Here is a 72,089-nt window from a genome sequence, read left to right on the forward strand (position 1 = left end):
TTCCAGACGCTGTTCAGTAACAGTTTTCTTCGCTCAGGGAGCCATGGAGCATAATCTGTAATACTAGCGTGGATTGTCTAGTGCTTGCGATCTTACCCTAGTATGATCAGACGGCGATGTTCCTGAAATTAATATCTCTCTTAACTCTATAAGCATGGTGTTAGTGAGCATTTTGGGACTGAAGTGACTGTCGATGTAAATAGCCACATCTCTCGGTCCACTGGATTTACCGACTCCGCTAAAGCTTTAGTTCCAAGCCCTCTTCCTTACCGGTGAGAATGTCTAACGACCGCATGTTTATCTAGGGTAGAAAATGAGCTTCTTTCCTACTCAATATTGTGCAGGTGTTTTTTTGTCGGACGATGAGCGAAATCTGTGTTCCCCTGTACTAAACACGCTTCATTCACTTTTCAGTATCTAAAGAATATTTATACAACACGAGTCAGCTGATTTATCAATTTTACTATATATCAAGCTGGCTAAGTAAATTGATGATATTTATTGTTATTTGTCGTAGAAACAAACAAACAAACAAACGTTTCATTTTCTTCATATCGCCTTCCTCTGAACTGCTTATCGAAATTCTTAGTAGTTCCCAGCCCACATAAGTCTATTCGCCGTCACATCACTTGTCTACGCCCAATGTACAAATAAACTTACGCTCCTGATTTCACTGATCTGTGCAGTATCATAGAACGTATCATAATTAACCAGTCGACTGATGTGTAAATGAAAGCTGTTGGTTCAAGTGTGGTTCTGAGACGAACACGTTAATTTTTACTCACGAATCATAGGCCTCCAACCAACTGTGAAATCTTCCAGGATGTGTGCAGCCTATTTTCCAGACAACTCACACAAGAAAATAATAAGGACTGTTGGGCGTACGGTAAAACCAGTAAGAGGTTTTAAAAATTCAGTTAGCTTGATTTGACTCATAACAGATATACTGATTTTTCTATTCATTAATTATGTGACAGACATTGGTTCTAGAAACCCTACTGCTTTATGATGAAAGATTACGAGGTATCGATCAACAAAAAACTGCCAGACAGTCCAGAACTAATGCAATCAAATGATCAGACCGTATTTTATCGATTATCATCGGAGACTGAACGCTGTAGCAAAATAATGAAATGAGTGCAAATAAATCAATTACTTTTAAAAAGCTTGTAGATCACCAACGTTGATGATCTATGTCGAAATGATTGGAGGCCTACTCGAGTTAGACGTGAATGGTGTGACGAACCAACTAACGTCGAAGTCACAACTCGTGGTCAGCACCTTACGTGGACTACCCCCATTGACGTTACAAGGTACTACAGATGCTTTGAAGACTGTACAACACAAAGGACGTTATTACAGAAATATATTAGTTAAAGTAGATACAAGCGAAAGTAAGACCACTGCCGCATGGGCCAGTCCACGGAATACCATTAACTAATGCGTGTTGGTTGTACATGACCTTGGCAGGGAGCGACGATCTGTTCGACATTCAGTGATCCAACTGCCGGATGATTTGGCTAGGGCTCAGTGACATTTCACTGACCCTACAATACTCTCCCACCAGATTCAGCGGCCGTTTGAATCGGTACCAAACATGTTGGGAGCAGTCGCGCGCCGGTGAGTGCCAAACGAATACTATAAATTCTCCAGGTATTGCTTATCTGTAAAACAAATGGAAAGGAGGCAGCAGAAACTGGTCGGGAAACAGCGAGTCATAATATGTTAGTAGGACGTTGCTTAAACGCAAATTGATTAACCATAGAAATAATGAAAAGAACAAAACGTTTTATTATTCTATCAAGTCGCGCTGAAATATATAGCCTTGACAAGTAATTCAGTTCCTCCGATGACAAACGTTAAGTCTGCCGCAAGAGTAATGATGCTATAGCGATAGTAGGATAAGTGTGTTATCAATCGATGTCCATATTTGTACTGTCATTAGTTTAAAGTTGTAAGTCGGACAGTGTCGTTGACAGCTATTAATTAGTGTCGAATTCTAGTTATATGTATATCTAACAGACTAACCGTAAGTACAGAAGTATAACCGTGAAGAGTTGTCGTGATTTCGTTGTGCGAAGCTATTGACCAACTTATAGTCAGAGGTTGAAAAGTCGATGACTGCTGTTACAGTCAGTAAGGGTTGAAGGCTACAAATCGACAGCAAAGGTGGAACGACGAAGTCTCTAAAAGATGATAAACAGTGAGTGTTGCGTGTTTGTTCGGTTAGTGAACAGAAAAATATCGAAAAGAACATAAGAAACCAAGAGTATCACTCTGGACTCATGTCAATGATACCCGTGAAAAACTCTGCCAGTGTTGGGATAGAGGCGACAATATCGTTTTCAGTTTGCAGGAGATTCGCTCGACTGCATAAACTGATGATTCGCGCGAATGATATTGTCGTCAGACCATCAATTGAATTGGACAGGTTGTAAATCGTCGAGTAGTTGAACAGCCGATTGATGTACCGGAATCATCTGTTAACTAACAGCCACGAGGAAACAATACTTCATAAAATGAAGTACGACATCGAAGTAGAACAACTACCATAGTTCAGATGTGTTACAATGTCAAGTCTAAATATCATCGTTCTTACGTATACTGACAGTTGCACTGAACGTTCGTTTAGGTATGATTAGCGTAACAGTTGGATGTGTGAATAAAAACATATACGAAAACTATGGTTGAGTTCGTGGAGAATTTTCGAGGACGTTTAGATATTTTCCAAACCCGTATGGCATGTAAATAAACCGAAAATAGAATTGAAATGACTGTCGTGTAATAAGGAAATCGAGCCGTGATTTACCGTGTGAATTAACAGCAAATACAAGGGGTATAATAAACATTAATTAAAATGGTAACCACCAATGTAACTAAGGTTTAGAGGGTCCAGGTAACGTGGCCATTTCGTAAAAGGCTGATACAAAGAGCTTATTACCTAGCGTTAAGTGACATATTAAGAACGAAAACGTGTGTACTTGGGACATGGACTAAGCGTGCTCGTGTACATGCAATATGTTTTACCACAGTATATCGACTAACGAGTCATAAATGTACATGATTTCGACTAAAACTTGACGGCAGTGACAGAATATATGACTACTTTACGTGAAAGCAACTACGAAGTGTTATCACGTATCATAAATATAGTACGAAATAATCTAATGAAATTATGAAACTCGCCTGGGTTACTCTTGCCTTAAAGTAATGAAGTAGGCAGTAGTTTGAATCTGGGTTATGTACGAGGTACTGTTGATTAAATTTTTCGATTAACACAGCGTTGTAGACTGAATTTGTATAAGTCCAGAATTAATGTAAGCCGAATACATAGCATTACCTGACGAACAGTCTAAACGAGATCTAAGATTGCAGGAAATTTATAGTTCAAACTCACCGTAAATTTCTAGCATTCGTATCCTCTGTTTGGCCATAGAACTCAGCAATTGGAAATTAGGCAGGCAGTGGTAAAAAAAGCAAAACATTTTAGTGGATAGTGGTTAAGCAGAAAGATGAATTTATAGTCGATAGTTATTCTTGTCTTATTTACACCAGTGGATAAGTTACAAACAGATGTGCGTTCGTGTTGCCTTGTGGCTATACTCACGAGTGGTTGATAATTTAACAGACATATTACACAGGAGCATTTAAATGCTGCTAATGCTTGTTAAAGAACCACGATAGCCGATTATAATCGTAGTTGATTGGTTAGTTCTGTCGATTGAACTAAGTATTTAAGTTTAAATACTAATCAACATTGACATGGAGCAACGAAAGTTCACAGTGATAGATTAACATAGGCGATGATAAAAATGAAAAAGAATAAGTATAGAATGCAATAATAAAGATTATAGTGATGGAATGCGTTATTCGAAGTCTTGCTCACCAGTGTAGATCACCAACGTTGATGATCTATGTCGAAATGATTGGAGGCCTACTCGAGTTAGACGTGAATGGTGTGACGAACCAACTAACGTCGAAGTCACAACTCGTGGTCAGCACCTTACGTGGACTACCCCCATTGACGTTACAAGGTACTACAGATGCTTTGAAGACTGTACAACACAAAGGACGTTATTACAGAAATATATTAGTTAAAGTAGATACAAGCGAAAGTAAGACCACTGCCGCATGGGCCAGTCCACGGAATACCATTAACTAATGCGCGTTGGTTGTACATGACCTTGGCAGGGAGCGACGATCTGTTCGACATTCAGTGATCCAACTGCCGGATGATTTGGCTAGGGCTCAGTGACATTTCACTGGCCCTACAAGCTCATTACAAGCGCATTTTTGGCCAGTTTGACGGAAGAACTTTCTACACAATCTTCAACAGTTTTATTCGTCTCCATTTAGAGTATGGCAACCTAGTATTTCCTCCCTCACTCGAAAAGGATAAGGATACTCTGAGGCGTATCCAACGGCGAGCCACGAAATCAGTCCGGGGACTCAAATTCAAACCTTATGTCTCCAATCACTTAACCTTTACTCATTAGAGTATAGGCGTCTTAGAGGTGACCTTCTGATGGCTTATAGTATTCTTAACACTTCTGGATGTACCCTTAAACACCTACTTAAGCTTAGTCCCAATAAAAATCTGAGTGGTAACACCCAGAAATCGGAGATACAAAAGAGCAGAACGGACTGTAGACACAACTTCTACTCCTTAGTATTTGCTAAATGCTGGAATTCGGTGCCGATTGAACTAGTCCAAGCGACTTCCTTGAAGTCCTTTAAGAGGAAACTTGACCTATTCTTAAGGATCAAGGATAACATCTTATTATGAGTTACAAATTTCCTTTTTTTAATCTATTATAGTTGACACACACAGGTTCCTGCCTGGAGGTATTGGTGATCCCCTGCTACTAGACACGGAGGCCTGTTAAGCGAAAGCTTCTTCTACTCCGTCCACAACCATTTGAACCATTTGAACGATATTGGATAGTGGTTACAACCTTGACCAGCAATTCAAATGGGTGCGCTGTATCAATTTTTACCTTGTTCTTGTCTCATCAGTTTCTCCCAGACGTGAGACGAAATCCTCAATATTATAACGTTTACTTTTCATAAAATATGTGGAACATTGATGTATCTATAAAATGATAAATATCTAAGAATCTGGGTCCAGACGATATTCATATACGCTTGTATACGTATTACGGCAGATGTAAAGTTTATGTACGAATTTTCCAAGTCTACGCGAAAAGATAAATATTTAACCGCATCTGGTGTTAGGTTGTAATGAAAAGCCGAATTATCGATAAGTAGACGTCAGTCCATGCCGAAAGCCTTCGTAAATTTGGATGTATGTTACTTTATTATTCTAAATTGTTTCAAAGGTCAACACATTTCCAGTTAGCTTTGGGGTTTCTCAAGGCCACCTAAATGCTTTGCTTCCACTTAAATGGTGAAAACTGCTCCTGGTTGTCATTTAGTGATAAAACCGTTGTAAAAATTTATCAGTTTTCAAGTTGACAGACAGGATAATTATGAACTCTGTTGTAACAAGATACATCCAAGCTTATTTTCCTCAACAAAGCAGCTAATTTTCGCTTGCGTGTATTTGTGTACTCATTGGCTCACATAGTTGGCACATAAACGTCTGAAAATCATTGCTAAGGTGGGTTAATTCGGGATACTGTCTATAGATCCTAGAAACTCGTACGGTACTCTAGTTTGGTCACTAAAATCACTTTCATTACCTTAATAGTCATATTCCAATAACTGACACTAAAAGTAATCATATGTTTGCTACTTAGAGTTAGTCTGACGAATCAACTGGACGAATCTTAGTTCCCAACTCTAGATCCTAACCCTAGTTCCTCATATCAATATATTACCCTCTTTTAGCCCTAGCACCTAGGTGAGCTGTCATTTTAGCGTCGTACGTAAATTACAGTCTCATCGTGTAAATGAGGCAACATATTGTTTCTTTGACTGAATAATATAGCAATGAATTATGGTTACCCGTCAATCTTGACAAACTGCACGTCATTTCCGGTTATTGGTTCTGTAAAATGTTCTACTCATTGACATGTATTAAGTGTTTTGAGTTAAAAAGTATCTTGTCTAATGTTTGTTAAAAATATACAACGTCTTCCTATTACTCAAGTATTTCTCTTCAATGTTGTTTTGTGGCCAACGTATATCCATGATTAAAAAACGAAACTGTCTCTCGATGATTGTTTATTGTAGCTGTTGTGCTTTTCAAGAATAAAAAAACACGATTTTCTTCATTTGTGTGAATGTTTTTTCTTTTGTTTGTAGTGTTCGCTAGCAAGAAACTATGATGGATTTTACTGGCATTTCTTAAAACATTGGGAACTTTAGCTTTTTCAATGAATTTATCATTAATTTTAATAACCTTCTTAACATGCTTGCTTACTCTTGGATTTTCGATGCCGTCTTATGAATATGTTTCTTCTGTTGTGGAAACAGGTAACTGAACACTTTTTGAAAATAATTTTCTCATGTTTTCTTGGTCAGGTGAGCTTAGCAGTCAATAGGTCCATTTTTAGCAACGTGGCTTTCTATTGATTGTTGCCCATATCATCAAGTATACAATTCCAAATATCCACTTGATAGCTTCGCTTAAGTGATATCAAGATTCATACTTTAAGTTCTCGCTTTTCGTGAATTTGTATGAGTTAATTTAGGACTCCAAAACAACTGTTATTTGAATCCTGGTCATATCATTACTAAAATAGTTTATCTGAAGATTACCAGTGGCATAGGATGGTACTTTAATGCCTCACTCATCTTTCTCACAATTCACCGTCTATCGCACTAATGATGAGGTGGAGCTTTATGTTTTAGTAAACAAACGTCTTATCTACTTCTAGTTATGGACAAGGCTTTTAATGATTGATGCGACAAAGTTTTCGGGTATCAAATGTTAATAGATAGATAAACGCGGTGATATTACACATGGCTGTTCACGAGACAGTGTTGTTGGTTTGATACTCCAAATGATTTGAAATCATAGATAATACCACTAGCCATATTACTAGCTTTTCTGGTGCAACAAAGTTCAAAGCACTAATATAAAAATTAACATGATAAATCCCTTGGGTTGTTGGATGAAATAAGTTCGTAGGCCACTTCTTGTTCAGTCAATGGAGACGTAACTACCAAAAGTAATTTGCAAACATTGCATCACTTACATAAAGTCAACATGATAAAAAAGTGATTTTCAGAGGCCAGTAAAGGTCACTTGAAAATGTCAGTATCAAGTCTACTTTCTATTAATCTTATTTTGCGTTCCCTCGAGTAGCTGTAGGTTTTATTGGAATAATACTTTAAGGATTTCGACCTTTCTAGTGTTAGCTTACCGTATCCTGAACAAATCCATATAATTCCCGCATCTATTGGCTTCAGTCATAAAAGTAATTGGCTATTTAGTATTGTTTATGCTAAATTTTCTCTCTTATATTTGCAATAAATTTAAATCGTTGAAAAATTCAAAGGCCTATCATAATAATATTCGCGTTGGCCACCTTGCTTAGAACTATTTTTTCATAGCGATACTTGTTGGAAAAGGCAATCGTGATCACTGAAAATAAAATGATGTAGTTCTTCAGTATTGGACTGTCTCCTAGATTTTTTGTTTATTCAGCGGCTTGATACACAACATCATTTCGGTGTTTATTTTTTCATTATTCTAGCTGCTTTTCATTTGTTTCTCAGATTTACACTTCTGTAGCTTAAAAGCTATCATAACAAGTTCGGTGCTGTAGAGTTGATGTGTTCGACTTCCAGTCATTGAGTCTCGGATATTTACAAAATAGGTGACGTCATATGCTCTCAGTATCATTCATTAACGTATATTTATTGTAAACATCTTACAATAATCTAAATTGATAAGTTTATGATGATTTATCAAACATTTTTGAAGTTTATTATCATCGAATGTAATCGTCTATCGAAGATGACTCAGCTTCTATGCAGTTGATGGTAAAGCTGAACTATAAGGGTTGGTTAATGATAAGCATGCGAATCACATCAGTCACGTGGCATATATAAAAACAGCATATCGTCTGCCTATAATAAAGTAGAAGATCTCACGAAATAACTATTATTCATTTATTACACTATGAATAATTTGACACAGAAAAATATCTTAATTTGTTTGTAGAATCAGATACTCCAGCCTAGGCTTAGGGCTAATATTTGGGCTTCATAATTAAAATCTGGAGTTGAGAATTTATGACTGCATTTAGGATTCGAGTTTAAGATTTAAGGATTGGTATTATGTTTTACGGCTAATCTACCTGTACCCTGAATCGTAACCCTAACCTTGAAACGTAAACCCGGCATCTTAATTCTAACTTTAGATACTGGACTCCACATTCCAGTTACTAAACTGTATATCTTAGTCTTAATTCTAATCTCAATTCTTAAACTCTACGTCTTAATTTTTCTGTCCAGCACCTAAATCCTGGTCTTGAACCAACATACTAAATTTGAATCTCAATCCTAACACTAAATTATCCACTCATACTTGCTGCATTCCAATTGGCTGAATGCGTTAGGGGTTTTTCCTGGTTATTCTAAGTCACTGGAGCTTACCCTTATAGTTTAGATTTACCCATTTAATACTGACATAAGTGACTACATATATAACATATTTACGTATTAGTATTATGGTTGAAAAACTTTTGTCATTACTTGGATCATGAGCACAACACAGTACTTAGAATTTTCTATACGAATATATTTTGGAACAAATTCGAGTCTTATTCACTTTTCTTATAATAAATAAATAGTGTATTTAATATATTCATTATTTTTACTTGTTCTAGAATTCATCATCAGTTATTATAAACATTCCTGTGCACAATCTCGTCATCGTTTTCTGAAATCCATACTCAATTCGTTCCCATTAAATTATTCCATAATGGAGAGATGGTATCCACCATCTAATGCGATAGAGAAAAAAAGTGATTTTGATGTAATCAAGGTAAAATGCCTAATTAATTATGTGAATTGATTTGCGTTTTGTAATTATGTTTAAGTTCCTCCCTACCCATGGAACAAACAGTATTGTAGGTCTACTTCAAGTGCTTTCATTTTCAAATCACACAATCAATCGAAATCATACCCTAACCGGTAGATAACTGTAACAGTTGATATTCTTACTCCTCATGAAGATCCCTCATTTTTATTCTGTAAAACATTTGAAAAAATCAAAAAAAGTTATTAAATGCATGCATCCTTTTTAATATTACGTGTTGATGAGGATCAGGAATTGATCCTTAAAAACTGTGTGAACATTTTTATTTTCCGACTACATAAAGCGGTAACTCAGTAGTTAAGGTTGTGAAATTTTAGTCAGTAAGCCTTAAGTTCGAACTCTACCTTGTCTACACTAATTTTGGTAACTGCATAGTATAACTAGTCTTACTTGATTCAAAGTATATTAATCTACAGTTGGTAAGCGAGTTTTCTGACTTAGTAGCCTCAATTAGTGTATAACAGGTAATAAATCACTTTACGTCATGAAGAATTGGGTATAAAAGTTATCTATTTTAATTTAACATCAATTTCATACAGTCCAACTTGACCCCTTACATAGATTGAAGTTTTTAGCTCTTTCAGTCAGTCAGTCAGCTACAACGTAGGACCAGGCATATATGTGCATCGGTCCAGGTTGCCATACCGCATCAGCACAACAAGATGAACACCGGATTCATAGCAGTGGTTAGGTCAAAGGTAGTAATATGTAAGAGAAAGATTGCATATAGAGATATAGTACAAGAAGAAAGAATTAGTTCGTAGAAAGAAAGATATGAAGCGATTTTAATCTCATAGTTTAAGGGAAGACAGGGAGTGTATACACCGACGCCATTGTGATCGATTCTGAGCCATGTCACCGACAGTCTCCAACCATTGGTTACGATAGTCACGCGGACCCCAACCAAGTAGTCTGCATCTACCAACATGGCTCAGACTAGAAGTTAGTGACTTCAAGCACTGATGCCACGTTTTGGTTTGGCCGCCCCTAACTTTCTTCCAACCATTTCCAATACCGGATAGCATTGCACGTCGTGGTAATCGGTGTTCAGGCATAGGTAACACGTGGCCCAACCATCTCAGTCGATGAAGATTCATAACCTCATCAACTGATTTACCATCATTCCCTAATACCCTGCGTCTAACCTCACTATTACTTACCCAGTGATCCCAGCAGACGCCAGCAATATTTCTAAGGCATCTGTGGTCAAAAACGAACAGCTTACGAGTGTCTTCTACTCTTAGTTGCCATGTTTCGCTGCCGTAAATTAAAACAGAACGGACTGCCGCGCAGTATACCCGACCTTTTATTGATAGACGGATATCTCGCCTTCGCCACAGGTGACGTAAGTTGGCAAAAGCCAAACGAGCTTTTCAAATCCGTGCTGAGATTTCGTCCGATACCAACCCATTAGGGCTGATCAGACTTCCAAGATAAGTGAAATTGTCAACGCGTTCGACTACTTCACTCCCTATCATTAGTTCAGGTGTTGACGCAGACCAGTTCTGAAGCAACAACTTGCATTTAGAGGGAGAGAAGCGCATTTCAAACATTCTGGCATTGTTACTTAGTGCTACCAAAAGACTCTGCATTTCATCAGCGTCTTCACCAAACAGGACTGTCATCTGCGTATTCTAAGTCGATAAGCGGACCTCCTGGATGGAGATCAATACCCGAGAACTCAGTCGACGAGAAAGTTATTTCCATCAGTAGATCTATGATGAAGTTAAACAAAAATGGAGAAAGTGAACAGCCTTGACGGACACCACTTGAGGTTGCAAAAGTAGATGACAGTTCGCCATAAGCTCTGACTCGACTAGTAGTGTTCGAGTAAAGAGCCTTTACAAGGTTTATGTACTTCCGAGGTACGCCTTTCAGTGACAGACACTGCCACAGAATCTCGCGGTCTGCGAAGTCAAATGCTGCTTTTAAGTCAAGAAAGACCACCATTGTCGGACGCCGATAAGTATGCCTGTATTCTAGAATCTGACGAATGGTGAATATGTGGTCGATGCAGCCACGACCAGGTCTGAAGCTAGCGTGATTCTCTTGTGTTTGCAGTTCACGAGTCTTACTTAGGCGTCTGATAATTATCGTGACTAGTATTTTAGATATTATATTAGTTAAACTAATCCCTCTATGGTTGTCACAGGATGATTTTGACCCTTTCTTATATATTGGGACGATAAGTGATTGCGACCAGTCAGATGGGATAACGTCTAACTCCCAGATTTTAGCTAAAATATTAGTCAACCTAATCGCTAAAATTGGACCACCATCCTTAAAGACCTCTGGAGCCAGTCCATCTGGACCAGCTGCCCTTCCTGGTTTCAGATTAACTATAGCCTTTTGAACTTCAGCAAGAGTTGGGGGACCTACTTCAATGTTCCATTCACACTGTCTGGGAATGGAGGGTAGTTGTAGAGTAGCTGAAGGCCAGCTGAACTGTTCTCTGAAATGTTCCGCCCATCGTTCCAAACGTCTGGACTGAGAGCAGATGAGAGTGTCGTCTTTTTCCGATATAATCTCACTTACACTTGACTTATTAATTCCAGTTTCTTTTATTAGTCTGTAAAGCTGTCTTGTGTTCCCTATAGCCGCCGGCTTTTCCATCTCTTTTGCTTTCATTGCCCACCACTGCTCACGGTCGTTTCTTAGACTTTTTCTTAACCTAGATCTGGTTTGTTGTCGCTCTTCATCATGTTCGGAACCTGATGGGACGAGTTTGCGAGAATCCATCAGTGTGATAGACTTTGAAGAAATCCACTGGTTCTTTGAAACTCTGTGGTTTAAATCACTGATAGATGTCACTGCTGTTTCCACAGCAGTTTGTATAGATTTCCAAGCAACAACTGGGTCAACCTCGTTTTCAGAACTACCTAATCGTGACCTCACTTGTTCCTGGAACCTACTTTTGGTTTCCTCGCCACTCAGTTCGGTTCAAATGGGTCTTTTTACTGTGGCTTTTTCGCGTCCAGTGAGGCGCAAGCAGATGCGTGCCCGTATTAGGGCGTGGTCGGAGTCCAAGCAGGTACTCCAGAATGAGCGACAATCTTCTACAGATCCTCTCCAACGATGACTGATGGCAATATGGTCTATTTGAGTCCATCGTTGGTTTGGTGTAGGGAATCTCCATGTTAGACGATGTCTCTCCTTATGCTTAAAATTTATGTTTGCTAAAAATAAGCGATTGTCTGAGCACAGTTGGAGCAGACGGTCACCATTATCTGTTCGCTGTGCCGGAATGCTAAAATATCCACCTAAATGCCTTTCTGTTTGGTTTAAGCTACCTATCTGAGCATTAAAGTCACCCCCTACGAGTACTATGTCTGAGCGTTTAGCTTTCTGAAGAAGTTCAGACAGCTTTCTGTAAAATTCATCTTTCACATCATCTGAGCTGCAGTCAGTGGGAGCGTAGGCAGAAACGACGAAAAGGCAACGACGTGTGTCCCTATCCTTTCGAGTTCTTACGGAGCCGTTTAGCCGAACAGCACATAGACGACTGTTGACGGGGATCCACTCTAGCAGTGTTTGTTCCGCCCTCATGCTTAGTGCTATGCCTACACCTGCCAGTCCACGAGAACTGGCCATCGGGTCACCAGATATACGTAGGGTGTATCTCGTTGGCTCTCCGTTTTTCCAAGGTAAGGTCAAGTGAATGACCACACTAGGATCCTGTATGCGTGTTTCGGAGACACAGCATACATCAATGGTACGAGATTCTAGGGTTTCAGCCAAGGAGCCCTGCTGACCAATTTGACATAGTGTGTGTACGTTGAAGGCTCCAATGTGTAGTTTGGAGCGAGGTTTCAGTAGACCTAGGACAGAGTTTTGAGCACTAGAATCGTTGGCTACGGTGACACTTGAGGAGGAAGCCGAAAGAGGAAGTTTAGAGTTGAAAGTCGATGTAGGACGAATAATAGGAATTGAAGAGGAAGTTGATTATGAATACAGTGGTCTTGAGTGCTGTTAGAGGTATGAGGGCGGTTATCACTTCCCGGTTGCCCACACCGTGGAAGGGTTCTTCTGGAGGTACCTGAAAAGGAAATTGGATTAGAGGTGGTCTTAGTGACCTGAGAGTGTGACAGCAATGCCCAAGAAACATCTGCTTGAGGTCGGTCACACACGACCTTTTTATGAGTAATCTTTGGGTTAATTCCGTACTTGTTGAGATCTTACCGCCGGAGATGGATATCCGTGGGATAAGGCGAAGTGTGTATTTATAAGGTCGACTTTTTCTAACCCCACCCCTCCTTGTGGTAAGGTAGCGTCGCTGTCATGCTGGTTGTCTGAAGGAAACACCTTACTGCTGTCATACCTCTGTACAGTCAGCAGTACGACTTCGCCTTCGGACCTTGGGTTTGTTGCTTTTAGTCTTACCGCTCTTCAACCGACCTGTCTGACATGGTAGGACCTTGAGGAGCGGTTGTTCCAGCCAGTATAGCTCGGTTGCTTCATCACGATAGGCAAGCCCGACCACCACGTCAAGGTAGCAACAACGGTCGGGATTTTAGCTCTTTGATTAATACTATACACAACCTTACTTAATTTTTTGTCATCTTGAGTTAAAATCATATGGTATTTGCTTAACGTCAGCTTCAGTGTACATTTTACTTTCTTTACTCTCTTAAATATCTACTTATCTCATTCTCCAGGTACTTGGATATGGTTCACAATCTAAGTGTGAGTGTTAATGATACTAGTCGGTTAGCCAAACTTAAGTATGTGGAGCGGAGCTCAAACTCAAGACTTAGTAGCTATAAGTTGGACGCCTTAACCACTAAGCCACCGCTAAATAAACAATCGTCTACTCATACACACGGTTTTTACTTCACATTAACTGCGAACGCTAGTGATGCCAATCGGTTGTGTAGAATAAATTAATGCGATATATTATCTTGATCCATCGAATAGTTGGATTATTGATTAGCATTGAAACTCAAACCCAACAACTTTCACTTCAAGTGGCAAAGTATTATTCACTTAATTACCGAGTTCAAAAAGCTGCTGACTTGTTCAACAAGTATAATGTTTTTGTCATTATTAGTAATAATGATACAATTCATACTATTAATTCTGGGTTTTACATGGATAAAGATAACATAACAAATGAATTCGTATTATTTTTCTACCGTCATTGTTCCTGCTTTATTTGAATTATCTAATAAAATGTCTGTCCAAATGGTGTTCACACTTAGTATAGTATAGGTTACACAAATTACCTTTATACTGTAAAGATCAATAAGTCTAACTAGCTCGTTATCATGCCATTCAGCATTTCTGCTGACGTTTAAAGCTCAATTTTTATATTCTAAATAATCTGAGATTATTTTATTAATTCTAGACATTAAATCTCAGTCGTATGAATGTATCCAATTTTATCCAATACTTATCTAATATCAGTCAAATAAAATCGGTTTCACCACAGAAACAAATAAATCGTGTTCTTCTAAACTATGACATAAATGATGAGGAATTTTCGCACAATTGTAAGTTAATGATATATATTTTTATTTGTGATTTGTTTGTTAACAGAATTGGATCATGAAATGTATGTAGAAGTTTACGATAGGTCCGGATCCCCCCATAGAACTGAAGGTAGTAAGAGTCCGCTCTCTTACTGTGATGATCTCAAATGAACATACGTTTCTAGCCTTCGCCAGGGAAGTCTTAATACCCTTACGCGAGGGGGGGGCATGTTTTTTATGAAAGGGGTAGGACGAGAAGCGAACGTCTGGCCCTTATACCGGATTAATGAATAATAAAACTTAAGGAAGTTGGAAAACACTGATTCTAAATCAGTAGTGTACATGATCTTCTGGAGCTTAAGGGGATGAATAATATATTAACCTATTTCGCTCATCGACTACCATGGGATGATTTATTTTGACGTTACTCTCCTGCTTCATGGACTTTAGCTCTATATTAAAGGCTCCGTGAATAAATGGGCCCCTAAGAATATCTCTTTATTTAGTTTGGACTTTCTAGCACTATCTAACTCTACACACAAATTTTATAATAATTATTACTATTGAAGGTTGATTAAGTGTTCGCTGTGTGACTTGAAGTTCTTGGGTTAGATATTTCTAGTGGATATCATTGATGTGCATTGTTGGTGTGTCGCATGCTTGTAGGACAAAACACTTATCTTGTGCTTCTTAATTTACATGGAATCAATCGTATTACAAATACTACTTACTGATTCAGGTCTTTTTTCAACAAACAGTTTAAGTGCAAAACTGTGACCGATCTTTATTGTGTGTGAGACAGTTATTTACCACAGAGAACTGGTGAAGGGTTGTGCAAGATCATGGATTAATTGAAGTTAGACTTTAGCTCTATTGGGTACTGTCTCATTGTTCTACAGGTTAAGTGTTCACGCTCTAAACCAAGGGCTCCGCGTTCGATTCTAACGTGCGGGTTCGTAGACGTACATTTCGGAAGAGTCCCATAATAAAACGAAATGACCACCCAGTGTTTTCAGGTTTTCACTGGGGGGTCTAGTTAAGATCAGTTTATGATTTAAATGGTTTCAAAAACATCGTATATGATAAGTTAATCAAAGGCAATCACTAAGAAAGTGAACTTATGAAAATGGTAACCCATCTTTTTGAATCATTGGTTTCTAAAAATGTGTTTACTGTTACATATACTCTCGTGAATTTGCTTTCCATACCTACTAGAAATGGTAACGCAGCTAATATGTATATACTATAAACAATTGATTGTTTACGCGATATTCCTCTTCCATTTTCAATCTACCAACCAAAACACTAGAAAGGTTAAATAATGTACTTTGTATTATTTAGTCTTAAAAAAACATAATTATTATACATTTATTAGAATAGTACGACGTACAATAAATAACAAGTCTCAAAATCGATACTGAGCTAGGTCATTTGTTGTATATTAAAACTTGGCTAACAGTTATGTCATTAATTAACATCACCGTAATTCATAAACGGTAAAAAAATGTATCAACAGTTCATGAGTTGGATAAAAGCCTACAAGAATAACAGTATTAAAAATACTTCAGTCACTGACAAATGGACTGAGCCATGTTGGTAGGTGTAGACTACCTGGTTGGGGACCGCGAGATGATAGCAACCGATGGTTAGAGACCGTGAGTGACATGGCTCAAAATCGTTTGCAATGGCGCAGGTGCATCCACTCTTTGTGTTCTCCCAAATTCTATACTTTTGAATTCTTCATTTCCCTTATTTTCTTTCCAAATTTATTTCACTGTATTATACTCCTCGTATAACATCTTCAAGCCCTAATGATTCCGATTACTGCTTATACTCTTACTACCTCTACCACTACGTAGTTTGAATCGACAACTGCATCTCTGTGCTAATGTGGTATGGTGACTCGAACTGATGTACGTCCGTACGAAGTTCTACGTTGTTACTGACTGACTTAAATGTTTCTACTTCGAAAGTATGACGTCATCAGATGAAACTTTTCGTAACTGTAAGTTTTCTGGCACTTCTTTGAGGGTACTTTTCAAAAATTCTAAAAGGAAACCATTCGTTATATGCTAACCAATTAGATGCTTTTATCGATCGCGTTGTAAATGTTGTGATATCAACGGGAACTAATATCTTATATTATATCTGGGGTCCGTGTGATCAGCCTGTTTATTCTGACGAGCAGTGGTATAATCTAATCTCTCTCTAGTCCAAATGTCGATTATTACACTTAAATTGCCCATGTAAGATCAATGACCTACTGCTAACCTATAATACAATAATCTCCCCTTGAACACTAATTCAACTATAGTTAAGTCAATACTTAACATCTGTAGTAGGTCTAGAACTCAGTCTTCTCAAGCTTACTTTCCAGAACAGTTTTCAACACAATATATAGACAAATTCTGTTTGTAAAGTTCAATTTCGTATACATTTATATACTGTAAATCATACTTCCTTATTATTATTATTATTATTTGAACACATAAATATTGGTACAAGAGGGCACCAAATATATATGCGCCACACCATATTTGTGTGTGTGTGGGCTGTGATACTGCCCGGGTGCCCAGACCGAAGCAGGTGGTTTTCTTAGGGGGCCACACCCCGAGCCTTTGACCTAAAGGTCTGATCCACAAGGCAGTGGAGCATCGTGAGGAGATGCAGTCCCATGGTAGCCGGTGACCAACGATTGGTTCATACGCCATTTGTTCCCGCAGGATACTGGAGCCCATGTGTACCACTGGTTTGGGATCCGGTTAAAGCGCCGAACATTCGCTTTTCGTCCTCTCATTTTCGTAAACAACACCCCCGCCACGAGAAGGCAGTGAGTAGGACTTCCCTGGCAGAGGCTGTATACGCGTGGCTGTGTGAGAGCATTTAGAGAGGGAGGGCGGGCCCACCCCACTCTCGGCCATACCAGGGCATTTGGCGGCAAAGTGCCCATAGCACGAGGCCTCGCCGAGACACAAACTGGGGTCGCTGGATTCAGAGTCCAGAGTGCTAACCGCTACACCACATACACAAATAAAAAACATTATAATATAGACATGAATATCCTATGAATGAAAGAGAACTCAGTTATGGGTCCATATTTGAATAATAATAAATTGAGTAATTATTTAATGAATCATTCGAAAGCTTACTGCTAGAGGAACTCAAAGATACAACAATTCATGTGTTTAGTAATTATTACAATAAAAATATCAATGATAATTCTTTGTAAGGTAATCCTGAAAGTTACAACTTACGCAATATTTGCCTTTATTATAGAAGCAGTTGACATTATTCGTTATTTAAAACAAGACGTTTTTGATAAAAAGGCATTTATAAATAAGTTTGACTGATTGATAACGTAATCATTCGATGATCAATAAGATCTATCTTCACAAACATAACAACATTTTAGTGCAAGTTCTTTGATGATATCTGCATTATTTGAAGGAATATAGTTTATGTATTAAAGTGGTTGAACATTTCCCACTAAAGATATTTGAATATAAAATTTATAATCAATTGTGAAAGTAACAATTGTTTCATCGTTCTGTATACAAATGCAAAATACAGAAGGTATAGTTGATTCAAAAGGATAGATGGTAATTTGGTTATTGAAATTATAAATCTTTATTAATTGAAGTGTATCACTTATACCTAGTCATCGTCTGTTCAGATGAATGGTGTTTACTGGTGTAAAAGTAAGTTACAAGAAAATAAGAATCATACAGAAATGTGTAACATTAATCCATAATGTTATTGTTTGTTTATCTGAGATTTGTTCTCAAATATTGACTACCTGGTTTGGATCTCCTCAGGAATTGCTATTAACATTTGGAGATATTTAGTAACATAGTTCAGAATCGGCCATATCTTTCCGATACTCGAACCTTGTACTTTCCACTTTAAATGTCAACGGGTTGTCCACTCAGCTAGTGTGTCCGGATAACTACCAGATTGTGCAACGAGAATGAATTATAATTCATTTGTGAGGGATCGAGATGTCTATATTTGATTAGTATCTATTGGCATTGTGCATCCTAATCCTACTGCCTAATATTGCTCTCAGTCACAAGCATTTTAATAAAGTCTTAATACTATCCTTCTAGGAATTTTTTGTCATTCTTGGAATTTAGTTGATCCACATTTCCGATTTTTCTCCAGCCAAATTAATATCCTTTATTGTTCACGTGCATTGATGTCGTTGATAACTTGTCATGTCTCGTAGCTGTTAGGGATAGGTTGAATACAACGACAAATGAAGACAACAAAACCTGCAATGACAATTTATCACAAATCAGTTCATCAAAGTGAAATGATTTAACACTTGTGATATAACTGAAAGCTCAATTATACATGTGATAGGCTATGACGATGTTTTTGTACAAAATGACAATAAAAGTCCTACAAATCAACATCAGAAATATTCTTATTAGTTAATGAAACGACGATATAGTAGTCGTATTATTTGGCCTAATAACAAGTTCGTAGGCTTATTTCACCACATGATTCGGTGTGGTAGGGTATCGCAATTACCACTAACACACACCTACATCATGAACTCAGTAGCTAAATAGATGACGCGACTGTGTGTAAAAGGAAACGTTGAGGTTAGACATTAACACCATTGGATGCCGCCTCAGTGGTCGAGTAGGTTAAGCGTCCGCGCGCGAGGCGGAAGGCCCTGGGTTCGAATCCCGCGCGTGGGATCGTGGATGCGCACCGCTGAGGAGTCCCACGGTAGAACGAAACGGCCATCCAGTACTTCCAGTTTTTCTATGGTGGTCTAGCTTCATTTGAATCATGATTTCAACTATTGAAATGTTATATTTATAGATTGTATATGTAGGTAGGTAACTTTAAATGATTAAAATGAAGTCCTCTGTGAAAACTACACTCGTACATAGCGTATTAATTCATGGAATGAACGGAAAAAAAGTTCAAAAATGCTGGGTTTAGTAATTTTATTAAATATTATGAAAGATTGTTTATCTTTTCATCCAGAAACTGATTTTATTTTAGGAATTTTCTTTTTGTGAACATGCAATCCATTAAAAAACTACATGATATTTCATTATTTTGTTTACTTTTTTAGCTAATCGCTTTGATTCAAGACGAAATTTAAAACTGGTAGGTGTTTGTTTATCAACGTTGATAATCATTTTGTTTTGATCATTGTATTTAGATATATTATCTCTGTGTTCCTGTGAGATATTAGATACAATACATAATTGAATGATGATCATCGGTTTTAATGCACAGTCCTATTTTGACTGTTTGAAATCACATAAATCTCGCTGAGTTAGCGAAAATACAAATGCTCACTGTTTTGTAATAATAATAATAATAATAATAATAATAATAATAATAATAATAATGACGAGAAGGTTAGGAGTACCTTTTTTTAAAAAAGGATGGTTGCTCGACAAAAACATACGGTACTAAAATATCTCGAATATTATATCATTTTACAAAGAAAAATTAAAAGTGGTTACTCTTAGAATAGATTTATCATTCTTTAAATATCGGTAAGCGGTTGTGGAGTTTATTGAACTTCAATGAATTCATGAACCGATCCAAATTAAACCTCAAAGCATTGGATGACCGTTTCACCCCAGTAAGAGGCTCTGCAGCAATGCGCGCCCACAACCTCGCACGTGGTTATGGAACCCCTGATCTTCATGTTCATTATATTGTTGACAAATGGTTTGTTAGAGATTGATAGTTTGTCAAGTGGTTATAGGTAATCCACAGGAAACTTTCCTAGATCTATGGTTTGTGCTAGTTAACACTCATAATCATGACATGCTTGTGATCAGAAAGAATATTTTGTTCTCTGGAGGGATCAACTTCATGTTGCCTAGTTTCTCAGGGTGAGGCGTTACCACCGAGCTATTTGAAAGATGACTGGTCTATTTTAAAAGTGAGATATTTTCAATATGACCAAACTAGTCTAATTGACTCGACACTGCAACGCATTAGAATGTTACCGTTTATTTTGTATTCAACATAAGTGATCCATTTTGTTAATACTATAGCTTTTTTTTCCTGATATACATCAGTTTGGCGATTCACAGAGATATTCTTCTCCTGGAACTTTACCATTAGATCCGTTAAAACAGGTAATCTCTGTTATTATTATTCCTTTAAAAATCTATATCATATGACAATAATAAAAATAATATTAATAATAATAGTTCTTTCTTCATAAATTTACAGAATACTATGCGAAAGCGAATTTTATAGGGACTATGTTATGTAATATTGGTGTAATACTTTCCAAATAACAACCTGATCATACACATGTACATACATATTTATGCAAAATTAAGTGTCATACTAGACAAATTGAAATATATAAGAAACAAGATAAATCACTTCACTCTGGACATTCAGAATCAATATTATCAGTGTATGTTTTTGTGAATACACTGAAAAGCGGAATTTAAACTTACATATGGCAAAAACTTCAAAAAACCTAAGTATTCCCTTCTAGACAACTTTTGTATAAAACCTAAATGGTAGAATTAAGATCGATCTCATATTAAGCCAATATGATATCACATTGTTTTAATAAATCTCGTCTTTTATTATGTCGATCAGTCGTCCTGTTGGAATACTGATATACACACTTCGCATATGCGAGGCTGACTTCCAACTTAAATGAGAAGAATAAGAATTACTAGGAAGTAGTTGTATTGCCGAAACGAATTAAAATATACAGAAAGTGGTTGGTATCTACGCATATATATATATATATATATACCGTGGACAATTGAGTCAACTGTCGATCAACAGCGCGCACCTCTTAGCTTTGAACTAACACATACACGGGCGCATGATATATCCCAACTGCCCTAACCTGTCATCTTTTAATTAGATTGTTCAATTTAGTACTTTTATTTCAATAAAGTGATTGATACAAGATTCCCATAGAATTCTTCATGTTTATCCTTGTTTGATTAGCCATGGAAACTGTTACAAGCGGAATATGCGTGGTCTCGCGGTTTGTGCGGTAATGGTGTTCGTGTGGGTATATTCGATACAGGATTGGCATCACCTGATCATAAGCACTTTTCATTAAGTAATATTATTGAAAGAACTGATTGGACAGTAGATATAACTAATGTAAGTTGCGGATAGCATTATAAAATGTTCAAAAACAACGTTCAACTAGATAGTTAATGAGTTTATATGCATCAATGCCAAGATTCGACTTAATAGTTTCAAATAAATTTATTTGAATCCAACTAGGTACTTAAGTATAGACTCGCCTACTATACTTCGTATGACAGTTTGAAGTGTGGTACCACTTGATTGTTCAAATGAAATTAAGCTGAATAAAGTTTGAACTTGTCTGTAAATGTTATTGGTTTTTCGACATTACTAATTGAGAGAATATTTATTGAATAAGTACACACCTTTAATGGCAAGCATCCAAATTGCGATTTGATAATTTAATACAAATGCTATATACATTTACAAATTATTATGACTTATTTTCATGACTGGAGGTGCAGATTCAAATTGTACGCTATTCCACATGAATGGTCTAACGTCGATCTGCCTTCAGAATATTCTACAACCGGTTTAATGCATGTCGCTGCCTAATGTCACTTCTTTTCCATATGGTATGGTGGATCTCTGTAATGAACTGTTCGATTTTCAATTCATTTATAATCTGTCCTTCTGTTAGACCAACAATTAATTTCCATGTGCTCAGATGAATGACGCCAAGAAACGGGATAATAGCTTCTATCTCTGTTTGTTTTAGGAAAATCTTTCATCACGGAACTGCTGACATTCCACAGTACAACTCAAAAAATTGAATCTCAGTAGCTTCTGAGTTTTTTTGTTCGCATTACTACTACTTCTCATTAATACTTTGATTTTTCGTCAATCTGTACTCCAGATATCGACTACATTCAATTAATACCGGGTATAAGCTAGCGCTACTAACTGACAGATCTGCCATATAACGTTGTTGAATGTGTATTGATTGCTATAGTTTCTGTTGAATACATTGACTTAGATAGAACAATCAGTTTTGTTCAACTAGAAAACCAACAATTAGAATCCCGATTTATATGAATTAATATTTTTGAGCTAACTAAATGCATGCCCAACCAGCACTCGTAATCTTAGGTCATCTGCTAAGTCGTTATTGGTCCACTATTCTGTAAGGAAGTCCTACTCATGCTTTCTCGCAGCAAGGGTGTTGTTGTTTACGAGATTGAGAAGAAGAAAAGCGAATGTCTGACGCTTTAACTGGGTTGGCGGGTATGGATGATGGATAATCCTGATTTCAAACCAAAGGTGCACATGGGCTTCAGGATCCTGAGGAGTATTGGCCACTGGCTACCATGGGACCATATCTCCTAATACTGCTTCACTGCCACGTGGACTAAACCTCTAAGTCTAAGGCTCGGAGAGTGACCCTAAAATCTAGATTGCTCCTACACCAAATCAACTTTCTAATCCATATTCAATACCGAAATTGTAATTACAGTCAGTTGTGTATATAAGTTGACATTGTTCATTTTATTTTTCAAAATATTTTGTAAATATCCTTTTATTGTGTATTTTAGAGATCCTATTCTGATGATTATATTGAGGCTTTAGATCGACATGGTCATGGAACATATGTCACAGGTTTAATTGTTGCTCAAAATCCTAATTTATACTACTCAAAATTTATTAATTCTTTTAATAAACATGACGATTCTACTTGTCCACCTTGGGGATTTGCACCACGTGCAGATTTATTCATATTTCGTGTATTCACTGATACACAAATATCTTATACATCATGGTTTTTAGATGCATTCAATTATGCGATTAGTCGAAAATTGCATGTTATCAATCTTAGTATTGGTGGACCAGATTTTTTAGATAAACCTTTTGTTGACAAGGTTAGTTGTGGTTTTTCGTTTTGATACAATAGATTAAGAGTTCTTTTTATGAGTAAAGGGTTGTGGGAATTTTTTGAGTTCTATTGAAATCACGAATCGATCTTATTGGATCACTATCATGTGATCATCATGATCTATGCTCTAATGTGTTGTGTGACATGGTTCAAATTCGTCCACAATGACACAGATCCGTTCACGTATTTAGTGTCGTTAGATCTTGACTTTTAAATTTCGTTTAAAATTTCTTTCCTGGAAATTCATTTTTTTCTTGTCATATTTTCTACTACCACTGATATGGTTGTGACTGCTAATACTCCGGCATTTGTCTTGACAGTTTCTTGGTGTTGATATAGTGTGTCAACTTGAGCCGATGCACATGTGTCTGGTTCTACTTTGTTTATGACTGACTAACTACCTAACTGACTGATTGAATGAATATTCGTGTTTAAGCTCGATATATCAGGTATTTGTGTTATATATATATTCTCGGATTTCAAGACAATCACTTTTAACACATAGTCTCTACTGATGTTTGTAACCTAAAGTTAGTTATTTACAGGTATTTCGCCAAACAAGAACACTTAAGTCTTGGAAGATATAAAAGTATAACAATATTCAACTTCCGTAAAAGACATGATTTCAACGTAACATAATTAAGTACAGCCTATGCTTAAATTTCTTCTTCAGCATTGAAATGTCTTAGTAACCGATAAACTAAAAACAGTATTTCTTGATCATGATGAGTTCCAAATGGGACGAAACTCATATCCACTGCTAACCACTATCCAAAGCATAGCTTTGTTCTTTATTAAAACTCCACTGATTAGTATTTAAGGAGAGAAGATGCAAGCAATCGATTTCTATTGTTTAGTAGTTGAATCTTATACAGACCACATTGAATCTAGCTACTTAGTCCAAAGTCACTGGTTTGATTTCCACCGTAATATATAATTTTCTCACCAACTTAAGTTTAGCATTATTTATCATTTAGTAAGTGATAGTCTATCAACCTTGCCTAGGCCTAACACAAATAATAATAACGATAACGATAATAACGATTATATATATTGGATATTTTCGATTAGTAAAGCGTGACATTCTCATTTTTGGACCTTTAATTGACCCAACGTATCATTTTCTTCTAATATTCACTTTGAACATTATTCAATGCGTTTTCCTAGTTTGTCTACTTATTTGGTTCCATCCAATCAGTGTGGTGTCAAGAGAGATTGGACAACAACTCATCATATCGAAAATGTATATGTTTCGAAATAATAATTACTCATTGCGAGCTAGTGTCAGTTAGGGAATTATTTATTTATTCACTTGAACACATAAACCTTGGTAATAAGAGCTACAAAATTATGTAAGTATCACTGGGATACTAGCTAGTTGCATAAACTGTAATAGGTGGTTTTCTTAGAGAACAACTCCCTGACCCTTCGACCTACAGATCTAATCCACAAGGCAGTGGAGTAAAGTAAAGAGATGTGGTTTCATGACAGCCGGTCACGAACAATAAGTTCATACACCATTTGTCTTTTCAGGATTCTGAGGCCTATATGCACCATTTGTTTGGAATCAGGGTTTTCCAACTCTCCGACATGGATCCTTTGTATCCATCAACACTGTCAAAACGTCGAACATTCGCTTTATTTCTTCTCAATTTCGTTAATAACACCAGCACCCCCGTTGCGAGAAGGCAGTGAGTAGGACTTCACTGACTAAGGGCATAAACAAGGACGTGTTTACTGCGCAACAGTTCGTTCCGTCCTACTTTATGGCAGTGAAACATGGCCGGTAAGAGTAAAGGATATTCGTAGGTTACTAGTATTTGATCATAGGTGTCTTCGAAACATTGCTCGTATATCCTGGGACCATCGAGTAAGTAACGCAGATGTTAGGAAACGGGTACTAGGTAAGGGTGGCAAATCAATTGATGACGTAGTGAAACTCCATCAGTTGAGATGGCTGGGACACGTGTTACGTATGCCCAATCACCGAATGCGTCGACGTGCGATGTTTAATGGTATTGGAGTAGATTGGAAGAAAGCTAGGGGCAGCCAGACCAAAACATGGCACAAGTCCATGAAGTCACTGACAAGTGAACTGATCCATGTTGGTAGGTGTAGACTACCTGGTTGGGGACCGCAAGATGATAACAACCGATGGTTAGAGACCCTGAATGACATAGCTCAAAATCGTTTGCAATGGAGCAGGTGCATCCACTCTTTGAGTTCTCCCAAATTCTAATCTCCTGATTTCTTCATGTTCCTTTCTGTTTTCTCTTCCCAAATTTATTTCACTGGATTATAGTCCTTGAATAACATCTTCAAACCCTAATGTTTCCGATTACTGCTTATACTCTTACTACCTCTACCACTACGTAGTTTGAGTCGACAACTGCATCTGTGTGCTAATGTGGTGTGGCAACTCGAACTGATGTATGAATGTACGAAGTTCCACGTTGTTACTGACTGACTGACTGAAGGGCATAAACACGTGACCATAGGAGAGCATTTCGAGAGAGAGAGAGAGCTAACTCTTCTCACCTCCAATCATGCCAGGGTATTTGGATGCAGTTATTGATTAGCTTATCAAAGATGCCGCATTGCACCTGACTCTCTTAAATGGAAACTCAAATTCAAAGTGCTTGTGTATGTATCTTTCTATTTAAAGCTCATCAGACGAATGCATATCTAAATTCCAGTGTTAATTATCACATGACAACTTAAATCCTGTACTTATTCACTACTGCTAACCACTTTTGGTAATACAAATCAATCATTCACTAATCATAATCATAATAATAATATAAATTAAGACATCAGCTTAAATAAATGTTTCATTTCAACACAGATTAAATCATTTATATTCACTTCCGAATGGTAATAATAGAGAAAATTACACATACACTAATAACAGTAAATACCATGACTACTTTTTATTGTTTATCGAAAACACTTGTGGGAAGCACTATATATATATATATATATATATATATATATATATATATATGTATTGGATATCATTTTTAACAGATTGTGTAACAGTTGTTCACTTCATGTATGATCTGTGTTATATATATAGTAAGCTTTATCACTTGTTTTGTAGTACCAATGTTAATATAGTTTCTTTGATAGTGATCTATCCCTTACCTCTACTACTATTGCTAATTATCATCATTGCAGTATCTTGCTGTAGGTACATATATGTGTATGTACATGTTGATTAGTGTAATTATTTTAACTTATACAAAATGGAATAAACAAAGATGATAGAGGATGTAAACAGTGGCTTTATTAATAAAGAAACTAAATAAATTAATCTGTTGGAATAGTACTAATTATTGTAGGGTAATTGAATGAATTTTGCACTACATCGTAAATTAATTGTAGTTGAATGTGAATAATCGGAGATAGGTTCAGTGAACATAACGATTAGGTGTTTGGCGTTAGTGCTAACTATCTTAGGTTCGATCCTTAGTCGAGTTTGTAGGTGAGCATTTCTGAAGAGAATCATACTAGCACGAAACAGTTTTCCAATGTTTCCTAGATTTCAGTGGTTATCTAACTTAGATTAGTCGGTTACGTAAACCATTAAGTTCAAGAATCTTCACAAACCCTGTATACTAATGAGATTAACTCGTTTGAATAATGTATTGTGTAGTAGAATAGAAACATCTAGGGACAAATCAAACACATATTATACGCCAAATTATATCATAATTGTATGTTTGTAATCGAAAGATGCTTCTAATCAAAATATGTTGAGGTTTCTATATATTGATTCTCATTCTAACATATGAATCAGTGATATTCGTAGTGAAAGAGATATGAAATAAAATGAAATGTTTACTTTTCCTACTTATTGTAGTGATCAATCAAAGTCTCTTATTTTAAATGAAGTATTTTATTCATTTGGATTTGTTATTGAATTATTAAGGTTTTAGAATTATCTGCAAATGGAATACTATTAGTTTCTGCTATCGGGAATGATGGCCCTTTATTTGGAACCTTAAATAATCCAGCTGATCAAATGGATGTCTTAGGTGTTGGTGGTGTGGATGCTTTGGGTCGTGTTGCAAGATTTTCTTCACGTGGAATGACTGGTTGGGTAAGAAATACAATGTTTGAGTTTGATTTGCTTTGTTATAGATAGTTATCCTATTTTTGTTCAGAGTTCAGGTTGAGTTACTTGGTTTTCAATACATACTTTAGAAATAAATGCACATATTTAGTTAAAATTCTTCATTGCCTACATACATGTATATGGTCTATCGAATAAATACTCTAAGGGACCTACTAAGTTGTTTAGTAAAGTTTGGTGAAATAAACTTTCATGAAATTTGTTAAGTTTTCATGTTCGTTCCCGAGGATAACTCACGTCTCAGTGGAGACGTTGAAGAATACAAAAACGATACAAGGCTAAGATCGTCGTTTATTTCTATAAAGCACGATTAAAGAACGATAAATACCCTGTTGAAACTGACTTCTATAAATGTTTTACATTGTGGAATTGGAGACAAATTTGGTTCATTACCATAAGTGATAAGTATTTTGAAAGTTGTGAGATTGTGAAAATTTGAATCTCACAATGTAATTTCAATGATATCTGTTCGCGTATTCTTTGAGCATTTTGTGTATAATCAGTTTTATTACTCATTAGATTATTTTTATTATTCCTACGTTTATTTATCTCCATTGGATTTTACACTTTTAATCTTGATCAAATTTTAGGAACTTCCAGCTGGTTATGGACGTGTAAAACCGGATATTGTTACTTTTTCCACTGGTGTTATCAGTTCTAATCTAGACGGAAAATGTCGTGTATTATCAGGAACTAGCGTAGCATCTCCAATTGTAACAGGCGTTGTTAGTTTATTAATTAAGTGAGTGTAAACGTGTTTTATTACTGAGTATGAGTTTTTATTGTGCTGGTACCTATCGTGTTTTCCTTTCATACCGATTTCACTCTATCTTATAATGAAATATAACTATGTTATATTCATACATTGTTGTATCTTTCCAGATGATGGGATTCAGCGAGAGAAATGTACGAATTGACTGTTTAATTCATTTTTGTATTGGTTGTTTAAAGCGAACGGTACTAGGTTTGAATCTCGGAGTGAATATCAACTCTGGGATGCAGGTATATTCAGCTGACAAGTCCCAAATAGTGTGAAACACGTGCTGCACCCCATTGCTAGCTACCATCTGTGCTTAAAATTCATTGTTGTTTGCTTCAATTCTTATATTACTGTTATTTGTTCATATTCTGCATTTCGTGTACCTTTTGTATTATTGTTTAGAATGATATTTTGTGACTCGGTTGTTTGTTTCAAATTGTGTTCTGTCATTTTCTTGCGGAACAATTCATCACCATTATGTAGTATATTATTTATAATAAGCTATTTCACTTTCCATCACACTACATGTTATTCTATAAACGTTGAAAGCAATTATTGACTAAGTGGATAACTCACTCCGTGTTTGATGTAAAAAGCGCTAGATTCAAGTTATAGGATGAATATTAACAATGGGATCTAGCTTATGAATCCTATATAAGATAAGACGTTTGTTTCGGATTCCACTGCTAACCATTATCCAACCTTGCTTAAATATGTTTGTGACTTAATAAGAATAACACGACAATTCATTCAAGATATAGGTATGCTGAAATAAATTAATCACTTTCAGTTCTTAAGTTCAATAACAGAAAGATTCCATACACTTACAAATGAACTCATTGTTGGTTGTTAAGACATAATAGTCTACGCGGTATTAACTATTTGGAAGGATTAATTCAGTATGTTGATGATTTTCACAGATGGACATTCGTTTTTATCACATGTACTGTGATAACATCTTTTATTCATCCAACCGTCAAAAATTCTCCCAAGTATTAGTGTGGTGAGTGTGGAAGTCAGTGGAGATAATCCAATGTATTTCAACACAAAATTACAGAATCAATTGGTAAAATCTGAGAACCATACAGTAAGTACTTCATTTGCAAAGTATCCATCAATTGTCTCAAACTTGACTGCTTCTTTTGCCAATGTCAATCAATCGTCTTAGACTTCATTGTTCTTTCGTTTCCCCACCAATCATTTATTGTTCTCGTTCTCTTTCCTTTGAGGTTTTTAACCTTCTGCTATCAGGGATTTTCCTTTCGATTAATGATACATACTACTTAAATTTGTCGACATCAGTAGTACACACCACAATAGGAAGACTGTTTACTAACTGGAGAAATAAATTTGGTTATTTTCATGTCTTATCAAATTTAAAAAGGCAAATTAATTTACAAAAACATTTATTTACATTAATTTCAGTGCTGCTTTAAATCATAATGCCAACTTAATTAATCATGAAAATGGTAGTCTATATTATATGAATAATGTAGATAACTATCCATTTGTACCTATTAATCCAATAAGTATTAAACAAGCTTTAATAGCCAGTGCAAATCAACTAGATTCAGTACGTGTATTTGGTACCAATTCAATAAAATGGTTACAAGAGACTGATCAAAGTAGTATGTTTGAACAAGGCGCTGGTTTGGTAAATCTTCAGTCGGCCCTAGAGGTAGGTAATAATCAGCTTGTGCATACTGAATTAATTGAAGTTTCCCAATAAAACAACAGTAATAGTGATCATTCTTTGGTTATTTTTTTCATGTTTTCGATACCTTCTTACGCGTTGAAAAGGTTTGCGGTTAACTAAATTCAATAGCTCAATGGATAATTCTTTAGGTGTTTTAACCGAAAAGTCCTGGATTCTGGTTCCGATGTGAATACTAACACTAAAATATAGGTGCATCCAACTAATGAATCTGAAAAAGGATGGAAAGTGCAACATGAATTTCATTGTTGCATACATATCAAGTATATTCTGTTTACATCTTTGTAGATTTTTGGTCGAAAATGCTGCAATAAGTACAGTGATAATTTGTATCATTCTATTTTTCCGTACTCATTGATAATGCATTTCATATTAAACAGTCCTGTTATTCTGAAAATGAAAACATTCTTTAATCTGTTATTAAAAAAGTATTGATATGGTACGATTTATTATTAAGTAGTCGTTCGAATGAAATATCATGGATCGGTACGGTGGTCTTACCTTGCTTCCATGGTTCAACAGAAAAACTCCAGAGAATCTTAAAACTACACAGAATTAAGGCATGTTGCAAAACAACTATCAGATAAACTATCGCCACTGCTCCATAATACACTACCGGAATTCATTATTACTAGCATGTTGATTCCACTTGGTGTAAAACATCTTTTGGTGATAATAATGATCGAACAAGACCGATCTTTACAACCCATTGTATACCTGACTAACATAATGGAATATGACAGATTGGCATAAACGCATCTGGATTTTACCATATGTAGATTGATTTCAATCTGTTGCACAGTCATCAGTATTCACATGATTATCAAGATAGATGAGAAATTGACTTGCAAACTTCTTACATATTGTATTGTAGATTCATACTTTACATTCTCTATAGTGATGATTTCAATATAAAAATGTCTTTTTTAACTGAATTATTCAAGTATTACATCAATCAGCATTACCTGTTTTATCTTGATTATTTAGGTCGTCATACTAGAAAAATCTTATATGTTGCATGTTCAATTTATTGGTTGAGTAAATACTTTTTTGTTATATCACATTTTACAGATTGTACAGCGTATGAAACCTCAAGCAAGTCTAATGCCTAGTTATTTGGATTTAACTCAATGTCCATATATGTGGCCATATTGTTCTCAACCATTGTACTCTACCATGCAACCAATTATCATCAATGTAAGTTGTTTCTTTATCCGTCTTATACTTTAGTTTATATTAATTTCAATAGTTGAGATCATGAGCCAATTGAAGCTAGACCACCATGGAAAACCTTGAAGCACTGGACAGCCGTTCCGTCCTATTGTGGGACTCCTCAGCAGTGCGCATCCACGACCCTGCCTCCCTGGATTCGAACTCAGGACCCATCAGTATCGCGCCAGGCACCTAATTTGTTATATGTGCAAAAATAACGATATAATGGGAAATTAAAATGTTTTTTTTTGCTTGTCACATTATACTACTGTTGTAGTCGACATAAGTAGCATAGACCGCATTACGATAGTAAGACAGACGACAAAGATTATGCTATCTTTAGACTAGATACTCAATTGATATGATCTATTTATTTATTATAATTAATGACTTTATTCAATATTATACTTTTGGTACAGTATAGAATTCTCAGCACAGGGTATTTCAAGAAGTTTCTTTTACAAAAAAATAGAAAAAAAGCAGTGAACGAAACTGATTAACTGCGTACTTATCTGCATAACTTATATATATAAACTACCTGGAATCAAATGAGATGTCTTTTCAAAGAAGATTTAAATCTGTACAACCTTTTAATTAGAGAAATGTTTAATAATACAAGTTATTGACTAGGTCAACACTAACAACTTGTTCGTTACATAGTATATTTGGTAGATAAGGTATTGTAGAGCTTTTATATTTTTGCTAGCACAGATTCTAATGTGTTGACATCTCGTTCTACCAGGAGACATACAAGGAGAAAAATATGAATGAAGTGGATGGTTGGTATCTGATAACACCTGTCAGGAGTTTGCAAAACTTTCGGTGTCTGTCCACACCTATATTATTAGATCAGATTAGATCTGTAGGTCAAAGGATCAAGGAGTTGTTCTCCAGGAAAACCACCTATTTTCGTCTATGCAACTGGGTAGCATCACAGTGATGCTCACAATGAGCAATTATTATTTAGAAACATAAATAAATGAATTAAAATATGAGGGGAAACATAATTTGAAAAAAAATGAGTTCAGTAAAATTGTCTGGCAGATATCTGTCTCAGATTACAGCCAATATGATTTCATGTAATATTTGTTCTTTATGTTGTTTTGTTTTTGTTCTGTGGAGTTTTCCTTATCTTTGTATTATATATTCAATGCCTGTTATTATAAGGCGTGCTTTTAGAGATTGTTGAGGTATATTTTTTTATCCTCAAACCACTCATTTATCTAAGACAGTCATTGCAAACTGGGAAGTACTAGATAAGTGTTTTTCTCCTACATAAGATTTTTCAATAATATGTACTTATAATGCACCTTGGCGACCGAATACTGAATTTCAAGTTCTCACAGCAATACCCTAGTCATCAGACCACTGAGTTGATATCCACTGCTTTACATTTATAGCCTAGGTGTATTCACATTGATACTCAACCATCGCCCGACACTGTTAGTAAGTAACTTACTCGGTACTGACATAGTTGAACTCCACTGATCACGGTTTCTCATTAGAACTCCGAAAATCACCTCTGTAAACTAGTCAGCAGTGAGCATATAATGATTATTAATGTGAAGCGTTTGTGTAGGTTGTTCAATTTCATAGTTTTGATCATGGACTAGCGTTAGTTAGATAACCGCTGTGTTTGATTGTCTCTAGAGTCGTAAGTGCACAATTTTCCAATGTTTTCCAGCATCCAGTGATTGTTTAACTTGAATCGGTTCATTATATAAATTACACATTTTGTTTAAATGTTATATGCCTTTTTTTTCTTGCTGAATTTTTCAGTAATCATAGTCCGATCATAAAATCTTCCATACTTTCTTAAATGTAAAAATTTATGAGTTATTCACCCTAAATCACTAATGAATTTCCCACTTGGGCACCAGTTTTATGGCATAACAAGTAGCTATTCAAATTTCAGCTTAATTTGATTTTGTTTTCAGTACAAGAACTTCTATGTCATAATTTATTTCAGGATCAGGTACATCGAAGATAAAGAATTCACAGTTACTCACTGAAGACAATAATGAATGGTTGCGCAATATGGTGGATTGGTTGAAGTTCTATTAACACCGTTGGATGCTGGATAGGCGTTCGCGCGCGAGACGGAAGGTCCTAGGTTCGGGTCCCGCGTGGGGGATCGTGGACACGCACTGCTTAGGAGTCTCATACTAGGACGAAACGGCCGTCCAGTGCTACCAGGTTTTCCATGGTGGTCTAGCCTAAATTGTTGGTACAATATTCTACATTATACCAACTTTTATAAGATAATGACGACTGTAACACTTAATTACTTATTGGCATCAAAGTATACTATGGGATCTGATGAAATTATTACATTTCCAAAACCTCAGTAACAATATATAAACTGAAGAGATGGAAAACAAAAGATTACCCAAAATAGTCTATTGTCATTGAATAAAGAAAATTCAGCGAAGAAAATTCCCTTTTCCACACAAGCTTTCACTTATGCTGCACATTCGTATTTATAGTTATATGGTAATTATATATGTGTAGAGTGATAGAAAAGATTACATCATAAAGTGATTTGAGGCTCTAAATATCAAATGAGGTTGCGTAATAATCAGAGGATTAGAGAATAATAGAAGGACGAAAATAATTTACGGCTAATAATTATGAAAGGCTATTGTCAGCTTGATAGACATGAAGAAATAATGCCTAACAAAAATTATTCAGAGAATTATTATCATAATTATTTCGAGCAACTTAGCAAGGACGCATCTAATCGGTCTATGAGAATCGTCATCATCATGTATTCTTACCCATTCACAACTGCAATCGAGAACAGTTTTTCTAAACATTTTTGGGCAGAGATGGATTCTGCCTAGCAGTGGGATGTAGGACGCGCGTTTCGTCTTATTTTGGACTCGTCAGATGGGTGTAGTTGTTCACTCTAAGACTCGAACTCAGTACTGTTCGCTTCAGACGCCATTGTGTTGTCTGTCCACTTAGCTACTGAGTTCAGATAGCCATTGGCTTATGTAATGAGCCAAATTTTAATTCCTTGACATTGGTCGCTTGAATCTTCGTATTACTGTTTACGATTACAAATGAGTCCCAGAGTGACCCATTTGGAATATCAAGGTAATTCTCACAGGATTCACAAATCCCAAAAGTGACTAATTATTTTGCAGTTATAAAAAATAAACAGTGAGAAGATTCAAAGAACCAACACATTTAACTTACAATTAATCCGAATTTCTATTGTTTAGTAAATTATTAGCCCGATGGAATTTAGAAAGATGCTCAATTTTCGATTCACATTTAATCGTTGATTTACCTGGGCTGAATGTTCGTCACAGATATCTGTATATGGTGTCCTATAAATGTGTGAACTAATTACTAAACCTGTTTGTCTTGGATACTACGACCAATCACTTTGTACTTTAAACCTTACTAACATGCATCAGTCTAACGTCGATCGTCTATGTTTAACCACTGGTGGACTGTTGATGGATGTCGTGTCGTGATAATACGTGAACATATAAGCGATTAGCCGCTAAATGTCTTGATCATATTTTGGTCATTTTTCCAGACGATCACCTTTCTGTACTCACAAAATTTAGGCTCATACTATTTCACGTTCCAAAATTTAGTAACAAAAGTATAGAGCTATCGGGCAGCTAAAATGATGAGCAGTAAAATTGACGACGGAACAAATGTATTGCCATTTGTGAGTAGCACGTTACACGTAATAGAATCAACATTTTATACGAAACAAAGTTCGTATTTGTTAAACAGATTTGTTTTTTTCTTTGAATAAACTTTGTAAATCTTATATAGCTGATAATAGACACGGTTTATATATTCTTCCCCATCTTTTTTTTTTAAACACTAAGATAACAATTTTAAATTCTATGGATGTTGTTGGTCGTATAGAGAAACCGCCTATTTATCATCCATACATTAATTATAACGGACATCGTCTACATGTTGGCATTTCATATTCTCAATATCTTTGGCCATGGGTTGGATATTTAGCTGTTTATCTAAGTGTAACACCTGATTCTATTGACGATATTATACCATCTTCACGTTTCTCTGGTGTTGCCGAAGGTTATATCAGTCTTGTTGTGGAATCTTATGATAATGTAGGTAATCGTTTATATGTTTGAAGTTTATAGTATTCATTTTGATTGTATATGACGTTGTTATGCACATAATGGTGATAATAATAACATTCATAACAAACGAAACATATGATCTGTGTTTTAATTCATGTTATTTTGTCACACACACACACACTCTCTCTGTGACTAACTCCTTATATTTTTTGCTTTGAAAATAATATGGGCTAAAATAGGTGTTATGTGGTTTGATAGTCAATTGCTTATCATTGAACTCAATAAATCAGTTATGTAGAGAATTGTTTTGCACCATTTTTAATCGAACTATCGTTCACGTATGTTGTTTAAAGTTGGAAGTAAGTGCTGTATGACATACTGACCTGAAAAAAATGTACTCAATATAGGACCTGAAATTGTCATGTTAAATCCTTGATGAATTTGTGATTGAATAATGCTGTAGAATGTCAACATAGGATGAAACAGCCAACTAATACTTCCTGGTTACTAATAGTTTTCCACCTGTTGTAAATTTATGGTGAAAATCATCTTTGAAAGTGGTAATTTATTATTTCGTTATTATGATACTAAAATATACAATTTTGAACTTACTGTCTTTAACTTTTGCTTTTCTACACTTCCACAGATTCGAAATCTATCATTAAGCACAAATTTACGATTACCAATTAAAGCTAACATTGTACCTATTCCACATCGATCGTAAGTTTTTTTATCTGATTGTTCAAATAACTGTATTCACAGGTAGTTTGCTAACTGAAATCTCTTTTCATCTTTAATGCCCTGAGTGTCACATATCACATTTAAATCATCTATTGTCTCCGGTACGTATCTTTCTCACGTCTAATTTACGTTCACGTGCGAAATCTAAGGTTTTCAAATCTGATTCACGGTTGTGATGTAAATGCATACAGTTGAGTACCATACATACTACGTCAAAATGACCGTCCAGTACTTTCAGGTTATTGATAATTGTGTAATTTAGATCGGTTCATGATCTTAATGAAAATCTTTTTTTCGTTTTATTTAGAAAACGAATTCTCTTTGATCAATTTCATAGTATTCATTATCCATCTGGTTTTATTCCTCGAGATGATTTGACCCGATCAAAGGAACCATTAGATTGGTAAATATTTCAGGATTTTTTACTTTTTCTTGCGTCACTCATCTTACTTGCCTTATTGTTTTTTTTTATAAAAATTTTATTAGGTAGATTTTCATCTACACTGCGTTCATATCAGTTAGTCAGTCATAATCAATCAATCAATCAATCAGTAACAACGTAGAACTTCGTATGTACGTACATCAGTTCGAGTTGCCATACCATATTAGCACAGAGATACAGTTGTCGATTCAAATCCCATAGTGATAGAGGTAGTAAGAGTATAAGCAGTAATCGGAAAGATTAGGGTTTGGAGATGTTATTCAAAGAGTATAATCCAGTGAAATAAAGTTGTGAAAAGAAAAAAAGACAAGGAGGAATCAGGAGATTAGAATTTAGGAGAACACAGAGAGTGGATGCACCTGCGCCATTGCAAACGATTTTGAGCTATGTCATTCAGGGTCTCTAACCATCGGTTGCTATCATCTTGCGGTCCCCAACCAGGTAGTCTACACCTACCAACATAACTCAGTCCACTTGTCAGTGACTTCATGGACTTGTGCCATGTCATAATCATTATAGAGCCTGGGAGAAATATGTGTTAATCCATGTTACAATATTAAATTTTCATTACGTGTTTATTTGGAAAGGTTTCTAAATGATTATAACACCAATGGATAATGAAAAACGACAGTACACTGTAAGCATATTACAAAAAGATAGGATGAAATGGTTCATGTGTCCGTGTGTACAGTGTTAGATAAAGGATGAATCCTAAACCTGGTTGTTTCTATGCATTTTGAAGTAGATAAATAATTCTCCCTATCCTTATCTGTATCAGGACATTCATTTAATGAAGACATTCACTTTGCTTTCATCTCATTCAATCAATTATGATTATTTGTGTATTATTTATTCGGTGATTTGTACTTTTCATCATACACTTTTACGACTAGTAACATCTTCCATGACCTCTTTTGAGCTGTATACACTTGTTTCACTTTTTGAAATGTGGTTTTTTATGATAATTGTTCAATAAACATTGAATCCCTTAACATTTTTCTAGGTTAGGAGATCATATTCACACAAATTTTCTCGATTTATACACACATTTACGTAGAAAAAGTTATTTCATTGAAGTATTAACTTCTACATTTGACTGTTTCAATGCGTCTAATTATGGTAAGTACTTGCAAATTATTCCTTTTTTTTCTGAATTATACACTGTACTGTACGTTGGACTTAGTTCTTATGTATTAATGTTCAGGGAGATAGTCTTACCGATTGATAAGTAAACTGAGCTACTAGTATGTTTTGTGAGATTTGAGATTAATCTTCAGCGAAAATGATAAAGTTATCAGAAATTAGTCGCAGACTTATTACTCAGTTCTCTATTATTTATGACTTTTGTTATGTACACATGTGATCATGCAGTCGATATGCATAATCCTGTGAATTTTTGAATTATCAGCGTAGGGTTGTGGAGATTGTTGAGTTTAGATCGACTTCATGAGTGGATCAATATCAAACCACTTATAAAAACCTGAAAGCGCTAGACGGTGCACTGCTGAGGGGTCTCAAACTAGGTGGAAACGGTCGTCCAATGCTTCCAGGTTTTCAATGATAGTCTAACATTGATCCATTCATGATGTCAATCTAAATTTTTGAATTAGCATTGCGATTACAATCCAAGGATATAAATCTATCTATCAGAGTTACAAGGAAATGTTGTTATTATTATTATTAGATGTTATGATTTTCGATTGTTATTCGCAATCATTAGTGTTATTAGCCAACAAGTCATCGATGTGATCATGATGAGTAAACGATATGTGGATTCCATCATTAAGTGATTCAATAAAATGGATGAAATAAAGTAGTTTTAAATTCATAACCGGGCCAAAATGAGAATATTTTAAAAATTTCTTTGACTTAATTCCATGTATTTCTTAAACAGATTATTTTTTTGAATATTTCCACATTTCGAGAAAGTTCGTCATTATATTCAGCAATGTCTTTTGTTCCTTCAGAGATACATAATAGAACTGATCAACTCATTTTGGTTTTAGGTACATTCCTTATCATTGATCCAGAAGAAGAATTCTTTCCATATGAAGTAGAAAAATTATTTATAGATGTTACAGAAAAGGGATTATCATTAATTGTTTTCGCTGATTGGTATAATACTAGTGTTATGCAAAGTTTACGATTTTATGATACTAACACTAGGTTAGTGAATTTATGTTAAACTTCATGTGTTTGTCATTGTTTCTCTCTATACTCTTATTATTATTATTATTATTATTATTATTATTATTATTATTATTATTATTATTATTATTATTGTCATCATCACTTATACTACGTATTGTGCACAAGATTTCACATTATATACAAATATTTTGTAGTTTCAAATCTTTTTTGTTAAAAAAGTAGCCAAACTGTCTAATCATGAAACTGATCTGATAGTCAATGTTATGATATGAACACGTGATCATTTGAAAAGTATGTGTTATGTGTAATCTTCAATGGGTTGTTGAAGCACATTGGTTGTAAAACTTGTAAAATATGTTTGTCTTTGATGACTTACACAACTGTTACTTACCTACTTAATGAATCAATGTCCGCTGTCCGGATACCATCAGCAACAGCCTACTGTGGAAGAGAATAAACCAGGTTCCAGTTGAGGAGGAAATTAGGAGAAGATGTTAGAATTGAACAGGACATACATCAACGAAATCATCAAAGTGCAACACGAGGCAAGCGCTTACATAGACTCATGAAGGGAACATAAGTTTTAAAATTCATGATAAAATTAATACGAAATGGACTTTAGATAATCTGTTTAATAACAGTTTCTCTCTATCACCATAATATATTAGAAATTTAACAGATGTGGTAGTTTTAACAGATATAAAGATAAAGTTATGCAATCGGCTAATTATACAAATCTGTTACGTAAATATATGAATTATGGTACATTCTGCCATTTCTGTTGCCAAATAACTATTGTGTATGCAAACGTTCTATTCATTCCCTAGAAAAATGACTTCAATTCTTATGATCAGTTAAAGAATCACTTAGGCTCATTGGTATAGTAGACGTTCATGGTTTTATTATGTTACGTTTTGGCAAATTACTTTCTTAACACATGTCTCGATTCGTGAAGTTGTTTTCATTTTTCCCTGCTTTTGACTTGTTCTTACGTTTTTCTAGACGTCTATGGACTCCAGACACTGGTGGATCTAACCTACCTGCATTGAATGAATTACTTCGACCATTTGAAATTGAATTCGGGTGAGAATTTTCTCATTCTGTTCATCTATCGTTGGATCCTTCGTGATAATTATTTCTATTCTATTCTTATTAATTATTGATAAGTGAAAAATATTTAGTCTAACTGCACCGAATTGTAATCAGTCCAGATCTTAGTCTTCCATAATCAGCATAGAGCCTAGCACAAGTGTTTGTTGGTGTCGGATCGTCATGATCACCAAGAACAGTATGTTTATAGAAATTTTTTACAATTCTTTCGATTACATTCTTCAGTGACAGATGATGACATAAGATTTGTTTCTGAGTAAAAAGAAACGTTTCAGCCCTCAGCACAAGAGGTACAACTCAATGAGTAAGTACATCTGTGTTTGAAAACTTGACGAATAATAAGTATATAATGGTGAGATTATAATTTATGAACGATCTTTGTGCAAGACCAAAACGACCTTCGAATGTTCACCCACTTAGTAGGGTTAAATGAGGGTAGTAAATTAATGTGAAGAATTAGTATGATGTTAGGGTTAGGAATTAGATTTAATAGTTTCACGATCTGATGTCAGCCATAATGAAAATTAACTAAATGAGTGAATGGATTTCGCGCCCAAATCCAAGACCTACTCATTTTACTCAGATTGGTTCGGCCATAAATTATAGTCTCGCCGTACATAATTGACACAGATCAGAAACTTACTTACTTACTTACACCTGTTACTCCTCATGGAGCATAGGCCGCCGACCAGCATTCTCCAACGCACTCGGTCCTGAGCCTTCTTTTCTAGTTCTATCCAATGCTTGTTCATTTTTCTCATGTCTTTCTCCATTTCCCGGCGTAATGTGCTCTTTAATCTTCCTCTTTTCCTTTGATCTTGAGGATTCCATGTGAGGGCTTGTCTTGCGACGCAGTTGGGTGCTTTCCTCAATGTGTGTCCTATCCACTTCCAGCGCTTCTTCCTGATTTCTTCCTTCGCTGGGATCTGGTTTGTTAGATCAGAAACTAGCCAAATATATTTACGGAATACGTGTTCATGTAAATTACGAAAGCCGATAATCCTATATACACTAATGATTGTGATTATTACAAAAAAATATTTCATACAAATTTCATCACTCTCATCCCCTTAAACTCTAGCTAGTATGTAATCCGCCCCTAACTTTCTTCCATCCATCCTCAACACCGGTTAGCATTGCACGTCGTGGTAATCGGAGTTCAGGCATACACAAAACGTGGCCAAACCATCTCAGTCGATAAAGATTCACAACCTCATCAACTCATTTACCATCATTCCTTAATACCCTGCATCTAACCTCACTATTACTTACCCGGTGATCCCAGCATATGCGAGCAATATTTCTAAGGCATCTGTGGTCAAATACTAGTAGCTTATGAGTATCTTCTACTCTTAATGGCCATGTTTCGCAGCCGTAAAGTAAAACAGAACGAACTGCTGTGCAATATACTTGTCCTTTTATTGATAGACGGATATCTCGCCTTCGCCACAGGTGACGTAAGTTGGCAAAAGCCAAACGAGCTTTTCAAATCCGTGCTGAGATTTCGTCCGATACCAACCCATTAGGGCTGACCAGACTTCCGAGATAAGTGAAATTGTCAACGCGTTCGACTACTTCACTCCCTATCCTTAGTTCAGGTATTGATGCAGACCAGTTCTGAAGCAACAACTTGCATTTAGAGGGAGAGAAGCGCATTCCAAACATTCTGGCATTGTTGCTTAGTGCTGCCAAAAGACTCTGCATTTTGTCAGCGTCTTCACCAAACAGGACTATGTCATCTGCGTATTCTAAGTCGATAAGTGGACCTCCTGGAGGGAGATCAATACCCGAGAACTCAGTAGACGACAATGTTATTTCCATCAGTAGGTCTATGATGAAGTTAAACAAAAATGGAGAAAGTGGATAGCCTTGACGGACACCACTTGAGGTTGCAAAAGCAGATGACAGTTCGCCATAAGCTCTGACTCGACTAGTAGTGTTCGAGTAAAGTGCCTTCACAAGGTTTATGTACTTCTGAGGTACGCCTTTCAGTGACAGACACTGCCACAGAATCTCGCGGTCTGCGAAGTCAAATGCTGCTTTTAAGTCAAGAAAGACCACCATTGTCGGACGCCGATAAGTATGCCTGTGTTCTAGAATCTGACGAATGGTGAATATGTGGTCGATGCAGCCACGACCAGGTCTGAAGCTAGCTTGATTCTCTTGTGTTTGCAGTTCACGAGTCTTACTTAGGCGTCTGATAATTATCGTGACTAGTATTTTAGATATTATATTAGTTAAACTAATCCCTCTATGGTTGTCACAGGATGATTTCGACCCTCACTTATATATTGGGACGATGAGTGATTGTGACCAGTCAGATGGGATAACGTCTAACTCCCAGATTTTAGCTAAAATATTAGTCAACCTAATCGCTAAAATTGGACCACCATCCTTAAAGACCTCTGGAGCCAATCCATCTGGACCAGCTGCCCTTCCTGGTTTCAGATTAACTATAGCCTTTTGAACTTCAGCAAGAGTTGGGGGACCTACTTCAATGTTCCATTCACACTGTCTGGGAATGGAGGGTAGTTGTAGAGTAGCTGAAGGCCAGCTGAACTGTTCTCTGAAATGTTCCGCCCATCGTTCTAAACGTCTGGACTGAGAGCAGATGAGAGTGTCGTCTTTTTCCGATATAATCTCACTTACACTTGACTTATTAATTCCAGTTTCTTTTATTAGTCTGTAAAGCTGTCTTGTGTTCCCTATAGCCGCCGCCTTTTCCATCTCTTTTGCTTTCGCTGCCCACCACTGAGATGGTGGAGAAGATTTTTAGCTCAGGTGGATGATTTTGGTGGAGTTTTGTTCTCTGAGCTGGATGGTTTGAAGTTTGTGCTGATGATGTCGTTCAGAAGAACGATGAAAGCTCCACGACCAAACCATCCAGCTCAGAGAACAAAACTCCACCAAAAATTGCCCACCACTGCTCACGGTCGTTTCTTAGACTTTTGCTTAACCTAGATCTGATTTGTTTACGCTCTTCATCGCGTTCAGAACCTGATGGGATGAGTTTGCGAGAATCCATCAGTGTGATAGACCTTGAAGAAATCCATTGGTTCTTTGTAACTCTGTGGTTTAAATCACTGATAGATGTCACTGCTGTTTCCACAGCAGTTTGTATGGCTTTCCAAGCAACATCTGGGTCAACCTCGTTTTCAGAACTACCTAATTGTGACCTCAGTTGTTCCTGGAACCTACTTTTGGTTTCCTCGCTACTCAATTCAGTTCTAATGGGTCTTTTTACTATGGCTTTTTTACGTCCAGTGAGGCGCAAGCAGATGCGTGCCCGTATTAGGGCGTGGTCGGAGTCCAAGCAGGTACTCCAGAATGAGCGACAATCTTGTACCGACCCTCTCCAACGATGACTGATGGCAATATGGTCTATTTGAGTCCATCGTTGGTTTGGTGTAGGGAATCTCCATGTTAGACGATGTCTCTCCTCATGCTTAAAATTTATGTTTGCTAAAAATAAACGATTGTCTGAGTACAGTGGCAGCAGAAGATCATTTTCTGTTTGCTGTCCCAGAATAATAAAATACGCATCTAAATTCTTTCCTGTTTGGTTTAAGCTACCTATCTGGGCATTAAAGTCACCTCTTATGAGTACTATCTGATTGTTTAGCTTTCTGAAGAAGTTCAGATAGCTTTCTGTAGATTTCATCTTTCACTTCACCCGAGCTGCAGTCAGTGGGAGCGTAGGCAGAAACGAAAAAAAGGTAACGACGTATGTCCTTATCCTTCCGAGTTCTTACGGAATCTTTTAGCCGAACAGCGCTGTTAGGACCCGAGAAACATAATGAATGGTAATTTTGGGATCGTTTTATGGACCAATACTAAACGTATATTTTTATCGTATAATTGTTAAATAACTAAACTATTCATATTCATCTTCCTCTTATTATAAGCTTTATTTTGACCCATAAACTATTATTATACGTCTTACCATTCTTGAGTTATACCCAGTATATTAATTACTTCCTCCTTCATTCACAGCCACATCTGGCTAATCCTTGTACAAATGTTGTTTCATATTTTATTGGTACGTTGTAGTCTGCTTAATTGGTATATAAACAGAGTATGTTCGAAATATAATGATTCATATTGCAGAGGCTGAAACCTGTGTTCTGGACTTAACTGTCTGGGCTAGGCAGGAAGCAGGGCCAATCAGGACTCTACGTTGCTCGCACGTGTTTACGCGTCTTTGATCCGATTGATAAGTCACTGCTCTCTAATCGGTGGTCACACGTTTTAACAAGCAAATAGACAGCTGTTAACGGGGGTCCACTCCAGTAGTGCTTGTTCCGCCCTCATGCTTAGTGCTATGCCTACGTGAACTAGCCATCGGATCTCCAGGTACATGGAGGGTGTATCTCGTTGGCTCTCCGTTTTTCCAAGGTAAGGTCAAGTGAATGACCACACTAGGATCCTGTATGCGTGTTTCGGAGACACAGCATACATCAATGGTACGAGATTCTAGGGTTTCAGCCAAGGAGCCCTGCTGACCAATTTGACATAGTGTGTGTACGTTGAAGGCTCCAATGTGTAGTTTGGAGCGAGGTTTCAGTAGACCTGGGACAGTGTTTTGCGCACTAGAATCGTTGGCTGTGGTGACACTTGAGGAGGAAGCCGAAAGAGGAAGTTTAGAGTTGAAAGTCGATGTAGGACGAATAATAGAAATTGAAGAGGGAGGTTGATTATGAATACAGTGGTCTTGAGTGCTGTTAGAGGTATGAGGGCGGTTATCACTTCCCGGTTGCCCACACCGTGGAAGGGTTCTTCTGGAGGTACCTGAAAAGGAAATTGGATTAGAGGTGGTCTTAGTGACCTGAGAGTGTGACAGCAATGCCCAAGAAACATCTGCTTGAGGTCGGTCACACACGACCTTTTTATGAGTAATCTTTGGGTTAATTCCGTACTTGTTGAGATCTTACCGCCGGAGATGGATATCCGTGGGATAAGGCGAAGTGTGTATTTATAAGGTCGACTTTTTCTAACCCCACCCCTCCTTGTGGTAAGGTAGCGTCGCTGTCATGCTGGTTGTCTGAAGGAAACACCTTACTGCTGTCATACCTCTGTACAGTCAGAAGTATGACTTCGCCTTCGGTCCTTGGGTTTGTTGCTTTTAGTCTTACCGCTCTTCAACCGACCTGTCTGATATGGTAGGACTTTGAGCAACGGTTGTTCCAGCCAGTATAGGTCGGTTGCTTCATCACGATAGGCAAGCCCGACCACCACGTCAAGGTAGCAACCACGGTCGTGATACCCAGTGAGTTCTAGTCCGCTCGTAAATTCTATCGGGTATGTCCGCTGGCCTATCAAAATCAACACCATCGTCTTCAATTACCAGTATCTGCTGAATGTTTTGCGGGATACGTCTGAGCAACGATTGATATAATTGACGTTTATCTACTATACGATCCCCCAATTCATCTGTCATGTGGCGTTTCAATTGAGGCGGTGTGTGTTACCTAGCTCTACATTGGCTAAAAGTTGATCAGGTGTCTGCTAGTCAGTGAAATATGTAACACGAATGACCTCTCTTTTTAAGCAATGGTGTGGACAGTCTGGATACGGCTTTGAAATGAAGTCAGGCACTTGCTCAGTAACGTCGCCCGCAGCAACGAGTTTGCGTAACTAAATTTGGTACTGTGACTTGTGATTCTGTTTGCAACAAAAGGCTTTCTAAACGAGCAAACCAGAGTTCAGCCTTTTGAGGGTTAAGTACAGGCAAATGTGCAGAGATGGCACGCTCGGTAATAGACTCAGATTAAATGTTTGGTGAATTTCCAAGTGACATGATACGAATAAATAATAAGAATAGCAATAATAATGAGCTGATGATTGAAATATACAATATGAAGACTCAACAAATACAACATGAAATATATATAAGAGACTCACCGAAAATGAAAATCTCATTTTAAGTTTAAATATGCGACAATACAGCAATAATTCCAAAGGAACGATTTGTTGAGTGGATTTATTATGATTGTCAGTGAATTGTTGATACTTGTAATAGTAATTCCTATGTGAAATTCTTCATGATATGATTGGAGAATGCGCAGCAGACGTCGTAGAGAAATGCGTGCTCCGGTTGCGAGTCACCAACTTTGTTGAGGTCACTTTCTTCTAATCTGACTCCAATAAATACTATACCGTTAAATGAGTAGTTAACCCAGGCTTAATCGCCTGGTATAATTATGGATTTACTTGAGATTATTCAAAATCCCGAACACCAGTTGTGGAGATAGTTTATTGTTAAAGATTAGTAAAATCCGCAAGCATGCAGGAAGCAGGCACATAGGGAAACGAGTGGGTGTGTATGTCAATGTTAAATATCCGTATATAATCATGAGTGTTAACTGGTTGTGGATAAATTATTGATTGACTGTGTATTACAACCAATGAGAGAATAGATTGAAGATGGATGTGCAGACTCGCGTTCAATCTGTTTAATATATAATTTTACATAGTGTATTAAATGTCTAAATTACAGTGAGTAGAGAAATACTAACGTAGTTGTATGGACGGGCGTCCTTCAATATTTTGATGAAGAATAAATGAATGGTAACAGCTGGGAATTATTTATGGACTATTATTACACGTATTCCTGTTGGATAACTATTAAGTGACCATATTTTACGTATATTCAAATTCCTTTTCTTATAAACTTTCATTTGACTCGTGGACTAATACTATACCACTTTCTATTCTTAAGTTATTCCCAAGTTATCAGTTACAGTCTCTCACACTCACAGCCAGTTTGTGGCTTGATCTTGTGCGATTATTATCTTTTACTTTATGCGGTCTGGCCTGCTGGTGTATAAACGAAGTACGTCTGAAATACATGGTTCATACGGTGGAAGCTGAGATTGTGTTCTGAACTCAAACGGACAGGCTAGGCGAGAAGGACCAACAAGGACTGTGGGTTGACTCTAGTCTGCTCGTACTGGTTAACGCGTCACTGGATAGGCACAGTGCCAAGGTTGTATAAGTCGGTGTTCTGGTTGACAATTTAGTATCGTGATATTCGACGAGGCTTAGGACATAACAAATAGGATAGGCAATGCACACACATGCGCTCATATGAAGACAGTCAAAATGTTGATGAGCAAATGACTGATAAGGTCAAAATATGACTGAAGAAGAATGAATAAATTGATCTGTTTGGATGCTGGAATCACTCATATGTTCTTGACATGGTACTAGACTCTACAAAGTACCTATCAGAATAAACCATTCTTTTTTGTTTCATGCTAGTTGTAATCTTTCCATTGTTTTCCTTTAGTACTTATCCAGTTTCTAGTGTTTTTCATTCTGTCGTTTATTCCATTTTCTTTTGATAACATTTTCGTAGCGATTCTGTTTTCTCTGGAAATTACGTAATAGGGCATCGAACTGGTAAGTTAACGTGTTATTTGTGCGTAACAATGAATTAAATTACAATTCGTTTTAGTCTAAAATTATTTTCCATACGTTCACCCATTAGAAGTTTAGTGGATTGGATTTTCAAGATTTTCGTACTGTGTTTCGTCTGTATTTCATATTTTTTTAATGTTAGTTAACCAGTTGTTTTTGGTGGAGTTTTGTTCTCTGAACTGGATGGTTTGGTCATGGAGCTTTCATCGTTCTTCTGAACGACATCATCAGCACAAACTTCAGATAGAAGTGAAGTGTTCGAATTTCTCCATATGTGTTTCACCAGTTGTGCTGCAACAATAATGTCTCAGACTATGTAACTGCTGTACCCATGTTCACGAGGAACACTAGTTCCTGAAGGATTGCAAGTACAGGTTACCGACGTACACCAACAAGCATGAGGCGTTGATTCAGACTATCCTCTCGACTAATTACAGCCATCTAACTACAAAACATGCGTTTGATGTTGAGTCACTTAAACGAATGACCAACTTCATTGATAGGATTACATTCATTTGATCGAAGACATCCACCAACAGATACTTTTATTCTGCACATTTTATCCAGTTTCTAAGGTCATACATATCTCGCTGCCACCACGTGTAATAAAGCGTACTTTGTGAGTGGAAACATCTAACCCAATCATTTGAATCTTTGCTGAGATTTTGTTAAGATGACATTCACAATTCCTTTCTATTTACCTTTCTGTTTTCTTCAACTCGAGCGTTTAAGCCTTCTTCTACCATTCATTCCACTTCTGACTAGTGTTACATACTACTTATGTTGAAAGACGTAAGTAGCATACACCACAATATAAATTTCAATCAAATCTACATCACATGTTCATCAGATGTACTTGTCACAACACAGTTTGATTAAATTACAAAATTTGTGCAATGTTGTTAACATTGGTTGTGTGAAATCAATTTCTACTCTCCCCCTTTCCTAGTTGCATATCATTCAGGTAGCAGTTTAAGAAAATTTCCTAATCAAGCTATCGCTAATCATTCTGGTCGAACTGCACTGTTAAAAGTTAATCTGGTCGATATTGGAAAACAGTTCATTCAACACGATTCCATGTTTTCAAAGTCAGAATCAGAAACATCATTGGAAGGGGATAAAATTCTTGTTAATTCTGAACCAAATTTACGTTTAAAACCAATAATTGGTAAAGACCCAACACCAGCTATACTTGGTCTATGGACTCCTATCGTTGAAAATGTAGTTAGTGAAATGGGACGTTTGTCAATTTACGGAGATTCGGATTGTTTAAGTTCTACGCATTTAAGTTCAAGTATGTTGTTTTTGCCTTTTTGTTATCCTATGATTCTTTCACCTACAGATAACAATAAATGAAATGGGAGTGTGTAAATGAAAACAATTAAGATTATGTGAGTACAGTGAGTAAGTGAATATGAGGTAAAACAAAAGAGAGACATGTAAAATAGGATTTAACCTCAAACGGTAAATGAATATGCTTAAAATAGTAGTCTATGTGAAGGTCTATGCAATTCACAGCAGTGTTATCTCCTGCTGTGTGATTCATTGACGATATACACTTCGTGCGGTCGACCAGACCTTACTGTACAGATGGATGATTTGAAATGAATAGAAAAGTTCAATGACCAAACTGAATTTTAATGCAGACAAATCATAAACGTTTTTGCATATTTCTCCTTCCTTACCTAAAATAACCACATATAACCGGAGACCTTGAATAGGAAATAATTTATTTCCTCCAACAACGTGCCTCCTATTTTGATTTCTCACCGTTCAGTTTTGAGTTGGTATTTTCGCAAAAGAAATGTGACGTCTGGAAGCGCACTCCACCGACCTACCAGTCACCAGTCCAAGATGCCAATATTAATCAAAATAGGAAGTATTGGCGTATTGTTTAGTGGACAATTTATGTCATGTTAATAAATGTATGATTCAACATGAATTGTGATTATTTTTTTATGTGATTCTAAAACTCATTCATGTTGATGGTATTGGGACGAACCAACTAAAATGAAGGAAGCGAGTTTTAGTTTTTTTGCCTATATTACTCAAAACGTTCCTAATCATAACAGAATAAGTTTGATTTCTTAATATTTCCAGTCAAATAGAACACAGCGTGGTCAAATAAATAACTTATTATGAACGGGATCTGGGTTGTTATGTGGATTTCAAGATTCCTGCCTTATAGCTCGTGCCAGTTTGTGCTAGGAACCGTATACCTAAATCTTTAATCTTGACCCTTTTCAGAAACAATGTGAGGTCTTTTAAATATCTTTAACTCAGATATCTAGTCCACAAGACAGTGAAGCAACGTAAGGAGATGCGGTCCCATGATATCCGGTGACGAACAAAAGATTCATACGCCATTTGTTTCCTCAGGAGTCTGGAGCTTATGGGTACAATGGGTATAGAATTAGGATTTTCCAACTCCCCGAAATGGACTCTTCGTATCCACCAACTCGGTTAAAGTGCCAAACATTCGCTTTGCTTCCTCTTAACTTTGTAAACAATTTCAACACCCTCAATGCGAGAAGTCAGTGAATAGGACTTCTCTGACAGTGGCTGCACACGCGCGGTCATGTGAGAGTATTTCTATAGGGAGTAGAGACTTTCCCCACCCTCGACCGCACCAGGGCATTCCGGTGCATCTGATATTCTTATGTATCCTTATATATATATATATATATATATATATATATATATATATATATATATATATATATATATATCCTTATGTATCAGTCTATTATTATTATTTTACTACCAAATGTCAAATTGGAACACTCAAATAACAATTTCATCCACTCTGGATCATTCTTATTTAAAAACTCCCAAAACAATATATCCTAGTTACATAAAAAACACCATAACACAAACAGGAGCTCCCATTATATAGATAATTATGTCATTTATAATGCAAAACTGAACAATAGGTATATAATTAATTGTCACTTACAAGGACGGTAAAACGCATATATAATGGTAAGTGACTGTGGAATAGTCTTCAACGTTTCGTCCTTTATACTCATCCTGTTGTATCTAATGCTCATCTCCAGTGTTTAAGTATCGCTCAAAATGTTCTATTTCTTTTTTCTCTCTGTAAATAAAGATTGCTTTTGGCTGTTAGATGCATTACTTCAATTCTCAACCAGTAGTATGGGACGAATCCCACGAATTTTAATTGAACAAATGTTGACACCGAATACCGATGTCTGGTTTGATTCTTCTCTGACAGCACCTTCACGTGCAAAAAGTTTGTTCAATCCACCTTTTCTAATATATGTTTTTTTTCATATTTGAAAGCCATTGACTAAACGTTTTCGTGTAGGTTGTTTAGCAACTGAACCATCTTTGTGAGTAGTTTGGACTGTGATCGAATATTTTGTTGCTTCAATTCTCTATATTGTTTGACATACTGCCCTCTATTTGCTATATGAACACCAATATAATGTTATTCAACTAATCGAAGTGAAGCATATTGAACGGCGTTACCCTTGATTCTTCATTTATCTAGAGTTAAATATGCTTAATAGTTAGTTATTGTACGCACTATATTGTATTTGTTTGTGTGGTTGTAGAGGTGTGTGGGCGTCTCTCACTACCCAGATCCCGGCATTCTGGAAGGATATTTATAAAGATACCTGAAAACAAATAAATTGGAATAAATCTCGTTAACCTGTGAGCAATTGGTAGTAGCACAAAGTTACATTCATATATAACCTAACTTGAGTGGTTCTTGATGCGTTAGCTTCGTACATTTGAGGCTTTTTCGTCATTGACATAAATCCTTAAGGTATAGAGAGATGTTCGTTTTTTATGGTTGACCCTACGTTTTTATGAAAAAATGTTGTATCGTTCCAAATGCTGTTTGGATTAGAGGAACACCTTACTGCCGTCACTCTAGTATAGTCGATAGTATGGATTCACCCGTAAACTTTGATTCACTGCTCTTAGTCTTACGGCTCATCAACTGATCTATCTCATATGGCAGAACAAGTGATTCAGCAAAAATAACAGGATTTTGTTAACTTCATTATGTAAACCTGAACATCACCGAATCGTTCTCGTTAGTAATGAACATATATCTTCATTATAATCACGCTTTAATTTGACCGGTGTTTATGTACTTCTCTATTTTTATTTTATTTTACAAGATTCTCAATTAAATCTGTATAGTAATGTGATAAAAAAGGAATGGGATTCATCTACGTTGAATACTAGTTATCTACCACTTGAAGCATATTATTCTGTTAAATCATGTTATATCGCTCCAACAGCTTCCATATCCATAGATAAAGATGAACCAAATGAGTAAGTTTGAATTATCATTGTTGTTTCTTTTCAAAGGTTAGATGGATTCAACAACTAAATCGAGTAGTATCAACACACTTACACAATGGTTTTTTCCCAATAAATACACGGACATTATTATTATTTTTATCATTGGGTTTATTCAATATTATTTTTTGGCAATATAGACTTTTCAGCGCAAAGTATTTCAACAAGCCTCCTCTTATTTCGTTTTCGAACCTGATGATGAATACTGAGTGATATCCAGTTAGATGTTAGCAGTTCAGCAATCAACATCTGAATAATGTTCACTCTTTTCAATGCATATTGCCAACCACCACAATATCTCTGATTGTTCTGTTTTGTAACTTGTTCAGCGAAATGTCGTATACTTTTCATAAACGCCACTTATTTAAATATATCTACATGAACGGAAGAGGTAGCACAGATTTATTCAAGCAGGCCGCCTACAATCACTTTTACTGTATTCTCAAATAATTGAAGTATTTGGAAGTTATTCATTAATTGTATTCTGTCTTTTGGAATAGAATACTGTAGGAGAGAATTTCGGGCTGCTTATTGAATTAACTCTGTCTCAGATATGGTCTCTAGTCCCCTTAAACTTAAATTAAATAGAAAAAATATTATGGTCGTTTGTTTCATTTAGTTTCTTCGACAATTTAAAATGATTTCGAATATACTTCAATAAACTGACAAAATATCTAACCATATCATGAATGTTCGTAATTCCTAGCAGCATAAATCCTGTTACTCTTGAAATAAGGCAACAATAGTGACAAGTACCTTTCATCAATAAGTTCTGCTATTCGAACTTTCTAAGATTATTCTGACTAAACCAGTTGGACTTTATATGAGATTTGGTAATTCTCTATGGTTGATATTGTCTCATGACATCTATCTGCAGATTTTATTGTTTAGTATATGTAACTAGCAGTGAAATACAAGGAACAAGTTTCGTACCATTTAGGACTCGTCGACTCTCGTATGTATCTGCATCGCAGTGTTTATGTTCACATTGAGACTTAAGTATCAACCATGAGCAATTACATACGCTTATTCATCATTTCTTTAGGCCGCTTTGAACAAGTCATTAGCTTAATGGTTAACGTGTTCTCCGATTAAAACGATAGCTACTTTGTTGCAGTCTAGATGTGAACATTTTTATGCATTGAAATTCATGCGCGTCAATCCGATAAGCCTCCAAATCAGACGAAAATTGCTTCTTGGATTGTATTCCACCGCTAGTCGTATTACTATATCTGCTAAAGCAAATAGATGACAGTTGGTCTGTCGACAATTTTCTGTCATAAGATTGTTGAATTTGTTTACTGTAATATATCTCACGTAGCACAACTTCATCATTCCAGTTATAATTCTGATTGTTCAGTGTTTAAATAAATATTAATTTTTCTTTGAAACTTTCCAGATCATTCTATCATCCACAGCGCTTATTGCTCTATCCAGTAGAATTATATCCATCGGAAAAATTATACACTACTCATTATTGTCATTCATTTACTTCAATTCTATCATCTGATAAGAATTCATTCTTAATTAGCAAACCGAAATTATTGTTACAGTCTATTAACGACTTTATACAACTTGATTTATACACATCTTATAACGTAACTTTTATATGCGTCATTATACTACTTATAGTAGTTTGCTATTTTTGTAAACATTGTATCATGTACTTTAGTAACAGTATATTATATGTAACAGGATGGATTCTCTCTATGATTCGATATATGCTTGTGCGTATTCTATTTGGTTTGTATAATTTATGGCGTGTGCATATCAGCGATTTTTCAAAAAAGGTATTCAGCAAAGTATATGCTACTAATAATTCTACTGGTAGTAGTAGTACTACTACTGCTGAAACATCACGATTATCACCTTCAATAGTTCAGAAAATTAGCCAACAGAACAGATGTAATATACATGTATGTGTGCATAGATGACAAATGATTAGTTGGTGTGTGAATTGCATATTTCTGTACTGATCGATTACAGTTTTGTGTAGGTCCAGCGGTTCAATGTTCCAATAATTAACTCCATCCACGTATTGTATTTAATTTCAGTTCATTCGTGTATCTCTTTTTCTCTTTCATATTTTCAGCTGTTTTGTAAATAGAAATGTATTCGGTACAAATTGATACTTGTTTTTCATCCTATTACGATATATCGTAATATTCAGTATTCCACTGAGAGTAAAAATATTTCTTGCAAGTATTATGCATTTATTCATCAATCAGTTATCATCAGCACAGAATACGGGAAATATTCGAAATTATTTTGATACGATGATGTGTTGTTGATTGTGTAGGTCTAAGTCTCAGATTCACTGGAATGACGCTATCGTTTGTTGAAAGTAAGAAAGCCGTTTTGGATTAGAAGAGCGTGTTAATATACGGGTTACTCAACAGGATCAGTCTTATTTGTATTAATGATGTTATTGAGTGAGAAGTTAAGGCTTTAAAAGAAATGCTAATGAAGAATGATTATTCATTAAATTATATAAATCAACCTATAGGTAGCAGTATTTTGTGTCCCATTAAGTTTCGCCAACCAGAAGACTTACGTTTATCACCCTAACCTTCAGAGGTAAATTTAATAATATTTGGTTGAAACGAAGGCTCTAATTAGTGTTGAGAAGGACATTTCACGTAATGCAACTCACGATTACTAAAAGGTCATAGTCTTTATTTCACCAAAAACAAACAACGCGTGTACGATTTAATTTGTCCTACAAATATTCTGCTGAATCTGTATACGAGATACTGGCGACCCCAGAGTCTGTGTGAAAGCTATAGAGTCAGAACAGGCACAACTCGGCTTTAAACATTATCTGCTTCTAAACACAAACAAACACCTATAAATAGGGAGGAGCAATCATGATCTGCAAGTAATAATGACTGAACACCTGCTCAAGTGACTACAAAACGAAAAAATTCCAGTGATTAAATAAGAGGATAAGATGGACAAATATCTTCTTCCATTAACAAATATTTAGTTAAGTCGGGTCGATGGGTTTATTTTCATAGTTGAATCCATGAGTCGATGTAAGCTAGACCACCAACGAAACTCTGGGAGCTCGGGAAAGGCGTTCCGTCCTAGTATGGGACTCCTCAGCGGTGCGCTTACACGATACTGGACGCGGGATTCCAACAATCTAGTCTACTGAGCCGGGATCTAACGGTGTTCATGTCCAGTATTTTTTGGACTATTCAAAGTTCATGTCTTCACATTCTGTTGATTGAGCTTCACTTCTGGATATTCTTCAAAAATATCAGTAGTATAGGCACATGTTCATTTATTTTCTCATTCTCTTCATACACTTATTCAAAGATTTAAATTCCTCTGTTACAGAAATTTTCCAACTGTTTTCGTGCTTATTTCGTTTTGTGCGGTTCATTGTTTAGAACTATTTATTTTAATTGATCCACCTACTTGTTTTCTCGAACTACTAAAATCTACACCCTACATTTAAATATTTGTGCTTCCTCCTGGATAATCACTTGGTATGTCGATCTTATCTAATTCTCCAATTCGAATGATGGACCTCTAGATAGATGTGGTTTCAGAAGCGAAAACAGCAAATTGATAATATGTGAAACCGAATTCCAGTGTATTATGACATAGAGTGTGGATACTGTGACTAACATTATGCAGCCATTCATACGTATCATTGTATGAAGTTCAAATAACTGCCAAAAATAAGTAAGATTATTTCATATTGATTTCGGAATTAAGGTTAACGTGTATTTGGAATACAAAATACTTGACGATTTTGATATAGTTTTTATTCAACAGTGTTTCTACATCTAAACTAATTGATCAAAGGAAGTAACGGAATTCGCGAGTGTATCTGAAAAATAATGAAGTAAGAATTTATTATATTTAAATTATTCATGCCTATGGAGAGTGAAGTCATACTCAGCAAAGAATGAATTATCAAAGGTGGCTTTCCTACCCAGAAGATCAGTGTAGTAATTCATACTATAAATATGGTTGTTGGTCCGTATTGTTCATCCATCAACGCGTTAGTTTACCAAGGAAACCGTGAGTGAAAATGAAACTTTAAATTCTAAATACTTAGTGCTTTGTTCATGTATCTGGAGCTACCGTTGAAATTATTTTGATGAAACATTAGTTCTTAGTATAATTGTAATCTGTTGAATAATGCTATACACCATCCTTCATTTTCTATTACACCTAACTGCATTCTTGAGATTTCTTTCAAGAAAATATCTGACTGGTTCGTACATATATAATTTGAATGCATTCAGAACAAATGGGGTTTTCGGACGCTTTGTGACTCAAAGTAACCCAATTCTTCAGAGAATAAAAAACCTAAGTTGATTAATCCAACTTCAAATGGTAGAAAGGAATAATGCTAGCCACCATTTATCCCTCCTTACAATGCTTGTGACTTAAGATAGTATCAAAGCAATATGCACATGATGCTCATGTGCCAATAAAAAACTGGTCAATTGCAGTCCTAAACATCAAAGATAAATTTCAAACGGACAATACGAAATGAATTAAAACCTCACTCCATTGAACAGACTAGTGACTTCCTAGACACGGTAGGTTAGTGGATAACGCAATGGCGTTTGAAGCCAATCCTGGAGTGAACGTCAACTACGAGATGCAGTTAGATCCAGATGACAAGTCCCAAGTAGGATGAAACGTGCAACCAAGATTCCACTGATAGCCACCATCCACTTATACACATCTCTTCACAAATTGTTGTATACAACTGATGAGAATCCACGAAATATGATGAATTCATATTATTCCACCACAATAATTTTTCTGACTTTATTCAAATTCATATAGGTTACCAATTGCATGAAATTTGTAATTACTGTCTATTAATAATACTGAACACTAGAAATTTTCTGAACAATTAAATTTACTTAATAAATTGAGTTATTCATGCTCTTACGCTACCAAACCATTCTTGTCCTTGGATTAATTTCGATTTTTAAATCGACGATCTCCTAGAGAATGATATAAATGCACATAGGTAATCAGCAGGATTATATACATGCAGACAAATTACATCTATACAATATAATGATAATTGATAAGATATTGATAAAACTATTGTTAACACCTAACAACATATAATGCTACATGAATTGACGAAGCCTATGACCATCAGTGAAGTGATCTGGCAGTGTCATATTCGAACTGTGGAAGAATCAGAGTCAGTAGTATAGAACAGTATGGAGTTCTGAGTAGTTCACATCAAAAACAAAGTTGCTTTAAGAGACCAACGCAAATTCATGCAATAACCGTGCAGAAGGGGTAATGTTAAGCATCACTTCTATTCAAATGTCACAAGGTCACTGAAACACTCACAAATATGGAGTGTCATCTTTCTTTGTTTGATGGCCGATACGTTAGGCACTGAGATATGGTGGGAGGTGTAGTTTCTAGCACTATGTCAAGCCCATATGTCATTCTAGATTCCGGACAGAACAGTTTGTTCATTTTTCTTGAGCCACATTTTGACCTTCTCAATTATTCGCATGTTAACACTTCGACTGCTTTTAATGAGCGTATGTGTGTACATACGCTCATCCCTTTTCATTACCACATTAGTTTATATTTGTCCGGTTATAAATATTCAGTCACGTTTTATCAGAACCAGATGACTTCCTCGCTCTGCCTTCCCACTTCTTACTCTGCATGTCTGTCTGGATAAAGTGGTGCTTGAAATAAATTCATCCAACGAAATCCGTATTCGGCGTCTTGTTACAACCTTCACACAAACGGGGTTAATCTAGGTAATATACGGAGTCAAATTTTTGATGTGTGTTCATGGCAGATCTAAACGTTCATCCAAATTAGAGTCAGATCAATAGGTCATTAAACAGCTACTCCGATTATTAGGGTTCTATTTACTTTTGAGGGTCTATGATTGGAAGATTATGGAAATCTGTGTCAAGATGATCAGTTGGGGGTGTTTCAAATGTACGCGATTGTGTTCAATCTGTTTTGTCTAATGAAACGGAATCTGAAATATTGAGTGAAAATTTGACAACGTATGTGGATAGATATTTGAAACATACTGTTGGAACACATGTAAGTGTCGTGTCAATTACTAAACAGATACATCTTATCGACGATTGTATCAACAAACGTATGCATCCTTCCTCTTTTAAATGTTTAACACTCCGCAATCCGTGTTGATTTTCACTCATAATCTCGTAAGAGGTGATGCACATGATATCTGTGTTATCACATCATCCAACGTCAATATATCGGAACGTAGAAAAAAACTTACAAACATGAACTTAATCTCATCACATTTGCCTCTACAATCAACATGGATGTCAAAAAGTCAAACGAATTCAAATATACGATCTGATTATTATACCAGGATTTCGTGCATTCGCTTGTCTGTTAGTTACTGCGTATCTCAACGGTTCAACGTTATTCTAAGCCAATGTCGTATTCTAAATTATATTCACTGGTGCATAAGGCCAATCCCACGACTTTACGGTGAAAGTTCAAAGGTGTGCAGCAAGAGTGAATTCGACATCGGCCGAAAAAGCTTATCGTGATCAGCTTAGTAGGTCTGCATTGCCATATATAGTATCAGAAAAACGTAATTTTGCACGGAGGAAAGTCATCTATGATTCCTGCATCTCTAAGACACTGAGAATAACCTGCAGTGGTCAATCACATTAGTAACTAATAATCTAGAATGTGTTCATATAAGAAACCAAAGAAATAAACTAGATTACCATATTTGTCAGAAAGTTGAAATCCTGGAGCATTTCCAATCACTAAAAAAACAAAATTCCATGACAATTAAGATAACCCACATAAATCGTATATAAAAAATATAAGCGAAAGCATCAATTCTTCAATACAACTAGATCTGACAACATATGATATGATATGCGACATTGGGAATATTTATTCACGATTTCCAACTACACACGGAATTGTGCTATTTCAAGCAGTTATGGCTAACCTGCTACTTGATTTCAGAGAGGGCATGATGACACACATCAATTTTATGCATGCTATACACGACCATTGAATCGCTCACAAATATTGTAAGTCATCTATCAATGTTCGGTGTCAAGTAAGTAGGATACTAATGAATGTTGACAGTATTTACATTATGAAAGTTCGTCTGATTCCCTTAAGAGGTTCTTGAATGAAATATTGTGAGAGTCGTTATCTATGTGCTCACTCTGAAGCTGTTTCATGTGTACACGTATATGTAACGCTGTCATATCCACTGTAATGGAATTCCTATTCATAAGTGAGGATGTGACAAAGCATGTAAATCGGTATTTAAAGTGAATTCCTGAAACATATATGGATGCCGCATTGTCTCCATCACAATCGTAGTCGTGTAATTACAAGTGATATTCAAGTCATTATGCAATCAGTTATCAGAAAAAAGTAAAAACCATATAATCGAGACATTCGGTCAACATTCGCTTACCGGTAGAAATGTCCACTGTATTAACTGGAACATTGTCATCTACAAATGTCATAACAAACAACACTCAGTTCGTGTTCATTCTTGTTATCGCGTGTTTACGTCGAAAGCATTCACTTTACAATCATTTCTGTAGTTAAGTAGCAGACAACTGACGCATAATTACAATTCAATGCATCGAGAAGAAACTTAAAAATCGGTAGATTTGTCCGGTTCATAACCAAATTTGTGGTTATCCATAAAGCATATGAACTCTCATAACTTGCTGATCGTCGCCAATTTCCCAGCAGCATCTCCACACATTATATCAATAAGCGTAGCCTACATTTGTCAGAGAAAGGAACGAAAATGGTGAGTGATTTGCAAACCTATGTGCCTTTGATAAACTGGTCATAGGCGGCACCATATTCTCACATAAACGCATTCACAAAGCCACATGGACTTCACCGGATCACACTACACAAAACCAAATTGACCATATCCGCATCAACAAAACGTTCAGTAGGATGATGGAAGACGTGAGAACCAAGAGGGGAGCTGATATGGCATCAGACCATCAAATGCTGGTCGCCAAGATGAAATTGAAACTAAAGAAGCACTGGACAACGGGGCGGACAACATCACAAAAGTTCAATACGGCCTTTCTTCAGGATACTGACAAACCCAACAAATTCAAGATAGTCCTCAGCAATAAGTTCCAGGCCTTTCATGATCTACTCAATGGAGAAGGAACTAATATGGAGAGCAACTGGAAGGCTTTCAAAGAGGCAATCACTTCAACATATCGTCAGGCTCTAGACCACAAGAAGCACCATCACAAGGAATGGATCACTGTTGATACACTGGATAACATTCAAGAAAGGAGGAACAAGAAAGCAGCAATCAATACCAGTCGGACAAGAGCAGAAAAAGCCAAGGCATAAGCTGAATACACAGAAGTAAACAAACCAGTGAAAAAAAGTATTAGACCTGACAAACGTAAATATGTGGAAGATCTAGCAACGACGGCGGAAAAGTTTGCAAGAGACAACTGTATGATATAACAAAGAAATTCTCTGGAAATCACCGTAAACCAGAACGACCAGTGAAATGCAAGGAAGGCGAGGTAATCACTAACATCGAAGAGCAACAAAACAGGTGGGTAGAACACTTCAAAGAACTCTTGAATCGACCAGCCCCACTGAACCCACCCAATATTAAAGCAACACACACGGACCTCCCAATCAATGTTGGCCCACCAACAATTGATGAGACTAGTATGACCATCAGACAAATCAAGAGTGGCAAAGCAGCAGGACCAGACAACGTTCCAGCAGAGGCATTAAAAGCAGACGTCGCGGTAACTGAAAGGATACTCCACATTCTCTTCAATAAGATTTGCGATGAAGAACAAGTACCAAAAGACTGGAAAGAAGGACTCCTGATCAAAATACCGAAGAAAGGCGATCTCAGCAAGTGTGATAACTACAGGGGCATCACTCTTCTCTCAATATCAGGAAAAGTCTTCAACAGGAAATTGTTAAACAGGATGAAGGACTGCGTAGACGCCCAACTTCGTGACCAACAGACAGGATTCCGTAAGGATAGATCGTGTACAGACCAAATCGCAACTCTACGGATCATTGTGGAACAATCAATTGAATGTAGTTCATCACTCTATATCAACTTCATTGACTACGAAAGTGCATTTGATAGTGTGGACAGAACAACACTATGGAAGCTTCTTCGACACTACGGTGTGCCTCAGAAGATAGTCAATACCATACAGAGTTCATATGATGGACTAAACTGCAAAATCGTGCATGGAGGACAGTTGACAAAGTCGTTCGAAATAAAGACCGGTGTCAGGCAAGGTTGCTTTCTCTTTCTCCTGGTGATCGACTGGATCATGAAGACATCAACATCTGAAGGGAAACACGGGATACAGTGGACTTCTAGGATGCAGTTAGACGATCTAGACTTCGCAGATGATCTGGCCCTTCTATCGCAAACGCAACAACAAATGCAGGAGAAGACGATCAGTGTAGCAGCAGCCTCAGCAGCAGTAGGTCTCAACATACACAAAGGGAAAAGCAATATTCTCCGATACAACACGGCATGCACCAATCCAATCACAATTGACGGAGAAGATTTGGAAGATGTAAAAACCTTTACATGTCTGGGCAGTATCATTGATGAACAGGGTGAATCTGATGCAGATGTGAAGGTGCGGATCGGCAAAGCAAGAGCAGCGTATTTACAACTTCGAAACATCTGGAACTCAAAGCAACTGTCAACCAACACCAAGGTCAGGATTTTCAATACAAATGTCAAGACGGTTCTACTGTATAGGGCAGAAACCTGGAGAACTACGAAAGCCATCATCCAGAAGATAAAGGTGTTTATTAACAGTTGTCTACGCACAATAATTCGGATCCGTTGGCGGGACACTATTAGCAATAACCAACAGTTGGAGAGAACAAAGCAGATCCCAGAGGAGGAAGAAATCAGGAAGAAGCGCTGAAGGAGGATAGAACACACATTGAGGAAAGCACCCAACTGCGTCACAAGACAAGCCCTCACATGGAATCCACAAGACCAAAGGAAAGAGGAAGATTAAAGAACAAATTACGCCGGGAAATGGAGATAGACATGAGAAAAATGAACAAGCATTGGATAGAACTAGAAAAGAAGGCCCAGTAGAGAGTGGGTTGGAGAATGCTCGTCAGCGGCCTATGCTCCATTGGGATTAAAAAGCGTAAGTAAGTAAGAAACTTTCTCTGATTACTGAAGAGTATACACACTGCACTCACTTCATACCATCTTGTTGTGTATACAGATACATAAGCTGATTTCAAGGCGTAGTTTATTTGAATCTTATATAATACGATTTGTTCCTTCATAAACCTCATTTCTCATTTTATATCTGATGTTTCGTAGGTCACGATACATCTCTCCATAGATTTACGGTATTTATGTAGCTGATTACTGATGTCTTTTCGTCCATGCAGACATATATGCGTGCGTGCATTTGTTGTAACTGTATTTCATATGTTGACTTCTAGTAAGGCGATGTTCACGAATCCTCGTCACTTTCTCCTCGCATATTCAATGCACATGTGTATCTGCTTATGACTGAACCTTTAGATAGATAGATCGATTTGTGCGTGTCAATTCTCGTCATACAAAGTTGGCCAAATAAACCATCATTACAGTAATAGGGGGAAATTCAGCTTACGATTCTCGATGACTTCATTTTCACCAGGATGATTGTCGAAGGCTTTAAAATAATAAATCGAAAAACGATGGGTTCATCAAAATGTCGACAAGATTTATTCATGCTATTCGTGGTTGGTCACTACTAATCATTGTCCACAAAAGCTCTAGACATTGACAGCGAAATGCTGTTTCAATTTTTCTAAACAAATCGAGTCGAATGTTCGTCTGCAGTGAGAGAGACAATGTGAGGTGAGAAACGACGCTCACATTGACTTCCTCCTCTAATCTGACTTGCGAATGACTTTCATTCACATTGATTAGAAATATTTTCACTCCCCTTAAATCAATAAGTGAGCTTGATGTAAGCTTCCTCTATTATAACGATTATTGGTGATTCCAGAAAGTGACTATCGAATGTGTGTCACATCCTTGTGGTCACCCTACTTGAAAGAGTTCTTGATACCTGCAATATAATAATTGAATGATGCTACACAGCACCTTTAAACATGACATAATTCGCTATGGAATTGTTGTGAGTTTTATGCACACAGTTTTTGTCACAACCTTCTCACATGCACTTACTTGGTATATCTTGTTTTTGTTACCAGAGATTTACTGGATATTTGGATCCTCTCTCACATGTGAATGATTTGTGATAAACATCCTTGCACGTTTATCTACTTTTAAACCATAATTATTTGATCGGAAAAAGCGATATATGTGTTGAGCCATTATCAAATTTTTGAGTCAAGTTGAGCTCGTTGAACTCAAATAAAAGTATTGTCATAACTTACACATCTCGCCGAATGCTGAGTTCACGTCATCTTCATTAACAACTAGATAATTGATAAACGTAGACTTGTTAGGACTTTTCGAATGTGAATAAGATTTATTTACTTGTTTTCTGCATATCGATAATTAGTAGCAAATCTCATTTGACACTCGTCATCCGGTAGTTTAAATAGTCAACCGATTTTGTTCGAGCAACCATTGGAGACCACTGAGCACAACACAGAGGCTTTGTTCTGGTAAGAGACTACTCAGAAGTGCACGCTTTTGACTCCAACGCGGATCCCACACGCGAATGTCATGTCGCTTATTGAGCTTATCAAGCATTCAACACTATCCAGTCTCAAATTGACTGATAAATTAATATTCGTCTTCAAGAATAACGTGTGAGAGAAAGCAGAGTGTGTACATGTGCCATGTATAATTTTACGTCTTAAATCAACTCAGCCTTAATTACAGACAGAATACCCGACCGTTGTTGCTACCTGAACGTGGTGGTCGGGCTTGCCTATCGTGATGAAGCAACCGACCTATACTGGCTGGAGCAACCGTTCCTCAAGGTCCCACCATGTCAGACAGGTCGGTTGAATAGCGGTAAGACTAAAAGCAACAAACCCAGGGTCCGAAGGCGAAGTCGTACTGCTGACTGTACAGAGGTGTGACAGCAGTAAGGTGTTTCCTTCAGACAACCAGCATGACAGCGATGCTGCCTTCCCACAACGAGGGGTGGGGTTAGAAAACGTCGACCCTAAAAATGCACACCTCACCTTACCTCACGGATTTCCGTCTCCGGCGGTAAGGCCCTTTGAAGAACGGAGCTAACACGTCAAAAACCTCCCACGAAAAGGCCGTGCGCGACCGGCCTCAAGCAGATGTTTCTTGGGCATTGCTGTCACACTCTCAGGTCACTGATATCACCTCTAATCCAATTTCCTTTTCAGGTACCTCCAGAAGAACCTTTCCTCGGTGTGGGCAACTGGGAAGTGATAACCGCCCTCATACCTCTAACAGCACTCGAGACCACTGTATTCATGATCAACCTCCCTCTTCAATTCCTATTATTCCTCCTACATCGACTTTCAACTCTAAACTTCCTCCTTCGGCTTCCTCCTCAAGTGTCACCACAGTCAACGATTCTAGTGCTCAAAACCCTGTCCCAGGTCTACTGAAACCTCGCTCCAAACTACACATTGGAACCTTCAACGTACGCACCCTATGTCAAATCGGTCAGCAGGCTTCCTTGGCTAAAACCCTAGAGTCTCTTTCCATTGATGTATGCTGTGTCTCCGAAACACGCATACAGGATTCCAGTGTGGTCATTCACTTGACCTCACCCTCCGTGTATCTGGAGACCTGGATGCCAGTTCTCGTGGACTGGCAGGTGTAGGCATAGCACTAAGCATGAGGGCGGAACAAACACTGCTAGAGTGGATCCCCGTCAACAGTCGTCTATGTGCTGTTCGGTTAAACGACTCCGTAAGAACTCGAAAGGATAGGGACACTCGTCGTTGCCTTTTCGTCGTTTCTGCCTACGCTCCCACTGACTGCAGCTCAGATGATGTGAAAGATGAATTTTGGAGAAAGCTTTCTGAACTTTTTCAGAAAGCTAAACGCTCAGACATAGTACTCATAGGAGGTGACTTTAATGCTCAGATAGGTAGCTTAAACCAAAGAGGAAAGGCATTTAGGTGGATATTTTAGCATTCCGGCACAACGAACAGATAATGGTGACCGTCTGCTCCAACTGTGCTCAGACAATCGCTTATTTTTAGCAAACATAAATTTTAAGCATAAGGAGAGACATCGTCTAACATGGAGATTCCCTACACCAAACCAACGATGGACTCAAATAGACCATATTGCCATCAGTCATCGTTGGAGAGGGTCGGTACAAGATTGTCGCTCATTCTGGAGTACCTGCTTGGACTCCGACCACGCCCTAATACGGGCACGCATCTGCTTGCGCCTCACTGGACGTAAAAAAGCCATAGTAAAAAGACCCATTTGAACCGAACTGAGTGGCGAGGAAACCAAAAGTAGGTTCCAGGAACAAGTGAGGTCACGATTAGGTAGTTCTGAAAACGAGGTTGACCCAGTTGTTGCTTGGAAATCTATACAAACTGCTGTGGAAACAGCAGTGACATCTATCAGTGATTTAAACCACAGAGTTACAAAGAACCAATGGATTTCTTCAAGGTCTATCACACTGATGGATTCTCGCAAACTCGTCCCATCAGGTTCCGAACATGATGAAGAGCGACAACAAACCAGATCTAGGTTAAGAAAAAGTCTAAGAAACGACCGTGAGCAGTGGTGGGCAATGAAAGCAAAAGAGATGGAAAAGGCGGCGACCATAGGGAACACAAGACAGCTTTACAGACTAATAAAAGAAACTGGAATTAATAAGTCAAGTGTAAGTGAGATTATATCGGAAAAAGACGACACTCTCATCTGCTCTCAGTCCAGACGTTTAGAACGATGGGCGGAACATTTCAGAGAACAGTTCAGCTGGCCTTCAGCTACTCTACAACTACCCTCCATTCCCAGACAGTGTGAATGGAACATTGAAGTAGGTCCCCCAACTCTTGCTGAAGTTCAAAAGGCTATAGTTAATCTGAAACCAGGAAGGGCAGCTGGTCCAGATGGATTGGCTCCAGAGGTCTTTAAGGATGGTGGTCCAATTTTAGCGATTAGGTTGACTAATATTTTAGCTAAAATCTGGGAGTTAGACGTTATCCCATCTGACTGGTCACAATCACTCATCGTCCCAATATATAAGTGAGGGTCGAAATCATCCTGTGACAACCATAGAGGGATTAGTTTAACTAATATAATATCTAAAATACTAGTCACGATAATTATCAGACGCCTAAGTAAGACTCGTGAACTGCAAACACAAGAGAATCACGCTAGCTTCAGACCTGGTCGTGGCTGTATCGACCACATATTCACCATTCGTCAGATTCTAGAACACAGGCATACTTATCGGCGTCCGACAATGGTGGTCTTTCTTGACTTAAAAGCAGCATTTGACTTCGCAGACCGCGAGATTCTGTGGCAGTGTCTGTCACTGAAAGGCGTACCTCGGAAGTACATAAACCTTGTAAAGGCTCTTTACTCGAACACTACTAGTCGAGTCAGAGCTTATGGCGAACTGTCATCTACTTTTGCAACCTCAAGTGGTGTCCGTCAAGGCTGTTCACTTTCTCCATTTTTGTTTAACTTCATCATAGATCTACTGATGGAAATAACTTTCTCGTCGACTGAGTTCTCGGGTATTGATCTCCATCCAGGAGGTCCGCTTATCGACTTAGAATACGCAGATGACATAGTCCTGTTTGGTGAAGACGCTGATGAAATGCAGAGTCTTTTGGTAGCACTAAGTAACAATGCCAGAATGTTTGAAATGCGCTTCTCTCCCTCTAAATGCAAGTTGTTGCTTCAGAACTGGTCTGCGTCAACACCTGAACTAATGATAGGGAGTGAAGTAGTCGAACGCGTTGACAATTTCACTTATCTTGGAAGTCTGATCAGCCCTAATGGGTTGGTATCGGACGAAATCTCAGCACGGATTTGAAAAGCTCGTTTGGCTTTTGCCAACTTACGTCACCTGTGGCGAAGGCGAGATATCCGTCTATCAATAAAAGGTCGGGTATACTGCGCGGCAGTTCGTTCTGTTTTAATTTACGGCAGCGAAACATGGCAACTAAGAGTAGAAGACACTCGTAAGCTGTTCGTTTTTGACCACAGATGCCTTAGAAATATTGCTGGCGTCTGCTGGGATCACTGGGTAAGTAATAGTGAGGTTAGACGCAGGGTATTAGGGAATGATGGTAAATCAGTTGATGAGGTTATGAATCTTCATCGACTGAGATGGTTGGGCCACGTGTTACGTATGCCTGAACACCGATTACCACGACGTGCAATGCTATCCGGTATTGGAAATGGTTGGAAGAAAGTTAGGGGCGGCCAAACCAAAACGTGGCATCAGTGCTTGAAGTCACTAACTTCTAGTCTGAGCCATGTTGGTAGATGCAGACTACTTGGTTGGGGTCCGCGTGACTATCGTAACCAATGGTTGGAGACTGTCGGTGACATGGCTCAGAATCGATCACAATGGCGTCGGTGTATACACTCCCTGTCTTCCCTTAAACTATGAGATTAAAATCGCTTCATATCTTTCTTTCTACGAACTAATTCTTTCTTCTTGTAGTATATCTCTATATGCAATCTTTCTCTTATATATTACCACCTTTGACCTAACCACTGCTATGAATCCGGTGTTCATCTCGTTGTGCTGATGCGGTATGGCAACCTGGACCGATGCACTTATGTGCCTGGTCCTACGTTGTAGCTGAATGACTGACAGACAGAATAAAAAGGAAATGAAATCCAACTTACATTGACTTGGTTTGCGCAAACATTGTTGAATTTGAAAGTGAACTAACATTTGAGAGAAGGAAATTCATTAGATTCGTCGTAATATAAATGATGTCATTCACACAAAAAAAATTAGACTTACAAAAGTTATATATGACTGTACACATGTGTTGTATATGAACGTCTAAATCTATTAAAGACAAACAATGATGGAAATTTCAAAAATGTGAATGGGAACAAAATGTATGTTCGTTTCAAAATGATTTACTGAGATGAATTTCATCAGAAGCAATTATCGAAATGAAACACACTTAGCATAGATTGATTTTATGCATCTACCAGCCAGAACGAATGCGTATACTATGTTCAGTTGATCAGGAATCATAGGCCTTCATAATGAAATTATGCGAATTCTACATTATGTAAAACAAAATTTTGCACTAAGTAAATTCTCTTATGACTTAGGCTACTGTTTTGCATTTAGAATTTCCATGTAATGACCAATATTATTATTAATCATTACGCGCAAACATGTTCTTACATGAAAAGAACAAAGTCACATAAAATTATCATCCCTGTCTGATAGTTGAAATCCTCGAGTATTCGCAATTTATGGGAAGGAGAATAAAATTCCATGAGAAATTAGGTTGAGTGATAAGAATAATGTGCCAATTTACTGGCAAAATGAATCAGTTCTGCAATTCAATTAGATCTGACAACATATGATATGATATGCGACATTGGGAATATTTATTCACGATTTCCAACTACACACGGAATTGTGCTATTTCAAGCAGTTATGGCTAACCTGCTACTTGATTTCAGAGAGGGCATGATGACACACATCAATTTTATGCATGCTATACACGACCATTGAATCGCTCACAAATATTGTAAGTCATCTATCAATGTTCGGTGTCAAGTAAGTAGGATACTAATGAATGTTGACAGTATTTACATTATGAAAGTTCGTCTGATTCCCTTAAGAGGTTCTTGAATGAAATATTGTGAGAGTCGTTATCTATGTGCTCACTCTGAAGCTGTTTCATGTGTACACGTATATGTAACGCTGTCATATCCACTGTAATGGAATTCCTATTCATAAGTGAGGATGTGACAAAGCATGTAAATCGGTATTTAAAGTGAATTCCTGAAACATATATGGATGCCGCATTGTCTCCATCACAATCGTAGTCGTGTAATTACAAGTGATATTCAAGTCATTATGCAATCAGTTATCAGAAAAAAGTAAAAACCATATAATCGAGACATTCGGTCAACATTCGCTTACCGGTAGAAATGTCCACTGTATTAACTGGAACATTGTCATCTACAAATGTCATAACAAACAACACTCAGTTCGTGTTCATTCTTGTTATCGCGTGTTTACGTCGAAAGCATTCACTTTACAATCATTTCTGTAGTTAAGTAGCAGACAACTGACGCATAATTACAATTCAATGCATTGAGGAAAAACTGAAAACTCGGTAGATTTGTCCGGTTCATAACCAAATTTGTGGTTATCCATAAAGCATATGAACTCTCATAACTTGCTGATCGTCGCCAATTTCCCAGCAGCATCTCCACACATTATATCAATAAGCGTAGTCTACATTTGTCGGTTAACGAAGGTGGACATGTGGGAGTACATAATTAACGACGTTTAAGTGTCCATTTACCAAATTACTCAAAGCTTGAAATAAGTCACAATCAGTCCCGTTTATAAGGTTATTGCATTGAACTTTCTCTGCCTACTGAACAGCATACACACTGCACTCACTTCATACCATCTTGTTGTGTATACAGATACATAAGCTGATTTCAAGGCGTAGTTTATTTGAATCTCATATAATACGATTTGTTCCTTCATAAACCTCATTTCTCATTTTATATCTGATGTTTCGTAGGTCACGATACATCTCTCCATAGATTTACGGTATTTATGTAGCTGATTACTGATGTCTTTTCGTCCATGCAGACATATATGCGTGCGTGCATTTGTTGTAACTGTATTTCATATGTTGACTTCTAGTAAGGCGATGTTCACGAATCCTCGTCACTTTCTCCTCGCATATTCAATGCACATGTGTATCTGCTTATGACTGAACCTTTAGATAGATAGATCGATTTGTGCGTGTCAATTCTCGTCATACAAAGTTGGCCAAATAAACCATCATTACAGTAATAGGGGGAAATTCAGCTTACGATTCTCGATGACTTCATTTTCACCAGGATGATTGTCGAAGGCTTTAAAATAATAAATCGAAAAACGATGGGTTCATCAAAATGTCGACAAGATTTATTCATGCTATTCGTGGTTGGTCACTACTAATCATTGTCCACAAAAGCTCTAGACATTGACAGCGAAATGCTGTTTCAATTTTTCTAAACAAATCGAGTCGAATGTTCGTCTGCAGTGAGAGAGACAATGTGAGGTGAGAAACGACGCTCACATTGACTTCCTCCTCTAATCTGACTTGCGAATGACTTTCATTCACATTGATTAGAAATATTTTCACTCCCCTTAAATCAATAAGTGAGCTTGATGTAAGCTTCCTCTATTATAACGATTATTGGTGATTCCAGAAAGTGACTATCGAATGTGTGTCACATCCTTGTGGTCACCCTACTTGAAAGAGTTCTTGATACCTGCAATATAATAATTGAATGATGCTACACAGCACCTTTAAACATGACATAATTCGCTATGGAATTGTTGTGAGTTTTATGCACACAGTTTTTGTCACAACCTTCTCACATGCACTTACTTGGTATATCTTGTTTTTGTTACCAGAGATTTACTGGATATTTGGATCCTCTCTCACATGTGAATGATTTGTGATAAACATCCTTGCACGTTTATCTACTTTTAAACCATAATTATTTGATCGGAAAAAGCGATATATGTGTTGAGCCATTATCAAATTTTTGAGTCAAGTTGAGCTCGTTGAACTCAAATAAAAGTATTGTCATAACTTACACATCTCGCCGAATGCTGAGTTCACGTCATCTTCATTAACAACTAGATAATTGATAAACGTAGACTTGTTAGGACTTTTCGAATGTGAATAAGATTTATTTACTTGTTTTCTGCATATCGATAATTAGTAGCAAATCTCATTTGACACTCGTCATCCGGTAGTTTAAATAGTCAACCGATTTTGTTCGAGCAACCATTGGAGACCACTGAGCACAACACAGAGGCTTTGTTCTGGTAAGAGACTACTCAGAAGTGCACGCTTTTGACTCCAACGCGGATCCCACACGCGAATGTCATGTCGCTTATTGAGCTTATCAAGCATTCAACACTATCCAGTCTCAAATTGACTGATAAATTAATATTCGTCTTCAAGAATAACGTGTGAGAGAAAGCAGAGTGTGTACATGTGCCATGTATAATTTTACGTCTTAAATCAACTCAGCCTTAATTACAGACGGAATAAAAAGGAAATGAAATTCAACTTACATTGACTGGTATTGCGCATGCAGTTACCTTCGTAGTATTTCACTGGAAGATACAATAATTTATGCTCATCAGTTTCATGGTATTATGAACACCGTCATTGAATTTGAAGTCTTATGCTTACCGAGGCTATCCGTTATTGAGCAGAGTTGTTCGATATCATATTCTGAAAAATTGTAGGCGAATAGTGATTACAGTTTTAATCGTAGAATAGGTGCAATATGTATGTTTTATTCAGATTGATTTACTGCGATGAATCCCATCCGAGTCATTATGCAATCAGTTATTAGTAAAATGTAAAACCATATCATTGAGAAATTCTCTCGACATTGGCTTACCGGAAGAAATGTCCATTGTATCACGTGGATCATTGTAATCTACAAAAGTTGAAATAACGACACTTACTGCGTGCTCATGTACATTGGATGTCATCTTCGAAAGCTTATCATGTTAAGGTGCATAAACTTCGTCAATACAACAATGTTTGCTGTCAACTCAGTGTTATACCAGAATGGGTTTTGTGGAGAGTTTTAGAAATTTCACAGGTTGAAATCATGAGTCAGTTGAAGCTAGACCACCATTGAAAACCTAGAAGCACTGGACGACCATTTCGTCCTGATATGGGACTCCTCAGCAGTGCGCATCCACGATCCCGCACCGCGCGGTGCTCGAACCCAGGACCTATTGGCTTCGCGCGCGAGCACTTAACCACTAGACCACTGAGCCGGCATCCAACGGTGTTAATGTCTAACTTCATGATTGCAACCTGTGAAATTTCTAGAACTCTCCACAAAACCCATTCTGATAATAATCAACTGCTCACTAGTGACTGACTTCAGGAAAAACTCCTGGAGTTCTAGTCAGAAGCCGTTACCAGTGGAGTTCAACCGGTCTGTTGTGAGATAACAACTCACTGAAGACAATGGTGTACGGTGGCGGAACTTCATGGATCGGTTGAAGTTAGACATTAACACCGTTGGATGCGGGCTCAGTGGTTTAGTGGTTAAGTGCTTGCGCGCGAAGCCAATAGGTCCTGGGTTCGAGCCCCACGCGGTGCGGGGTCGTGAATGCGCACTGCTTAGGAGTCCCATGTCAAGACGGAACGGTCGTCCAGTGCTTCTAGGTTTTCAATGGTGGTCTAGCTTCAACTGACTCATGATTTCAACCTGTGAAATTTCAGTTTTATACATTGACTTGTCCAGAAATTCTCTATTCTCATTTGAAGCCTGTAATGCGTACTATTTGCCTATATATGACTACTAACGTACGTATCTGTGCACAAGGCACATTTAGAAAAAGGCCTTATC

At 37.0% G+C, this 72,089-nt stretch overlaps 2 protein-coding genes across 2 annotated transcripts; one reads left to right on the forward strand and one right to left on the reverse strand.

The window, feature by feature from the left end:
* The first annotated feature begins 4,739 nt into the window (after positions 1-4,739).
* MBTPS1 (Membrane-bound transcription factor site-1 protease) lies at positions 4,740-53,632 on the forward strand. Its single transcript, XM_012945293.3, has 23 exons — positions 4,740-5,028; positions 6,268-6,438; positions 8,802-8,959; positions 14,358-14,502; positions 19,574-19,608; positions 20,541-20,600; positions 21,445-21,606; positions 23,067-23,390; positions 27,336-27,506; positions 28,130-28,281; positions 29,725-29,977; positions 31,085-31,210; positions 35,080-35,331; positions 35,951-36,024; positions 36,353-36,448; positions 37,491-37,606; positions 38,494-38,653; positions 39,641-39,721; positions 47,106-47,149; positions 48,117-48,461; positions 50,277-50,420; positions 51,322-51,478; positions 52,905-53,632. Exons 2-23 carry the CDS (start codon positions 6,339-6,341, stop codon positions 53,437-53,439), a joined length of 3,690 nt encoding a protein of 1,229 aa, XP_012800747.2. The 5' UTR covers positions 4,740-5,028; positions 6,268-6,338; the 3' UTR covers positions 53,440-53,632.
* A 122-nt stretch (positions 53,633-53,754) lies between these two features.
* MS3_00000681 (uncharacterized protein) lies at positions 53,755-60,462 on the reverse strand. The gene is made up of 4 exons (XM_051208356.1): positions 58,956-60,462; positions 58,240-58,281; positions 56,035-56,484; positions 53,755-55,346 (listed from the first exon to the last, which is right to left on the reverse strand). The coding sequence occupies exon 1, from the start codon at positions 60,312-60,314 to the stop codon at positions 60,015-60,017; it is 300 nt and encodes a 99-aa protein (XP_051064820.1). The 5' UTR covers positions 60,315-60,462; the 3' UTR covers positions 53,755-55,346; positions 56,035-56,484; positions 58,240-58,281; positions 58,956-60,014.
* Between the last annotated feature and the right edge of the window lie 11,627 nt (positions 60,463-72,089).

This window comes from Schistosoma haematobium, chromosome 5 (genome assembly GCF_000699445.3).
Source record: "Schistosoma haematobium chromosome 5, whole genome shotgun sequence".
Taxonomy (NCBI): Eukaryota; Metazoa; Platyhelminthes; class Trematoda; order Strigeidida; family Schistosomatidae; genus Schistosoma; species Schistosoma haematobium.

Coding starts and splice junctions, on each gene's coding strand:
- MBTPS1 (XM_012945293.3), top strand. CDS start 6,339: ATGAATTTATCATTAATTTTAATAACCTTCTTAACATGCTTGCTTACT. Junction 36,025..36,352: donor GTACCTATTCCACATCGATC/GTAAGTTTTTTT, acceptor CGTTTTATTTAG/AAAACGAATTCTCTTTGATC. Junction 39,722..47,105: donor CCATTTGAAATTGAATTCGG/GTGAGAATTTTC, acceptor ACATTTTCGTAG/CGATTCTGTTTTCTCTGGAA.
- MS3_00000681 (XM_051208356.1), bottom strand. CDS start 60,314: ATGTGGAGTATCCTTTCAGTTACCGCGACGTCTGCTTTTAATGCCTCT.